This window comes from Ovis aries, chromosome 4, assembly GCF_016772045.2.
Source record: "Ovis aries strain OAR_USU_Benz2616 breed Rambouillet chromosome 4, ARS-UI_Ramb_v3.0, whole genome shotgun sequence".
Classification (NCBI taxonomy): Eukaryota; Metazoa; Chordata; class Mammalia; order Artiodactyla; family Bovidae; genus Ovis; species Ovis aries.
In genome coordinates this window covers 40776135-40848223 of record NC_056057.1, presented here as the reverse complement: position 1 = coordinate 40848223, position 72089 = coordinate 40776135, and positions in this window count along the sequence as shown.

Sequence of the window (72089 nt, the reverse complement as noted above, 5' to 3'; positions counted from 1 at the left end):
CTGGAGAAGACTCTTGAGAGTCTCTTGAACAGCAAGGAGAACTAACCAATCAATCCTAAAGAAAATCAAACCTGAATATTCATTGGAAGTATTGGTGCTGAACCTGAAGCTCCAATACTTTGGCCACTTGATTCGAAGACGAACTGACTCATTGGAAAAGACCCTGATCCTGGGAAAGACTGAAAGCAAAAGGAAAAGAGGGCAGCAGAGGATAAGATGGTTAGATTGCATCACTAACTCAATGGATATGGATCTGAGCAAACTCCAGGAGTTAGTGGAGGACAGAGGAGCCTGGCATGCTACAGTCCATGGAGTCACAAAGAGTCAGACACGACTTAGTGACTGAACAACAACAACAGCAACTTGGGTGTGTATGCTAATCTTTCCTTCAATAAACTATAGTGCTTCATTATAAAGTGACTATGGGTTTTAGACCAACCAGAAAAAAAAAGCACTATAATGACTTTTGACCCAGATCAACTTGCAATGTGTCTTGAGACTTTGCCTTTTCATGCCACACTGATTTTGACTTGATTTACTCTTCATTTTCTATTTCCTACTTTCTTGTTGTTTTGAGGTTTGGGGAATTTTTGGTTGTTTTAGGATATAGCACAACCTATCCAGGCCATCTACCTTGATAATTTTAGACTCTAATGAAAACTCAAATTTCTCTTTTAAAAAGCTCAAAAGTCACTTTATAGTGAAATTTTATCACTTTATTGTGAAACTCACTTATTTTATATTAGGACTATTTAGAAAACTCAGTAGTGGCCAAAGGACTGGAAAAGGTCAGTTTTCATTCTAATCCCAAAGAAAGGCAATGCCAAAGAATGCTCAAACCACCACACAATTGCACTCACCTCACACGCTTTTCACTTTCATGCATTGGAGAAGGAAATGGCAACCCACTCTGGTGTTCTTGCCTTGAGAATCCCAGGGATGGGAGAGCCTGGTGGGCTGCCATCTATAGGGTCGCATAAAGTTGGACACGACTGAAGTGACTTAGCAGCAGCAGCAGCACATGCTAGTAAAGTAATGCTCAAAATTCTCCAAGTATTCTTCAGCAATACGTGAACCATAAAATTCCAGATGTTCAAGCTGGTTTCGAAAAGGCAGAGGAACCAGAGATCAAATTGTCAACATCCGCTGGATCATGGAAAAAGCAAGAGAGTTCCAGAAAAAACATCTATTTCTGCTTTATTGACTATGCCAAAGCCTTTGACTGTATGGATCACAAAAAACTGTGGAAAATTCTGAAAGAGATGGGAATACCAGACCACCTGACCTGCCTCTTGAGAAACCTATATGCAGGTCAGGAAGCAACAGTTAGAACTGGACATGGAACAACAGACTGGTTCCAAACAGGAAAAGGAGCACGTCAAGGCTATATATTGTCACCCTGCTTATTTCACTTACATACAGAGTACATCATGAGAAACGCTGGGCTGGAAGAAGCACAAGCTGGAATCAAGAATGCTGGAAGAAATATCAATAACCTCAGATATGCAGATGACACCACACTTATGGCAGAAAGTGAAGAGGAACTAAAAAGCCTCGTGATGAAAGTTAAAGGGAAGAGTGAAAAAGGTGGCTTAAAGCTCAACGTTCAGAAAATGAAGATCATGGCATCTGGTACCATCACTTCATGGGAAATAGATGGGGAAACAGTGGAAACAGTGTCAGACTTTATTTTTTTGGGCTCCAAAATCACTGCAGATGGTGACTGCAGCCATGAAATTAAAAGACACTTACTCCTTGGAAGGAAAGTTATGACCAACCTAGACAGCATATTCAAAAGCAGAGACATTACTTTGCCAACAAAGGTCCAACTAGTCAAGGCTATGGTTTTTCCAGTGGTCATGTATGAATGTGAGAGTTGGACTGAGAAGCAGGCTGAGCGCCAAAGAATTGATGCTTTTGAACTGTGGTGTTGGAGAAGACTCTTGAGAGTCCCTTGGACTGCAAGGAGATCCAACCAGTCCATTCTAAAGGAAATCCGTCCTGGGTATTCATTGGAAGCACTGATGCTAAAGCCGAAACTCCAATACTTTGGCCACCTCATGCGAAGAATTGACTCATTAGAAAAGACTCTGATGCTGGGATGGATTGGGGGCAGGAGGAGAAGAGGAAGGCAGAGGATGAGATGGTGGATGGCATCACTGACTCGATGGACAAGAGTCTGAGTAGACTCTAGAAGTTGGTGATGGACAGGGAGGCTTGGCGTGCTGCGGTTCATGGGGTCGCAAAGAGTCGGACACGACTGAGTGACTGAACTGAACTGAACTGTGGACTATTCTAGTGGGAACTTAGCATGTTATAATATAATTTATTCTTATATCATTTGAAACTATTTTGTGCTCTTTTCTACCATGTTACATCCTCTTTGTGAGTTTTAGCGAAGAACACAGATTTATAGCGACTGTTATCCAATTAAAACAAAAAAGCCCTCATATTTTTGCTTGTTCACTAGAAAATTATGTCAACTAATGTATGTTATATATTTGGGTTGGCCAAAGAGCTCTTTTTGGATTTTCCATATGATTGTTCGGAAAAACCTGAATAAACTTTTTGGCCAACCCAAAATAAGAATTTATTTTTAAATCTTAGGGGGGAAAACATATTCCTTTATTACATTATTTTATTCTAGAATTTCAAGTGATATATTTCAAGTGTAATTGAAGTATGAATTAGACATTTAAAGACTAGACTTAAATAACTTCCCAGAAACATTGACTCATATTTTTAGCTATAGGAAGAAAGTTTCCCAGGTATTTGGTTAGACATTGGAATGGGAAGAAGGAACAGACAAGTTTTGAATTTGAAAACATAAATATAAATTGTTTTAGTGTATTTTCTTTACTATTTTTCAAATTGCAGTTTTATAGAATAAGCATGGGAGAAAACTATCTATCTGCCAAATATTCAAGCAGACACATATTTCTCTATTTAATAGGCAATTTGCAATGTTTTCATCTTATTTTGGTTAAGGAATATTATGAAATACATCTTATTTTTTAATTTAATGCATATTTTAATTTGCTAGCAGCATTATAAATACTTTAAGCAAGAAGATTTACTGGACATGTAATGTAGTAGTACCTCACCAAATTAAAACAGATGAGCAGGAATTGCACCCTCCAGTTGCAGCTCAGTGACTGGAACTGTGGGCTTGAGTTTCATCTGGATTTTTTTCTCTATCTCTGATTTCTGCTTTGTTCATGCTGTCTTCATTCTCTTCTATTTACATAGGCTTTCATCACCCTAAAACCATGTTGGTAGACAGTGTTAAGCTAACATTATTCAAGATTTGTGTCAGTGAAAAAAAAAGTACTGATGTGTATATATTAGCTCCACATAGAATATTATCTAGGAGAGTTCTCTGATTGTTTCAAGCTGTATCAAGTGCCATCCCTGAAGCATCTACTATGGCCAACATGATAACAGGCTATGCTAGGGCCAAGAGAAAGGAAGAAAGTAAAGGGTAGTCTTGGGCTGAAAAAAATATCACATACAGCTTAGGGGACATTTCACTATTTGTATTATTTTCTTTTACTTACTAATTGTTTGTTCAGTTCAGTTCAGTTCAGTCGCTCAGTCGTGTCCAACTCTTTGCGACCCCATGAATCGCAGCACGCCAGGCCTCCCTGTCCATCACCATCTCTCGGAGTTCACTCAGACTCACGTCCATCGAGTCAGTGATGCCATCCAGCCATCTCATCCTCTGTCATCCCCTTCTCCTCCTGCTTCCAATCCCTCCCAGCATCAGAGTTTTTTCCAATGAGTCAACTCTTCCCATAAGGTGGCCAAAGTACTGGAGTTTCAGCTTCAGTATCATTTGTTAAGACATGTCTTTTCCAGAAAAATATATGCCACTTATAAGATATTATTGTTATTCAAAAAATGGGGATATCTGGAAATAATTTTGAAATATAAAAATTTGTCTCAAAATATTGTTAGCTCATTGTTTGGTTAATTATTTTAAATTTAAATTTGTTACCTGTTTTCTTTAAAAAGCTTATTAATAGTTAAAAACACAAGAAAAAACCTATAATTCCTTAGAAATATAAAAAATGTGAATATTTTGCAGACTATTCTTTTACTATTTTTATAAAATATTTTATTGGCTTCCTTGAAAATTTGCTAAAATACATATGTTAATCTTTATAAAAATTTCCCCTTATCTCTATATTAGAAATATATGGCCACATAAATAAATATTTTACTACAAATTCATTTTTTGGGTGCATATTATCTCATAAAAATTATACTCATTTCACATACAAAGTTAGTGCTCAAAATCCTTCAAGCTAGGCTTCACCAGTACATGAATGGAAAACTTCCAGATATACAAGCTGGATTTAGAAAAGGTAGAGGAACCAGAGAACAAATTGGCAACATCTTGTGGATCATAGAAAATGCAAGAGAATCCCAGAAAATAATCTATTTCTCCTTTATTGACTACAGCAAAGCCTTTGATTATGTGGATCATAGCAATAGTGGAAAATTCTCAAAGACATGGGAATATCAGAGCACATTACCTGCCTCCTGAGATACCTGTATGCAGGTCAAGAACCATCAGTTAGAATAGGATATGGAATAATGGACTAGTTCAAAATTGGAAAAGGAGTACGTCAAGGCTGTATATTGTCACCCTGCTTATTTAACAAAATTTTGCAGAATATATCATGCTGATTGCTGGGCTGAATGAAACACAAGCTGGAACCAAGACTGCCAGAAGAAATATCAATAACCTCAGATATGGAGATGTCACCACCCTAATGTCAGAAAATGAAGAGGAACCAAAAAGCCTCTTGTTGAAAGTGAAAGAGGGGTTGAAAAAGATGACTTAAAACTCAACATTCAAAAAAACTAAGATCATTGCATCCGATCCCATCACTTCATGGCAAATAGATGGGGAAACAATGGAAACAGTGATAGAGTTTATTTTCTTGGGCTCCAGAACCACTGTAGATGGTGACTGCAGCCATGAAATTAAAAAGACCCTTGCCCATGGAAGAAAAGCTGTGACAAACCTAGACAGCATATTAAAAAGCAGAGACATTACTTTGCCAACAAAGGTCCATATAGTCAAACCTGTGGTTTTTCCATTAGTCATGTATGGATGTTAGAGCTTAACAATAAAAAGGCCAAGCACCAAAGAATTGATGCCTTGAAACTGTGATGTTGAACTCTTGAGAATCTCTTGGACAGCAAGGGGACCAAAGCAGTCATCCTAAAGGAAATCAATGGTGAATATTCAGCGGAAGGATTGATGCTGAAGCTGAAGCTCTAATACTTTGTCCACCTCATGCAAAGATCCTACTCATTGGAAAAGACGCTGATGCTGGGAAAGATTGAAGTCAGGAAGTAAAGGGCAGACAGAGGACAAGATGGTTGGATGGCATCACCAACTCAATGGACGTGAGTTTGAGTAAACTCCTGGAAATAGTGAAGGACAGGGAAGCCTGGTGTGCTGCAGTCCGTATGGTACAAAGAGTCAGACACTACTGAGAAATGGAACAACTGAATAATTAATGAACAACATCATTAATTATCACATCATTAACAGCAACAGCATCAACAGCAATCACTTTTTGCTGCATATTGACACGTATACATAATATTTTGATAAATAGCCTTACAGATAAATATTTGCGCATGTTTAATATTGTTTCCTTTGCACAGATTTCTAGAAATAATCAAAAGTATTAAGTAATTTACAAGTCTTTGATACATACATGAATACATTTTATTAGTTAAAAATGTGTGGCTAATCATCTCAGACAATTCATAAATAAAAATCAGGCTTGTATTAGATGTTTCATCACATGTAAAGTAGAAACATTTTTCTGAAATCACAGCTTCAAAATGAAACATTAGGCAATATGCATAATAATAGCAATACATGCTATTAAATACTAATTTAATTTCTACTCATCTGATCCTTTAGCATTGTCTGAGAGTCTGATATTTTACATGAAAATAATTTATACACTTCAGGGAGGGATGTTATGACACTGACAGATAAGATAAGTATACTCTTGGGAGTCAAGATTATTATCTTCATTTTATCCCTGAAGGGACTAGCCAAGTCAGAAATCGTAAGGTGGCAGCAGACTGAAACTCAGGCAACAGTGAATGCTACAGACTTGAGGCAGAATTTCTTCTGGGAAATCTTAGTTTTTGCTCTTAAGGCCTTCAACTCTGGTTGAGGCTCCATCTACATTATTAAGAATAACTTCCATTTCTTAGACTGCATTTTATATTAAGTACATGTACAAAATATCTCCCCAAGAACTCCTAGATTATTGTTTGATTAAATAATTGGAAATGATAGCCTGATGAAGTTTACATAAAAACGAACCATTGCAAGGACTTTTGACAAATTTCAATAATTAGAATAAATAAGGACCAGATAATGATTTCTAGAACCCTAGAAGATCATGAAATAAACTGGTCCTGTCATTTCTAAATATTTTCTAAACCTGTAGCACTTAAGCATATGCTATGTTTGAGTATATTTATTCTTTTAATAATGTTAGTGTTCACACAAATGCTTAATGAAGTTGGGCTCTTATGTGAATCCCTAATGCTTTGTATTATAGTAATTCCCTCCTTATCAGTGGGGAAATATCTTCCAAGATCCCCAGTGGATGCCTAAAACTGTAGATAGTACTAAACCTGTATTATATGTACTATTTTTCCTATGCATACATATCTATAATAAAGTTTAATTAATAAATATATAATAAAATAGAACAATTATAATAATATACTGTAATAAACTGTGAATGTGGTCTTTCTCAAAATATCTTATTGTACAAATCTAATGCCTTTTCCATCTTAATTAAGCACTTATCATGCACTGTGGCCATAAGTTTTGCAGTAGGAGATGTGATAGCAAAACTGGTACAAATTTACTTTTTCTTCTTCACAATTTCACAGAGAAAATTCGTTCTTACCATAGATCTTAGCAGCCTCAGCATATGATTTTTTTTCTTCATCAGTCAAGACCATTCACCTTTTCACTTAAGGGAACACTTCATGGCTTCTCTGTGGCATAGCAAAATTGGCAGCATCGCTACTCTTGCATGTTGGGACCTTTCTAGGTAAAATTAGAGTCACCTGAGCACAGGCACCATGATACCTACAGTGTCCCTCTGATAACTGAGAAGGCTACAAACTGACCTAATGAGTAGGATAATCTGGACAAAGGGACAGTTCACTTCCCAGGCAGAGTAGACCTGGACAGCATGGAATTTCATCACACTCCTGAGAGTCCTGTACAATTTAAAACATATGAATTGCTTATTTCCGAAATTTTCCATTTAGAATTTTCAAACCACAGTTGACCAAGGGTAGCTGGAACTGTGAAAAGTAAAACCATAGATAAGGGGTGGGGGGTGACTGTACTTTATCAGTGCTGTGATAGGCTACTACAAAGTTGGTGGCTTAAAAAATCTATCACATTTTTACAGTACAAGCTATGTTTCAGTCTGGAGGTCAGAAGTCTGAAATGGGTATTATGTGCTAAAATCAAGGTGTTGGCAGAAAATTATTTCTACTGGAGTTTCTTAGAGGAGAATCTGTTCTTTTCCTTTTCCTGCTTCTAGATTGTGCCTATATTTCTTGGTTTATGGTCCTTTTCTTCTACTTATAAAGCCAGCAGTGTAGCATCTTCAAATTTCTTTTCTCTCTGATCCCTGTTTCTGTCTTTCTATCTCCTTCTCTGACCCTCCTGCCTCTTTCTTACTAGGACACTTTTGACTGCATTGGACACACCAGGATAATCAATAATTATCTCATCTCAAGATTCTTAACCATAATCCTATCTACAACTGCTTCTTTTGCCATGTGAGGTAATGCTATTTATAGTTTTCAGAAATTAGGACATGGACATCTTTTAGGGAGCCATTATTCCACCTACCAAATAGTCATATAATAATTTGTATTTATTATCCTGAAAAAGGTTGTTTAAATAAAGTATGGACATTTATGGTCATTGCATGTTTAGTCACAGTTTTAGCATATTGCTTTCATAAGAAGATACTAAGCATTATTAAAAGATAATGTTCAAAGGTAAAATAATGACATACAAATATAAACTAAGTATATATCAAAGATGTACGTTAGTACATTAATTAAACCAGTAAAATGTTATAGCTATTTCAAAAGAGAATTCAAAGCAAACTACACTTACATAAGTCAGTTAGGGATGATCAAGTTAATTCACAAATAGATGCAAAACTGGCTTTTTCCATAAAGGATCAAGGAAAATCAATTGCTCTCCACTGGATGGAATTATTTTTTTGTCTGAAGATAAGAATAATTTACATTTCTACCACCTTCTTCTAACTCAGTTGTAAAATAGCTCAAAGAAAATGGTGCAAATGCCTTCAGTTCAGTTCAGTTCAGTCGCTCAGTTTTGTCCGACTCTCTGCGATCCCATGAATTGCAGCACGCCAGGCCTCCCTGTCCATCACCAACTCCTGAAGTTCACTCAGACTCACGTCCATCGAGTCAGTGATGCCATCCAACCATCTCATCCTCTGTCATCCCCTTCTCCTCCTGCCTCCAATCCCTCCCAGCATCACAGTCTTTTCCAATTGCAGATAAATTGGAAGGATATAATTTAAAGCCTTCACAGTTTTCCATGTGAAGACAGCCAGTAACTTTTTGGCCCATTTCAAAGACTTTCACAATTTTTTATGACTTTGTTTACTAAATTGAGTAATTTATCAAGAGGTGGGGTAGAAACAAGTACAATCTATCTCATCTTAACTTTTACACTAAAAGTCAAACTTAAGAAAAAGTCAAGAATGACAGTAAATGTAGTATATAAACTTTATGCTTAAATACTGTGATTGTAAGGGTAAAATAATAACTGAATAGTTTTGCATAATGGCTACAAAATTCTACATTTTGCTTTCAGTGATATGATTATGTTCATTTAGTGATTCTGCAAAAGGAAAATATTTATTCACTTATATCTATATAAGTCCATTATTTTTATTTTAGCTTTTTTTCAGTGATAAAGATTTTTGCATTCATTTCCAAACACATAAAAAAGAAACAAAATTTATTACTTCAGAAGAAGTGCATTAATTACTGAAATTAAAATTATTTTATATAATTATGTTAATTTTTTATTGCAAGTTAGATTTTATTTTAAAGAACTGCTTCACCAAGGTTTGGGGATTAGATTGCATTTGAGTGAGACTAACAAGAACACAAGTTTTCAAATATTCATATAGAAATAAATTAAAACTTCAACAATGCCAACATTTGTCAATTCTAATCTTTTATTAGTAATCACAGATTTATCTATGCAAACATATTCTGTATGTATTCCTTGAGTAAAGTCCTTTACTTTCCAGTTAGCTCCGCCTAACTTTTACAAAATCATTTTCCACTCACAGTCTATGTTGTGTAACCATCCACTCAGGCCACAGCTTTAGTTTTACAGACTATGAGACATGGCGTTCTAATGAATTACTTTTCTTTATTTTTCTTCTTCTTTTACTCTTCTGCAGCATTTTTGTTCTAGAATGGATTTTTCCTTCTGTGATAGTTTGCTAGAACTGTTGTAGCAAAATCTACTCACTGGGTGTCTTAAACAGCAGAAATTATTTACTCATAGTTCTGGAGACTGAAAGTCCGAGGTCAAGGTGTTAATTAGGTTTGGTTTTTCCCAAAGCCTGTTTCCCTTACTTGCAGGTGGCTACCTTCTTGCTGTATCGTCACAAGGCGTTTTTTCATACCACTGGTGTCATTTCCTCTTCTTATCACCAGTTTTATTGGATTGGAAACTACCCATATGACCTAATTTAACCTTGATTACCTCTCCAAAGACCTTATCTCCAAATATAGTTACATTGAGAGTTAAAATTCCAAAATATGAACTTAAGAGGGACACATTCCTGTATAAAACAACCCCTTTGGTTCTTATTTTGTGTGCTATCTATGTATACTATATATCTGATCCCATCTTCTTTGGTTTCTTATTTTCACTCTTGTTTTCTAAAAGTAAATATTTCCATGTGCCTTTCTTTATCTCCCTCTCTTTTCTATACTCTCTTTCACTTCTCTTTCATTCCTATGTTCCTGCTTTGGTCAATCTTATCACCTCTCACACTTTCTACAATAGTTCCAATAATATTGATACCCTAATTTATATTTCTTGTTTCATTTTTTTTGTTTTTTTTTGTGTGAAATGTTATTAAATATTTGTATTTTAGTTACAGAAACATTATATAATACATTTAAAATATGCTGTTTTCTTCAAATACATTCCATTAAATGTTCTCACCTTTTATTCACAATCCTTGAAATCCTTTCTGTCTTTTTGTATGGACCTGTTGCTTTATGTTTCCTTTGAACAGTGTCTGTGAACTGATTCCCTTTTTTGTCTGCTTTATGCTTTGCTAAAGCTAGGGGAAGGCTGTTAATCCTGGTTTTTTGAGATAAAACAGTATTTTCCAGATATTGAACTGAAAACAGATCTTTAACTGTAAAGAAATATGGATACCATTGTGTTACCCAATAAAATACCCTCTCTTTCTGCAGAAGCTTGAAATTTTATTGTGCAACCTTTTGTATCCATTAACTGGGCTGACTTCACAGATTTGAAAGGGGGAAAAAAAGCATGGTCCATTCAGGAAATAGAGGGGATGTTTTGATGGCTATACCATATGAGTGGGGAAACAGTAGAAGACAAAGACAGAAAGGAAAATATGGGCTTTGTGATGGTCTACTCTGAAATATATGCTAAACATTCCTACATTATTCACAGTAGACAGTGCAGACCTATTGAAAGATTTTCAACAGGAGAGCAACATTTTTAGTTTTTGCTTCTAGCTATATCATTCTGGTAGAGGACTAATTAGTTTTTAAAAGGTGACATTTGTGGAAACAAGTAATAAGTTTTAAAAAGGTGACATTTGTAGAAATAGCAGCAAGTTAGAAACTATTCTGAGTATTTGCTTGAGAGTATGTATGTGAGATGCTGACGCATTCTTGATACAGTATATTTTAACAGTGGAGCTTTTGGACTAGGCTGGTGATTGACACATTAATGGCTTGATTGCTTGATCTTTCTAGGTATATATACACACATATACATATATGGATGGATGGATATATAGATAGAAACTAACTTACACTCCTAATTTCTTGTTCTATCTCTTTGATTGGGAATGGTTTTTTTGACCACATGTGACAGCTCTTGAGCTCACCACCTCATTTAATGTTGATGTTTCTACATTAAAATATAAGAAAACAAAACCTATTCTTAACACTATATAGCATGCATGTTGTAGGTCTTATAATTATGAACACTTGAAAATAATTATGAACACTTGAAACACATTTAAGTGTATCTGGCTCAAATAAATGATTGAGATCATAGATCATAGCCAAAGCCCTTTATTTCCATCTTATATTTATGATATTATGAAAGTATAATTGTCTACATTGGCCAAAAAAAAACAACACAAATAAACAAACTGTGATTTAGTCTTTGATAAAAATTAATAGAATTATGAATTCTAACTATTAGGATACTTGAAAATTAAATGATTGGGATCTATGAGTTTATCTTCATCTGGAAGATGAAGATATGAACCTATAAAAAAGTGGAACTGTTACCTCAGAAGTTTTCAAATATGTGAAAAAAATTATTTGTTTAATGGTGAATTTTCACAGATAAAGTTGGTGTTTATCTGTTGCTGTTGTTCAGTTGCTCAATTGTGACTGACTCTTCGCGACCGCATGGATTGCAGCACGCCAGGTTTCCCTGTCCCTCACCATCTCCTGGAGCTTTCTCAAACTCATGCCATTGAGTTTGTGTTGCCTATCTCATCCTCCGTTGTCCCTTCTTCTCCTGTTTTCAATCTTTCCCAGAATCAGGGTATTTTCTAATAAATTGGCACTTCATATCAGGTGGCAAAAGTACTGGAGCTTCGGCTTCAGCATAAGTCCTTCCAATGAATATTCAGGGTTGATTTCTTTTAAGATTAACTGATTTGATCTTCTTGCAGTACAAGGGATTCTGAAAAGTCTTCATAACACCACAGTTCAAAGGCATCACTTCTTCAGTGCCCAGCTTCTTTATAGTCCAACTCTCATATCCTTACATGACTACTGGAAACACCATAGCTTTGACTATACAGACATTTGTCAGCAAAGTGATGTCTCTGCTTTTTAATATGCTGTCTAGGTTTTTCATAGCTTTTCTTCCAAGGAGCAAGTGTATTTTAATTTCATGGCTGCAGTCACCATCTGCAGTGATATTGGAGCCTCCCAAAATAAAGTCTGTCACTGTATCCATTATTTAGTTTTATATAATTTGCTTTTGCTTTATGTGGGTTTAGAGAAAGGCACCAATGAAGAAGAGAAGGAAACAGGGAAAGCTTAGGCTTGTAGAAAGGGTCAAGGAGATCTGTACAGCCAATTTGGTGATTTTAAAACAACAACAAACCAATACCCTCATATTTTAATTTTACTGTGTTGGCTGCTAAATGGATGCAGCAAGTTAGCAGGAGATACTGTGTTGCTTCAGATGCAGATTTAGAATCAAGGTAGTGAAAGTAAGGAGAGAGAGGAATGCAAAGATAAGGAGGCATTGTTCAACTGAGAAAATAAAAAGTGATAGATTTGATATGGAAGGTGAAGAAGGAGAAGTTGAGAGGGCCAAATAACTCCCAGGTTTCTGATTTTGTAATTAAAATGATTGGTTACCTTTATTTTACTGAGCATCTGCTGTGTGCCAAAACTATTCTAGATATTGGTGATAGTTTGGTAAAGTAGATAAGCCAAGTCTCTATTTTCATATAAATTTTATTCTAGTGATAGAGACCAATTATAATCAAATAGGCCAAAAAAAGGGTTCTTTTTAAGCGAAAATAAAGTTTGAAAATGAGACAGAAATAAAAGAAACAGGTATAAGAAAGAGCTGTTTTCAGAAGAAAAGTAGGATTGCTCACTGAAAACACGGCATCTGAGCCAATACTTGAGAGAAGTGAGAACATCAGTGAATGGTATTTCTATTACCTTTGGCCTAATTATAACCCTATCTGGACTTTGGGGCAGATTCCAATTCCAATTTCCAATATATTCTTTATTTTTTTCTGTTTTTTCACTATGCAACTGGGGAGCTACTTTTCATCACTTGTTAAGCCAAGTTTTGAAACCAGTGCAGCTGGCAGGCTGTCTTAATGCTTTCTGCTACAGTATTGCTGGTAACTTCCTTTTCCCAACTTTTCATGCTGTTCTGTACACGTTTTATTTAATTCATGATCCCCAGAGATGGATAATCATTTCTTGAATTCCAGGAATGTTGAATCTCTAAAATAAGGAATCAGGGTATTAATCATTTCTCATCTCTCCCAATCACCACCGTACAGGTGCGAGCTTAACTTAGTCTTACATTAGATCACAAGCACGCTGCTAGTTTCTTCCTCTAGAAGTTTGTTCATATTTTTTAAAACATCTTGTCAAAGATCTGAAATTTTCAGATGGTTCTGGGTGTGGATGAAAAAAAAAAATAACCAACAAACCTTTGTTGTAATATGTTTGTCCCTGCTACCCATTCAGTGATTTAAAGAGAATAAAGAACAGTTACAGATAAATTTAAGTTTGTGTTCATGTTGTTATTGATTGGGTTAGAAGACATGTATAGTACATATATATGTGTTTTATTAATATACGCATATGTAAATACACTGTATTATCTATATATGTATATAAATTATAGATGGAATCACGTGCGTAGATGAATTCAAATCTTTCATATTCACGAAGTAGCTTGGGCTTCCCAGGTGGCTCTAATGGTAAAAAACCCGCCTGCCAACGTAGGAGACTGACATAAGAGACGTGGGTTTGATCCCTGTGTCGGGAAGATCCCCTGGAGGAGAGCATGACAACCCATTCCAATGTTCTTGCCTGGAGAATCCAATGCATAGGGGAGCCTGGCGGGCTACGGTCCATGGTGTTGCAAAGAGCTGGACACAACTGAAGCCGCTTAGCACAGCAGAGCACAGCATAAGTAACTTGCATGAAAACTCCTGTATTTCATCTTATTTGAAGTTTATCAGTGAATTACTTAAAGTGTTAGAAGTTGGCTTCTTTGAACCCGAATTCCTCCTAAAACTAAAGACATAAAATTATCTAATATGATTGGACTCTGATAATGACAAAGCAAAATTAGAAATCATATTGATACTACATGAATAATATTACTTCTCCTCCATTACTCTGCTATTTCTTCTTTTTTATGATCTAATGTTCATCAGGTCTGAGGATAATAATATTCTCAACAAAAGGATTTAGCACATACTAGAAACATCTACATTCCAGGGGTGAAAGCTGCTTTACAAATAATTTAATTAATATAATGCCCTACTGTGCAAGGAATACATCTATTTCTGAGCTCTATATAGCTCATTTATCTACACTTTACCAAGGAAAGTTTGTAACCACTTTTTTCTATTATTACACACCATGAAAAATTCATCTTATAGTGGTTCAGACTTACTACTTATTTGCATACACATTTGTTTCATGCACATATACTTCTGCATGTTTATATAAACTCACACACCTTCATTCACATATTTTTAAAATATTTAAATGTAAATAAAAGGTTAATGAAATGAAATAGCCTTACTACAACTTGTTATTTATGATACTGTAATATTTTCTATTTCTTTCCACTCTTTTTGTTGCTAATGGGTTGTAACTCACAATTAGTAAAATATTAGTGTACATTATATAATTTATATGAAAATAATAAATAATGGAAGAAAGATAAAGAAAAGGAGGGAGAGAAGGAAAGAAGAAAGGAAGAAAAACAGCTCTGAAAACAAATACATGCTCTATAGTCTTATGAACATAAAAAATATGGAAGAGTATAAACAAAATTATTAATCTTGATTGCTTTGGAGAGGTAAGGATAGGAATTGAAAATGGAAAATATTTGAGGTCTTAGTATAAATGTTTTATTTACGCAACTTTTTTCACTGGATTTCTCTTACATGTGTATATATATATTTATATATATTTATATGTGTGTGTGTGTGTGCTGTTTTGTGTTGTTTTAATTGATCAAGTCATGTCCATCTCTTTTGCACCTCCATGGACTGTACCCTCCTGGACTGTAGCCTGAAATCCTCGGTCCATGGGATTTCCCAGATAAGAGTACTAGAATGGGTTGCCATTTTCCTCTCCAGGGGATCTTCCTGACCCAGGAATCAAACCTGTATCTCCTGCGTTGGCAAGGAGATTCTTTACCACTAAGCTACCAGAGAATCCCCATATGTGTGTGTCTGTATATTTTCATATATATATATATATATATATATATATATATATATATAGAGAGAGAGAGAGAGAGAGATGAGAGATAGTATTTTATATATATGAGGCATATGTATATACATATATGGAAATGTGCAAAAGTGCAATATTTACGTGTATGAGAGAGAAAGATTTTGAGGTAGAGATAAATACAGACAGAAATTTTCAGTGCTGAATTTAATTTACTGTCATAGATTTAACATTGTCACTTATTTTGCAAAAAAAAAAAATCGTAATTAATGCCTTGACTTTTACAAAGTTTAAAATACAGCTCATGAAGCCCCATAAGAGCAACCAACTCCCTGACAAAAATTTACTTGCCACCCCGTGCAAAGAATCCAAGCCTGACCAAGGTGATCATAGGCTGTTTTGGTTAACATGCACATCTCACGAGAATATATGCAAAGCGTGTTTTCATGATTTGACCAAGAAAGGGCCCTAGAAACAGATTTACTAATCTCCTTGTAAGATTTTATTTTTCATTCCACCAGTGGAGAATTGACTAATTAAGATTTAATTTGAGTCATTTAATAGTTTTCTACTATTCATGCTTTTACCTCTGAAGGCTTTTTTGTTTGTTTCCTTACAGAATTACAACTCTCCATCACTTATAAGGTTTTGCCAAAATACACAGAATGGTAAGAATTGAAAGCATCAAAGATACTTTAAAATTGTCTTGCACACCAACATGATGACCATATTCATACTGAGAATTTCCAAATTCATAGAAATTAGTACATTGAATTAGTAATTTACATTGAATTAGTAAATTTATCAACTTCTTTCTATCTCCTGTGTGGAATCATTTATGTCAGTATAAAAATGCTTCTGATTCTTGATTTGGATGCTTACATTAATGGATGGTAAATTAGCCAAGAAAGATAGTTAAAAGCATTGTTTAAATTATTTATGTGTAGTTAAAAAGATATTTTGGAATATATTCTTTAGTTCCTTAATAATATGCTGCTATTTTCAAAGGCACCTCTTTCAGATAAGCACTGAGTGAGAGAGAAGCTGAATTGTGAATTAACTTGACAACACTCATTTTATTCTTTTTCTTTCTAGAAATAAGTCATGAAAGCACAGAAGTAGAGACAGATTTGATCAATCTAGAAAGCTTCTTATTTTACAAATTTCTAATTACTTTAACCTAATTTGTCTTTTATTCTTAGTAAAGTCAGTGTTCAAAGTGAACATTCCTACCCTTTTTGACAAAATTTCAAGTGAAAAGTTTAATCATACTACCTTAGTGTCAGAAAACAAACATCATTTTATGTCACATTTAAATTGTGTCATATTCTTTAATAGTGTACTCTTTAATACACTTGAATATTTAATAGTATATTCTTTTTAATATCATGTATAATATCTGTCAAATGTAGATGCCTCATAAATATTTGTTGAGTTAATGATTAATACTTGAATTCTTAAATTGATTTCAGCTAGGCAAATAGACATTTAGTAGTCCTTAGTTGGATACACTTCCAGAGCAATTTTTAGAAATTACCTTGGTACAGAAGTTATTTTCTGAGTAGAAAACTTTAGAGATCCCTTAATTGTACAATTTTAAGCTTGAAAACTGGTCCACTACCCTTCATGATACAACTTACAAGACACCTTGTATTATTGCTGTATTTTGTTTTGGCGAGGATAATAATCAGATCTCAAGGTAGGCAGGAAATAGTCTTGGTACCAATTTCTCGCATATACTAGTTTAGGAAATTTTTAAGAATTCTGGAAAAATAATAATAAATTTTATGTAGAGTCCAAGAGGACCTCAGTAAAAAGGGGCAAAGCATAGTCAAAGCTATGGTTTCTCCAGTAGTCATGTACGGATATGAGAGTTGGACCATAAAGAAGGCTGAGGACAAAAGAATTGATGCTTTCAAATTGTGGTGTTGAAGAAGACTCTTGAGAGTCTCTTGGACTGCAGATAAAACCAGTTGATCCTAAAGGAAATCAACCCTGAATATTCCCTGGGAAGACTGATGCTGAAGCTCCGATACTTTGGCATCTGAGGTGAAGAGCCGACTCATTGGAAAGGACCCTGATGCTGGGAAATATTGAGGGCAGGAAAAGGGGGTAACAGAGGATGAGATGGTTGGATGGCGTCACTGTCTCAATGGACATGAGTTTGAACAAACTCCAGGAGATAATTAAGGACAGGAAATCTTGGCAACCTGCAGTCCATTGGGCTGCAAATACTCAGACATGACTGAGAAACTGAAAAATAACAGCAAGGATCTCTACCCTTTCCCTTTGAGTTTCTACTTCATTAGTCTATTTCTGTCTTAATTATCCTAGCTAATCACACAGGAAGGAAAGTAAAACCCCAAGGAGATTTTTACTCTCTTAGATGTCTGAACCAGTTGCCATGGCTGTTTAGATCAGAGCCTAGGTAGATGTAAGGTAGACATAGGTCTGATGACTCAAAGGAGCCAATACTGGAATATGTTCTGATCATGCTACAGGGCCCTGATCACGTAACTATGCTGTGAAGAAAAAGCTGTTTGTATAATCAGAAACAATGAGGACATTAGGAGCCCAAGTGCGCTTGGGTCTGAGAACACCATAGCTGATTGTTAGTTCAGTCGCTCAGTCATGTCCTACACTGAGACCCCATGACTGTAGTATGCCAGGCTTCCCTGTCCATCACCAACTCCCAGAGCTTACTCAGACTCAAGTCCATTGAGTCAGTGATGCCATCCAAACACCTCATCCTCTGTCATTCCCTTCTTCCTCCAGCCTTCAATCATTCCCAGCATTAGGTTCTTTTCCAATGAGTCAGTTCTTCACATCAGGTGGCCAGAGTAGTTTCAGCTTCAGCATCCATCCTTCCAGTGAATATTCAGGACTGATTTCCTTTAGGATTGACTGTTTGGATCTCCTTACAGTCCAAGGGACTCTCAGGAGTCTTCTCCAACACCACAGTTCAAAAGCATCAATTCTTTGGCGCTCAGCTTTCTTCCCAATCCCAACTCTCACATCCATACATGACTACTGGAAAACCATAGCCTTAACTAGACGGACCATTGTTGGCAAAGTAATGTCTTTGCTTTTTAATATGCTGTCTAGATTGGTCATAGGTTTTTTCCCAAGGAGCCAATGTCTTTTAATTTCATGGCTGCAGTCACCATCTGCAGTGATTTTGGAGCCCCCAAAATAAAGTCTGTCACTTTCCACTGTTTCCCTGTCTACGTGCCATGAAGTAATGGGACCAGATGCCATGATCTTAGTTTTCTGAATGTTGAGTTTTAAGCCAGGTTTTTCACTCTCTTCTTTCACTTTCTTCAAGAGACTCTAATTTAGTTCTTCTTCACTTTCTGCCATAAGGATGGTGTCATCTGCATATATGAGGTTATTGATATTTCTCCTGGCAATCTTGACTCCAGCTGTGCTTTATTTAGTCCAGCATTTCTCATGATGTACTCTGCATAGAAGTTAAATAAGCAGGGTGACAATATACAGCCTTGGCGTACTCCTTTCCCAATTTGGAACCAGTCTGTTATTCCATGTCCAGTTCTAACTGTTGCTTCTTGACCTGCATACAGATTTCTCAGGAAGTAGGTCAGGTGGTCTGGTATTCCCATCTCTTGAAGAATTTTCCACAGTTTGTTGTGATCCACACAGTCAAAGGCTTTGGCATAGTCAATAAAGCAGAAGTAGATGTTTTTTTGGAACTCTCTCACTTTATTGATGATTGTAGCACGTGTTACAAACTTTATCTGTCCCTCTTCTGCCCAAACTATTGAAACTCTTGTTTTGCTGGTCTTAGTGTACCTTCATTATCCCATTGCTTCCTTCACAGAAAAAATCAGACACTAGACTTCAGAGTTTTGTATTCACCACTGATGAATTAAGAAACACAAGTTATAAATATAGTCATTCAGATTTAGAATTTGAATGCAATAAGTTAACAAAGAAGCAGTGTCAAGTTTCTTAAACTAAGTAATGCTGAATAGACTTTTTCAGTTCTAGGCATTTCTTAAAGGGAATTCTATGTCTAAGAATTTTAGTGGTAAAGCTTGACCCAGTTAATAGCAGAGAGGAGAGGGACTATTTGGGGTGACGTTTCTTTTGTTTTGTTCTTGCACTCATACATTCAAGCCCTCACAGATGCTGATCTCATTTCAAGGACTTTGTCTTTTCTCCTATGCGTGTCTGGAGGTTTTCTTATTTAGAGTATTTGACGATCCCTCTCTCTATAGTCATCTATTGCTGCATAACAAATTACCCTAAAATATAATGCCTTTAAACAAAAATCAGCAACCTGGCCTTTTGTATAGTTTGTGAGCCAGTAGTGGTACTTATATTTGGATGTGGTTGACAAAATAAAAATAAGTGTAATATGTTCTGATATGTAAAATTTATATAAAGTTCAAATTTCAATGTCCATAAATACATTTTTGCTGGAATATGCCCATGCTTACTTGTTAATTATTATCTATTAAGGCTACTTTTATGCTAAAAGAACAGAATTGAATATTTTCAAAAGATACCATATGTTCTCCAAAGGCTGAAGTTCATTCTATCTGGTCATTTACAGAAAAGTTTTGCTGACCCCCTCTTAAAAAATGATGATGACCATTTATAAACTCTCGTGATTTCTGTTCGTAGGGATTCAAAGCAGCCAGTTCAATAGTTCTGCTTTACGGCTTCTTATGAGGTTTACAATCAGACGTTGGCTGAGGAGGCAGTTGGCAAAAGGCTTAACTGGAGTTAAACAACATCCCCAGCCGATCTCTGACCATGAGGCTGCCTGTCACAGTCCACCCTCTTTCCTTCAAATATTCATGTGACTTTCTGAGAAAAAATAGACTGAATGCCATCCAAAGGCCCCAAAGTTTCCACCCTACGAATCATGAACTCAAATGCAAGGATCTTACCTTCTATAATAGTTCCAGATAGTCCCTTGCTTCCTTGGAACCATTTCCTCCTGATCTGAAGGCCTGTGAACAAAAAGGGCCTAGTTATGTTCCCATATACTCAGCATAGGATAGTGGTACAGGCGGAGTGAAACCATACAGAAGGAAGGAGGGAGGCACATGAGGATCAGTCAGTCAGTAGCACTTCTGAAGTCCAGCTGGCACAATTGCTACAACCACATAGGTCTCATTAAAGCCAACTAGCACCTGGGCACTCAGCTCTTACAGTAAGGGAAGGGTACACTTACAGTCTCCAAAAGCATCAGGTGTACAAGCTTGTTTGAGAAATTTCAGGAAACTGAACTTCTTCAGGAGCCTAGAGGAATTTAAGGAGAAATTTTAAAATCATTTTAATTATGGTTTAAAATTTTAAAATATTTACGGTTTAAATATTTTAAACCATTTCAAATATTTATTTAAAAAAGAACAATATAGATGTATAATATAAAAAGTGAAGCTCTTCCCTCATGCTTCTCCATCCAGAAGTAACCACTTCTAACCCGCTTGTACAATTCGGTCTGACTGGTTTCTGTACCACACAATATTTCTTCCTTAATAGCTGATATTACTAAGTATATTGTTGTACAACTTACATTTCTCAGTTTGAAAGCCCAGAGATCCTATTTTTTCATGTGCATGCATGCATATACGTTCGTCCATTCCTTAATGACTCAAATCATTAAAAGTTCAATCCACTTTATGCAGACCACATCTCCCATAACAAACAATGTGAAATGACCTTAATGTTTCTTTGATCTCCTATACACTATGGTCTAGATAACAGTTACTTTAGAATTATTTTCTTATTTATTCCCCTCATAACTTTCTTTTTTTATAATTTTTTTAAATTTAAATTTATTTATTTTAATTGGAGGCTAATTACTTTACAATATTGTACCGGTTTTGCCATACATCAACATGAGTCTGCCACGGGTGTACACGTGTTCCCCATCCTGAAACCCCCTCCCACATCCCTCCCCGTACCATCCCTCTGGGTCATCCCAGTGCACCAGCCCCAAGCATCCTGTATCCTGCATCGAACCTGGACTGGCAATTCATTTCACATTTGATAATATACATGTTTCAATGCCATTCTCCCAAATCATCCCACCCTCTCCCTCTCCCACAAAGTCCAAAAGACTGTTCTATACATCTGTGTCTCTTTTGCTGTCTCGCATACAGGGTTATCGTTACCATCTTTCTAAATTCCATATATATGTGTTAGTATACTATATTGGTGTTTTTCTTTCTGGCTTACTTCACTCTGTATAATAGGCTCCAGTTTCATCCACCTCATTAGAACAGATTCAAATGTATTCTTTTTAATGGCTGAGTAATACTCCATTGTGTATATGTACAACAGCTTTCTTATCCATTCGTCTGCCGATGGACATCTAGGTTGCTTCCATGTCCTGGCTATTATAAATAGTGCTGTGATGAACATTAGGGTACACGTGTCTCTTTCAATTCTGGTTTCCTCAATGTGGATGCCCAGCAGTGGGATTGCTGGGTCATAAGGCAGTTCTATTTCCAGTTTTTTAAGGAATCTCCACACTGTTCTCCATAGTGGCTGTACTAGTTTGCATTCCCACCAACAGTGTAAGAGGATTCCCTGTTTTTCACACCCTCTCCAGCATTTATTGCTTGTAGACTTTTGGGTCGCAGTCATTCTTACTGGCATGAAATGGTACCTCAGCTAATCTCAAAAATATATAAGCAACTCCTGCAGCTCAATTCCAGAAAAATAAACGACGCAATCAAAAAATGGGCCAAAGAACTAAATAGACATTTCTCCAGAGAAGACATACAGATGGCTAACAAACACATGAAAAGATGCTCAACATCACTCATTATCAGAGAAATGCAAATCAAAACCACAATGAGGTACCTCATAACTTTCTTTGTGACTCCTCATAATTTGTTGAACGTATGGTAAGTGTTCCATAAATATTTATTGTTTTATGCTGCATGCCATTTAAACTGAGCACGAGTCAGTTCACTGTAAAATTAAGAGCATTGGCTTTGGCCAGAAGCATTTGGGTTCAGGCCCTGGACTTGCCATTTTCTAGCTAATATATCATCTTGGGCAAGTTACTTAACTTATGGGTACTGCTGTGTCCTCATGCTCACCATAAAATGATGCCAATTATTAGTTTTTCCCTGCTCTATTTTTATTTTCCCTTATTGTCTTAGAAACACCTCATCTCTCTCAACACTTCTGGCTGTCTCTTCTTCCCCTGGGTAACCAAAGTAACTATAGAACCAGCACCACCCCCCTCCACCTTATTCCAGTTGCATTTGAATAGCTTCCCCAACAGAGTCCTCCATGACAGAGCTGTAGAAAACATTTGGGATTCTCCTGCCACTTTCAGACTCAGGTGAAGAGCTGCCTTGTGGTATGAGCTCATCTTAAAGAGCTGGGGATTTAATAACCTATGGAGAGAAATTTGACTAGTGAGAAATAAGACAGGAGGTGTCCACAGATCAATTTGTTTCTATTACTCAGAGTTAATGTGAGAACTAGTACTAGAAAAATACCTGTACTTAAAAAATTTATTGCCTTATAAAACAATGCAAATTATATTTTAATGGTATATATAAATAAGTGGTTTGTGTGTGTGCTTAGTTGCTCAGCCATGTCCAACTCTTTACCATCCTGTGAAATGTAGCCCACCAGACTCCTCTGTCCATGGGGATTCTCTAAGCAAGAATACTGGAGTGGGTTGCCATGCCTTCCTCCAGGGGATTTTCCCAAACCTTGGATCAAACTCAGGTCTCCCACATTGCAGGCAAATTCTTTTCCATCTGAACCACCAGAGAACCCCAAGAATACTGGAGTGGGTAGCCTAACCCTTCTCCAGGGGATCTTCCCAGCCCAGGAATCAAACTGGGGTCTCCTGCATTGCAGGCGGATTTTTATCAGCTGAGCTACCAGAGAAACCCAAACATGGTATGGGATAGAAAATATATTTTATTTAGGCATAAGATTTCATTGGGAATCCATATGTAATAACAGAAATTATTCTTAGTCTATTCATAAAGCAAGTATATTCATATTCAATGTCTTCACTTTTAGGCCCAATAGTTCAACCATCTTTTAATTGCTGTCATAATTGAATTCTTTCTGTCTTAATGAATCTTTACTTTTATCTATAAGTATTTTATCCCCCCCTCCAAAGTTCTATTATAATGTATCCAGATGTACACATAATATGAAAAGAACAGGATTTTATATTCCCCAGTGCTTAATATTATAACCCCCAAGGAAACATCATTGTCTAGTTGAAAAAAATAACTAAACCAAAAGACAGAATTCTGAACTCAACTCACCATCCCAGTGTACATTACTTGTTAGAAGTGTAAGTACAGCCAGGAATGTTCCTCTTTGAATGACATGAGCTATGTTAGATGACTTCTAAAGGGCCTTCCAGCCGTAATACATTATGAGTTTTTTTTGCAAAGTGAGTGTATACATACCTACACCCACATACAACTCCTACACATAGCCCAGTGTATTTATCTTGACCCCCAAATAGCTCATTCAACTTGATGTTTATTCTATCATAGTTTTTTAAATTTTCATTTCACTTGGAATTTCATTTTTTCTACTATTCATCAAATATATGTCAAGTAACTACAATTGTGTCTTTCATTGAAAAGTGTCGAGGATATGATGGTAAGTAAAACACGGTTCCTGCCTTCCCAGCTAAGATTACTTACATGGTTCCTTGGAGCAGTAATCTTCAGTTTGCTTATGACTTCTTGCTGGTGGTACTCAGATGTGTCCGCTACAGAAAACCTCTGAAACTGCTGACCTCTGAGCAACCCTTCTTTTAAGACTGGGATGCATCTAGTCTCTCCTTGCTACAGGTGCTAATAGAGACCTGATGTCCTTGGCTGGGATCCAGATAGTTGAGGCAGCTCAGAGAAATATGGTTTGTAACCACTGTGGCTGTTCCTTGCTGTTTACAGTGTCATCACCGCCAAGTAGTACTTATTTTCCAAGTCTCGGTGGCTTGACTGTGGTGATTTTTTAAATGTAACTTTCATTAAGTTTTATAATACAGTAAAAAACTCCCTTTGTCCCCAAAATTATAGTTTTAGTAATCCACCTTTCAATGTTCATATGCAAAAGCATATTCCCAAAATGTGTCAGGGACAGACAGATGGCTGTATCAGGAGAATTTTTCCTAATTAGCACATGGTGACTCTTGATGCAGTCCATTCTTCTGGGAAGTAAAGTGTGGTAATTTCTATTAGAGAATTGGTATCTAAATCAGACAGAAGGGGAGGGGAAAGTTTAGCACTTAAAGGATCCTGAAAATAATTCAATAGAGCTGAACATCTGGAATCAACTTGAACTGAACGTCACTATTCTAGACTTCAAGCAAATGGCATGTAGGGCACTGTTCAGCAAATTCCTAAACAAAATTAAAATATTACTTTTTCTCATCGGAGTTAATTGTTTAAGTTTCCAATGTCAATGATTTTACAATACAGAAGCATTGATATTCTAAGGTGATAGTAATAATAATATATTATTTTCCAAGCTTCAGCATATGTTTATGTGTATATATGTACCCAAAAGCACATTGTAGTATTCAGTACTCTGTTGTGAACCTCTATTACTGTGTTTATCAACATGCTTTTAATTTGTTGTTTACTTTGCTGTTTCCTCTGTGGATTCTAGACAAGGATATATAGGGACTATATTTATTGTTCAGTGTTTCATTTTGGTAAAAATGCTTGACTGAATCTGCTAAAGCTAAATATACATGTTCTCCGACTCAGAACTTTTATTCCTTGGTATATATTCAACACAACTGCATACAGGTATGTATCAATAGATTTGCACATGAATATTCTCAACTAGATGGTGTTCATTAAATACTTATTGTGTGACCTAATGCACTGATGTGTTTTATTTATGACAATGTATAACAAAAATGTTAAAGTATAGAATTTGAGTTCTATTTCAAAATCTTATGACATCTCACCAAAATAGTTTTGACTGCTTCTAAAGGTAAATCATATCTAAGGATTTTTTTGTTTGTTTAATGTAAAGAAATAGATTAATTGGAAATGTATTAATATTCATTTCAAATGCTCAATTTTAATCTGACAATTTTATGTATGATTGACTATTTCAGAGAACAGATCCAGTCTAAATTCACTTTTCAAAACAAAAATATGGAAATTACTTGTCATTTATCCTTTACTTATTGAAAATATATTTGTTAGATTTTTAAAAGGATATTAGAAAAGTAGAGTGAATGCTTATTAAAGTGATCTTTGTGCCTTGGATATCAATGTAATATAAAATTTCTGACAACATTCAAAGAAAAATATGAGACCAAAAATAAATAAATAAATAAACCAAAAACTCTTACCTTCAGTAAGAGCCAACTAATTTCTTTTTTATATAATTTTTATTGGAGTATAGTTCAGTCAAAATGTTATGTTAGTTTCTGCTGTACAGTAAAGTGAATCAATTATACCCACTCTTTTTTATATTTGTTTCCCATATAGGTCATTAGAGAGTACTGAGCATAGATAGTTTCCTGTGCTATACAGTAGTTCCCATTAGTTTATCTATTTTATATATAGTAGCATGTATGTCAATCCCAATCTCCTAATTCATCCTTGTCCCCCATAACCATATGTATGTTTCTTACGTCTGTGACTCTTATTTTGTAAGATTCCACAATACCATTATTTTGTAAGATTCCACATATAAGCAATATCATATGATGTCTGTCTCTCTCTGTGGACTTAACTTCATTCAGTATGACAGTCTCTAGACCCATCTGTGTTGCTGCACATGGCAGTATTTAGTTCTTTTTATGGCTGAATAATATCCCATTGTATATATGTACCACATGCTTTTTATCCATTCTTCATTGATGAACATTTAAGTTGCTTCCATGTCCTGGCTATTGTAAATAGTGCTGCAATGAACAGTGGGGTTCATACATCTTTTCAAATTATAGTTTTCTCTAGACAGATGCCCAAGAATGAGATTGGTGCATCATATGGTAGCTTTATTTTTAGTTTTTTTAAGGAACCTCGATACTGTTCTCCATATTGACTGTATCAATTTACATTTCCACCAACAGTGTAAGAGCGTTCCCTATACTCCACATCCTCTCAAGCATTTATTGTATGTTATTTTTTTGGTGATAGCCATTCTAACTGGTGTGATGTGTCTTCATTGTAGTTTTGATTTGCGTTTTGCTAATAATTAGTGATGCTGAGCACCTTTACATGTGTGTTTTTGCCATTGTATGTCTTCTTTGGATAAATATCTATTTAGATCTTCTGCCCATTTTTTGATTTTTTTTTTTAAATATTGACTTGCATGAGCAGGTTTTATATGTTGCAGATTAATCTCTTGTAAATCAATTCACTTGCAAAGATTTTCTTTCATTCTGTGGATTGTTGTTTTGTTTTGTTTATGGTTTCCTTTGCTGTGCAAAAGGTATTAAGCTTAATTAGGTCTCATTTGTTTATTTTTATTTTTGTTTTCATTACTCTAGGAAGTGGATCAAAAAAGACCTTGCTGTGATTTATGCCATAGAGTGTTCTGCCTATGTTTTCTTCTAAGAGTTTATAGTTTCTCATCTAACACTTAGGTCTCTAATCCATTTTAACTTTATTTTTATGTATGATGTTGAAGAATGCCCTAATTCCATTCTTTTACATGGAGCTGTCTAGTTTTCCTAGCACCACTTGTTGAAAACACTGTCTTTTTTCCCGTTTTATATTCTTGGCCCTTTTATCATATATTAGGTGATCATAAGTGCCTGCACTCATTGGTAAACTGTCTATTCTGATCTGTTGATCTATATTTCTGTTTTTGTGCAAGAACCATACTGTTTTGATTACAGTAGCTTTGTAGTATAGTCTGAAGGCAGTGAGCCTGATTCTTCCAGCTCTATTTTCTTTCTCAAGATTGCTTTGGCTATTTGGGGTCTTTTGTGTTTCCATATAAGTTGTATTTTTGTTGTTTTCTTGTTCTAGGTCTGAAAAATGCTGCTGGTAGGAGTTACATTGAATTTGTGGATTACTTTAGGTAGTTTAGTCATTTTAACAATATTGATTCTTCCAGTCCAAGGACATTGTATATCTTTCCATCTGTTTGTGTCATCTTTGATTTCTAAGACCAACTAATTTCTTAAAAACAAATGTCTTGATATTACAAGTTTATTTTCCTAACTTTATTTGTATTCCTACTTGCACACCATAATAGAGTTAGTTATCATGTTTCTTGGATCACATTGTATAGTGGGTTTCAAATTAATATTTTTAATGCAAGATATCTTGTGAGAGCAAATACTAAGTAAAGTATTTTTCCAAGTTATGAACACTAGATCTAAACACATTTATGTGTATAGGATATTATTGACTATTATTTATTTTTAATATAAATTTATTTATTTTAATTGGAGGCTAATTACTTTACAATATTGTGGTGGTTTTTGCCACACATCAACATGAATTAGCCATGGGTGTACATGTGTCCCCACATCCTGAATCCCCCTCCCAACTCTCTCCCCACTCCATCCCTCTGGGTTGTCCCAGAGCACCAGCTTTGAGTGCCCTGCTTCATGCATCAAACTTGCACTGGTCATCTATTTTACATATAGTAATATGCATGTTTCAATGCTATAGTATATCGAGGGAACCAAGTATGTGGACTGTGTAGTTTAGGAAAAGTGCATAGAGGGAAAAAACAGGCTAAGAAAGGTTAAGGTAAACATTCATTATAGCCCTAAGAAAGACAGCAAGCAAAGGGTCTAAGTAGGGTCAGTCAAAGAATTGAGTAAAATAGAAGTAAAATGGAGATAAGAAATATACATCACAATAAGGACGTATTTGAAGTTTGGCTATGGAAAGCATATTCAAATGGTTCTGCTAAAGGGAAAATCGCATGCAAAGACCTTTTTTGGTTGAAAACTTGGGCCAATCTATATATTCCAATGTTTAAAAAAAGTTAATTCCATGGAGGTCAAAAATTAACACTTAAATATAAATTAAATAGTAGTGTAATACAAACACTTGATGTTTCTATGCATTTATCAGATTTTATTTCTCATTATCTGACTCAAATATTAGCAACCATTTTTTTTTGGATCAGGTGTTTAAAACCTGTAACATTAGAGATATTTTCCTACTAATTTTATTTTTATGCCTAAACATTTCCGAGTGCTAATGAGTGACTGAGATGAATGTGACTTTAAAAGCTTCCAGGATTTTACTAGCTCTTTTCCAGGTGGAAAATTCAGCTGACACTAAAATAAAAGAATCAGAGGAGAAAGAAAAAGTCAAATGCCAAAAAAGTTTGAGTGTGTCTCAAAAGCATTTTCTAAGAAAGTGGCACAAAGGAAAGTAACAGTATTAAAATAAGAACTAATAGTTTTAGTAGCTTCAAAATCTTGAGCTGAGAAAAGAATAGCTATCTTAGAGTTTAAATCAAAATAATTAAAGTTGAGATAATTTGTGTCTTTATTGTTAAAGTACAGAATAATTATGATCCCTGTTTCCCCCCAAATAAAGAAATAATAAACTACAGGAAACTAGAATTTCAAATTCATTTATATCTTCTGAATGGGATTTCTGAACATTTTTTCCCAAAAATACTCAGTGTGGTTTAATTTTATGAACATAGGGAAAAATGGGAGAAAATTACAGTTTTTTTTTTTCCTGCAAAGAAGTAACTTGGGTATATTTGCCATTACAGAACAACATATATATATATATATATATATATATATATATATGTGTGTGTGTGTGTGTGTGTGTGTGTGTGTGTGTGTGTATACTAATTAATAGTTACTATGTGATATTTATGTGTTCTTGTTTACATATGTCATGCCTTTCACAAGATGTGTTAAATTGAATAAGCATAAGCATTTTAAACTACGTTTCTGAAATATAGGCTTGTTTTCAGAAGACCAAACGTCAGGACTTCTTGCAAAAGTGTTTTTAAAGAAATCATTTTGCCATTCACAAAATCATATCACTATTATGAAAATGAAATGTTTGACATTTTAGACATAAAAATTTTACTATGAAATGATATTTGGATTAGATTAGAATAAACAATTCTGTATGGCATGGATTAAACTCTCTTTACCACAAATATGGCTTTAAAATCAAGGTTCAGTTATTCAAAAAGCAATAAAAAGAGATTTTGAGGTTCTGCCAAGCAAATTTGCTGCTCAGCTTTTCCAGATTTCATAGCCTTATGAATACGTGTCTGTGTCTCCAAATGGAAACAAGCCAGGCAAGAGGTGAAATACTGTTTATAACTGCGGTTCCAATTGTTTCAGGAAACACAAAACACTGATCTGCTGATGAGGGAGTTTCACATTACTTGCAATAATTTGAAAACATTTGTATATGAAAATAGCTATTCAAACTATTGTCCTATGGAATCCATCGCCCTCTCTCTTTCTCACGTCTTCTGAAACCGAGAATGATGCTACCTTTTCATTTACCTCAAACATTTCAGTATTATGTTTGATATTCAATGTGTCTGAGACTTGGGGCATGTAAACTCTATCTGTCCATTTAACATCCAGGGAAGCCCCAAATTTAAACCTACGTTTACCTGATTATTCATATTGTACTTTTTAATATGAAGGGATTAAACTGAAAAGCAGCGAAAGCAGATCTGTGTCTACTTCCAAGAAATAACATATATGTAAATATTTCAGAATGAACATTGGAAAGGATTATTTAATATACTGTGATACTCATAATATGGATTTATAGACCCTGGAAATATTGCCTATTGTAATCTTTCAGTACCCCTTGAAATAAATTATTTCATGGCAATTTCAGTGCAGCACCAGGAAGGATAGGGCATTATTTTAAATACAATCCTAACATCACATTTTTCAGTTCATTTTTCCCTCCATTGCAAATATGGAAGGGTAATTCAAGGCAAAGTGGGGCATGGGTGTAGTATAGGAACAAGAGTTTCTCTAAAGGAAATCAACTGTCCTCTTAAATAGTTTGAAAGGTCTCAATGTGTTGGTCTAAACAGTTGTTTATGTTTTCAGGACATTTTGGATCAATGTGTGTTTGTATTACATTTGTTTACATATGTGTGTGTGTGTATATATACACACACATGAGTTATGTATATGCATATGTGCTACATATATTTAATAGTATATATAATGTACAAAGGAAAAGCTCTATACTACATCTCTCAGGGGGACATATAAATTGACTTTATGTTTGCTTTATTTGGTCAAGTTTAAACCAACTTTTACCCTACTTTATGTTGTTCTTCACAGTGATATTTGCAATTACCCTCAAATCTGTGTTCCTATAATGTTTGTCTATCTTTTCCATAAAGTTTGCTATGTTTCTAGAAAATACAGATATCTCTTTCACTGAACCCTGATGTCCCATGAAATCCACTCAACAAAATCTGATACTAGTTGTTGTTTTTATTTTTAACTTTTAATAGTTTTTATTTCTCTTAAACACAGTTCATAGGACCAGTAGAGCAATGAGGATGTGGTGGGTACATAGTGAGCATATGTTTAGTAACCAGATGAGCCCTTTTAATGACAGTCAATGGTTGGAAGGTCACCAACTCGATGGACATGAATCTGAGTAAGCTCCAGGAGTTGGTGATGGACAGGGGAGCCTGGCATGCTATAGTCCATGGGATCACAAAAAGTCAGACACGACTGAGCAACTGAACTGAACTGAACTGAACTGAATGACAATAAAAGATGTAAAGGCAGGAACAAAGCAACTTCATAGTTATTATTTTTAGATAAAAACTGCAAGCAAAGGAAGACTTATTCTCTAAAGGCACAGACTTACCACAATCTCAGCACTGAAATGCAAAAAAACAGAACTTTGATGTCAAAATATAAAACATATGATGGAGCTTAGGCTTATATTGAGTAAGAAGATTTTGGCCCTTTAAAAATATAGTATATATTACATCATCAGAGAAAAATAAGATTTATTGACCTTAGGCAAAATTTTATAATTTACTGAAATCATGATATTGCTCCTTTTGTTCAATTATTAACTTCCAATAATGTGGTTATTTTCATACTGTTTGGGAGGTTTTCAATGCAAGAATCATACTGTTCATAGGGTTCTCAAGACAAGAATCACTTTAGGGCAAATAAGTGGGGAAAAAGTGGAAATAATGACAGATTTTCTTTTGGGGGGCTCCAAAATAACTATGGACAGTGACTGCAGCTACAAAATTAAAGGACATTTGCTGCTTGAAAGTAAAGCTATGACAAACCTAGACAGCATATTAAAAAGCAGAGCCAGCACTTTGCTGACAAAGGTCTGTATAGTCAAAGCTATGGTTCTTCCAGTAGTCATGTATGATGTGAGAGCTGGACTGTAAAGAAGGCTGAGCACCTTTCAAATTGTGGTGCTGGAGAAGACTCTTAAGAGTCCCTAGGACAGCAAAGAGATCAAACCAGTCAGTCCTTAAAGAAATCAACCCTAAATATTAATTGGAAGAACAGACGATGAAGCTGAAACTCCAGTACTTTGTCCACCTCATGGGAAGAGCCAACTCAATGGAAAAGACCCTGATGCTGGGAAAGTTTGAGGGCAAGAGCAGAAGGGGATGGCAGAGGATCAGATGCTTAGATAGTATCACTGACTCAATGAATATGAGTTTGAGAAAACTCTGGGAGATAGTTAAAGGCTACAGAGAAGCCTGGCATGCTATAGTTCACAGAGTAACAGAGTTGGACATGACTTGGCAGCTGAACAACAATATGGTTATTCTATATCTTGTCATATGCTGCTTAGGATCCACTCCCTTCCTCTGCTTTCTTTGATCATGTGTTGACCTGCTGTGTGCTTCATGCCTCCCCTATCATGAGCATGTTTGGGCAACATTTGACTCTTACTATGATCGTTCTGTTCATACAGTGTCCAGATTCTCTGCCTGAGTCTATGGAACATGTCAGAACTTAGTCATTTCAGGTTAATTGGAAAGGACATAAGAAGTCACAGTTTATGCTTCCATGTTATGTCTTGTTTAGGTTAATGTAACTCTTGTGACATGACCAGTTATTAGAAAATAGGCATATATTAATGTTATATCTCATCTAATTTATCCTTCAATAGAAACCTGGAGAAAATAAAAAGTTTAAGTGAGAATTTCCATAATTCCATTCACTTCACTTAAAAATATTAATATATACAAAATTCCTTTCATTTCCATGATTGTTCTGTACTCTCTCAGTATGGGTCTAGGTTTCTATTCAAATCATTATTTCTTCCTACAATTTAAATTGTAGGAAGACAGTCCAGGTCCCAGCTTAGTCAGCCTAAAAATATTTTTTCTAATTTCTTATACTTCAGCCTAAAGAGCATAATTCTAAAGTTACCTAACTTCAAATAATAAACTCCCAATTATTTATGAATATTTTCCATTGTTAACCAAAATACAAAGGACGAAAAAGTGTAAATTTATTCATTGCCAAGTTATATATGTTTTCAAGTTGCATAGCTTATTCATGGTGTGTTGAGAAGATAACCGTCGATGTAATGTTAGTATGTAACCTTCAATATTTAGGAGATATTTATCACTGCCTGCATGGTAAATTGCTCAGCCATGTCTGACTCTTTGCAACCCTATGGACTGTAGGCTGCCAGGCTCCTCTGTCCATGGGTACTCCAGGCAAGAATACTGGAGGGGGTTGCCATTTCCTTCTCTAGGGGATCTTCCTGACCGAGGGATTGAACGTGCATCTCTTATGTCTCCTCAGTTGGCAGGAAGGTTCTTAACCATTAGCACCACCTAGGAAACCCTATATTATCATTTCAGTTAATACAAAGAAGGTTAAAATCCTACAAATTTCTTTTTTAAAATAAATTTGATTAGAGATATTATTTCTGATGATAAAATAATGTAAACCTTCATACAGTAGACACTTTAAATTTTATAATTCCTTTACATTTTCTTTTGGTAATGTAATAGTTTCAGCTCCTTTGTTTAAGTCTTTAATACATCTTGAGTTTATTTTTGCATATAGTGTTTTAGGGAATGATTTCCAACAAAAATTAACATTGATTACTTCTAGGGCTTCATATTTTATTCTTGTAATCTTTTTCATAGCATTCTCTATGCCTTAAATTTTCTGCACAGTATTTCACGTAAAAATTAATAAAGGTATTCTAAAGTCAAAGAAAATATATTCAGATTGCAGATATTAGTAACCTGTAATATAATATCAGCAAGAATTTTCTAAGTACACTGGTGGTGTCGTAATCTTTTTCCATAGAAGAAACTCAGAAGGTTTTTGGCTTTCTCTCTCTCTTGCTTTTTTTAATAGTTGCATCTCATTTAACTATTAAAGGATACATATCCAAAATGTAAGATATTTCATGAAAAAATTTCTAAGAATAAGGCAAACGATCCAACAGAAAAATAGGCAAAGACATGGATGACTACTTCACACAAAACGCCAATAAACATTTTTAAAATGTTCAAACTCAGTGAAAGAAAGGAAATTAAAATAAAAATGAAATTGTATGGCCTCTAGGTTCAAAAAAATAGAAAGTCTGTCAACACCAAGTCTTGGCAAAGACCAATAGCAATTTTCACACATGGCTAGTAGACAAAGACCAGTAGCAATTTTCACACATGGCTAGTGGACATGATTGGTAAAATCATTGAGATAAACAATGTAGCATTGCTTAGGAAAGTATTTGTACACACTGTGACCAGATTTCTACTCTTACTTAGAAACTCGAGAGAAATTATATCATACATATTCAAGAGACATTAAAATTATACTAATAGAAGTATTGTTCATCATTATAAATTAAAAAAATAAATATGTTACATTCATACAGTGGAATTAGAGTCATCTCCTTGCTCAGCTCTTGGGCACCATTTACATTGTCAGCATATTTATATAGAAAATTCTTCACTTTTGAGATCATGGTTAGTACATGTAATAGTATTGCAAGCAAAATTATATGCATGTTATAATACTGCTCATTCTTAAATATAAGAAAAATATTTTCTCCATAATTTATAGGGTTAAAGACTCTCAGATAGTGTGTATGTGCCTGCATGCATGCATGTGTATATAAAATCTCTGTAAAAATTGTATAGATGAAATCCTGTCCAACAGATAGCATTGTTCCTTTCCAATAGGAAAGACAGGAAAGGAACAATAAAGAATATGATAAAATTTCCTATTATGCGAGGACATGATCATTACTTGCCTGAATGTGCTCTAAAGACAGTTGTAAAAAGTTTCAACAGTGAAAAATATCTGACTGTCTCCTTAATTTTAGGTATTTATCTCATAAATCCTTTTCTTAGAAAGGAATTTTACTTCTCTGATCTTATCTATGAAAAGTCTACTTCCAATGACCAAAATATCAAAAAGAAAATCAAAGACCTTCCATAAAATTAAGAACAAAATATTATGTAAGAAACTGTTAATTTTTTCCAATATTTTAAGTTGAAGTAGTAATTCAAACAGGATACCATAGTGGTAGATACACACACACACGCGCGCGCGCGCGCACTTAAATTAAGACATTATAATCTCAGAAGTTTGACTTTTTGGTAGAAAGCTTTCAGTTCAGTTCAGTCACTCAGTCATGTCTGATTCTTTGCAACCCCATGGACTGCAGCACCCCAGGCTTCCCTGTCCATCACCAACTCCCAGAGCTTGCTCAAACTCATGTCCATTGAGTCAGTGATGCCATCCTACCATCTCATCCTCTGTCATCCCCTTCTCTTCCTGCCTTCAATCTTTCCCAGCATCAGGGTCTTTTCCATTGAGTTAGTTCTTCACATCAGGTGGCCAAAGTATTGGAGTTTCAGCTTCAGCATCAGTCCTTCCAAAGAATATTCAGGACTGATTGATTTCCTTTAGGATTGACTGATTGGGTCTCCTTGCTGTCCAAAGGACTCTCAAGAGTCTTCTCCAACACTACAGTTCAAAAACATCGATTCTGTGGCATTCAGCTTTCTTTATGGTCCAACTCTCACATCCATACATGACCACTGGAAAAGCCATAGTTTTGACTATACACACCTTTGTTGGCAAAGTAATGTCTCTGCTTTTTAATATGCTGTCTAGGTTGGTCATAGGTTTTCTTCCAAGGAGCAAGTGTCTTCTTATTTCATGGCTGCAGTCACCATCTGCAGTGATTTTGGAGCCCAAGAAAATGAAGTCTGTCTTTAACGCTATTTATTATTGTCACTGGAGAAGGAAATGGCAACCCATTCTAGTATTGTTGCCTAGAGCATCCCATGGACAGAGGAACCTGGCAGGCTGCAGTCTATGTGGTCACAAGAGTTGGACACGACTAAGAGACTAAGCACACATTTTTGTTCTTTCTAGCAAACAAATTAAGTTGCTGATATTCTACAGTAACTTTTATGTTTAGACAGTTCTCTAAACATAGAATGAAAAGATAATGCAATTCCCAAACTAGCCTTCAGGCAGAGTGATAAATCTGTGTTTACCAACTGCATCTGGGTCCTTAACATATCCAAGAATCCTGTAATGTGTATGTAAGCTCTCTTGCTCCCATTCTCCTCAATTAAATACTATTTAAGAAGTTCTCCATTCTCAAGTCTAACAACCTTACAATAATTTCATCTTTCTTAGCTATAGATATCACCTCTTCCCTTACAGAGAAACTAATGTTCATTGCTTTCCATTACAAAATCTAAAAATCTGCTATTATCACTAGTGTTATAATGATAAGCTGTTATAACAAGATTTCTCCTAACAAAGGTCCCTATCTTCCTTTCTTTTCAGAAACATTTTTGTACAAAGATGAGCTTTGTCTCCTACATGTTTTCTCTTTCCTCATACTGTCTTATAAATAGCATTTAATTTTGTTTCTTTTTCATACTAAAATTTACTGGACTACTCCCTTCACCTCATGTCTTCTAGCTACCATCCTGTAGCTCCTATCCATAATTAGTCAGACAAATTTTTTGACAGATAACTATTCAGTTTCTCCATGTCCTCACCTACTCTTTCTTTTTCAACCTATGACTAACTACCTGCCATGTCCATCATTCCACTGAGAACTATACTTGCCAAAATAACCTGTGACTTGTTTGTACTGAAGTGCCAAGTTTCCTTTCAGGATTTATGTAACCTGGCCACTCAGCAGCTTGGAGACTGATTATCCCCTGCTTTTCTCTTGAGATGTTCTTTTCCCCTGGCTTCTCTGCCACCATGATTCTTTGCTTTTCTTTCTGTCTAGTGGGATGCTCTTTCGTAACCACCTTTGCACACTGTTTACTGCATGTGCTATTTATTGTTGAATTTTCTCAATCTTCTATTTTAGGTCTTCTTTCCTCACTTTAAATATTATTTTATTCTTTAAAATTTCTTTTATAGACCCCATTGTTTATAAATTTCCCCTGGACAATTTCTTAAACAATCCTTTTGATCTCTAGATAGGAATACAGGTTGTTTACAATACTCTTAGAAGGCAGTCTGTCCAACACTGAACTCATCTTTCCAACAACAAATTATGTGCCAGCTGAATAAACAGAACCAACATTTAAATAGTTGTTCAGGTTGAATGTCTTGGCACAAACTTTTTTTCTTCCCTTTCTTCACCACCAAACCAGTTCAAAAATTTATTGGTTTTATAGCAACAGTAAAACTCTATAAAAATTTCTCAGATTCATCAATTTCTCTATATTAGCAATATATTAATATATTGTATTTTCCCTATTACCTCTTAAACTCTTTCATGAGCCTTCTAAGTAACCTCTTTTCTTCTATTCTTTTCATTATTGTTTTTTGATGTTTAAACACTTTCTAATTTTATTTTCCTCCATTCCATTTCCAAAAATGCAAGCAGGTTTGCTTTATGACATGCAAATCTGACAGGCATATGTAAAACACTTCAAGGATTCTCATTAGCCTTAAGGTGAGCCTGTGTAAAACACTTCAAGGATTCTCATTAGCCTTAAGATGAAGAACAAAATTCCTATTAGGGTTTTTAAGTTAATAAACTTCTTAGATCGTATTGTAACTCTCTAAAGTTCTCAATTCTTCAGCCATGCTTTATTTCTTAATTGCCCCAATCTCTTTTTTACTTCAGGTTATCACATGTTCCCAGTAATTCCTTCTGCCTAGAATTAATCTCATCCATCCCCAAGTTGCTCTTCATTTAATTAATCCTCACTTATTATATGTTTTATCTTTAAAACCATTTCCTCTAGGAAAACTACCCTAATTATCCACAAAAACATCATTCATCAGCTTCATGCCCGTTTTTCATACTGCAGTTGAACTCCAGGAGAGTCCTCTGAACTCCAGTGTCATACTTTATACTGTCATTCCTGTTTGATACACTCCCTTGGGTAATCTTATAATTAACAACTCCAAAACTAAACTTTTCTCAGAACGTGCTTCTCACAGGTTTCCCCACAAAGTAATTGATAAGTCTATGTGGTAAATGTTTTTCCAATGGTTTTTCATGTAGTCATGTACAGATGTGAGAGTTAGACCATAAAGAAGACCATGAAGCTGACTCATTGGAAAAGATCTTCATGCTGGGAGAGATTGAGGGGAGGAGGCGAAGGAGGAGACAGAAAATGAGATGGTTGGATGCATCTCTGACTCAATGAGTTTGAGCAGATTCTGGGAGATGGTGAATGACAGGGAAACATGGTCTGCTGCAGTCCATGAGACTGCAAAGAGTCAGACATGACTTAGCTACTGAACAACAACAAATGTGATAAATATCTTAGGATCATTCTTGAATCCTCTTTCCCTTCAATTGCACATCAGTGGTGGTTGTATCTTTATATTTCCAGATCTCAGCAGTGTCTTACTTCCTCCACCATGCTCTCCTTATTGTTCATCTTACATGGATGACCCTAGCTACTAGATATATTCCCCTGCTTCTGCCCTTGCTTCTTTCAGTCTTTTTCTACCACAAGGAGAGGACATAGGTAAGGTTTGACTTTAGAGGCAGAAAATTGTAGAATTTTGTCTGTTAGGTAAGAGGAGAGACCAAGTGATTGGTTGGTATCAGATTTAGAGAAAATAGGCAATAATAGAAACAGTAATTGTGGTAAGTGTATGATTGATATTGATGACCTAGTTGTGAATAATATTTGGAAAATAGTAACGAAAACGCTAATAGCAAGCCTCCAAACAGGGTAGGAAGAATTGTAAAAACAAGAAGAGTTATATTTGAAATAATGAGTTTGAAAAAGAGAAAAAAGAAATAATAAGTTTAAGGGTTAATAGGAGTCCTGGTAAAGTCAGATAACAGGCATTCAGTAATGACCGATAGAACAAGAATAAGAAGTGCAGTCTAAGAGGTGTTTGGATTTGTGATTTCACATACGGAGCAATATTTACTGCTGCATGGCCATTAGAGAAGTCTATGAAAAGAAAAGAATGGTCTTTAATCCCTACTAGGACTGTGATGAAGCTCCAATACTTTAGACACCTCATGCTGACTCATTGGAAAAGACTCTGATGCTGGGAGAGCTTAGGGGCAGGAGGAGAAGGGTACGACCCAGGTACGAGATGGCTGGATGACATTACGGACTCGATGGACGTGAGTCTCCAGGAGATGGTGATGGACAGGGAGGCCTGGCGTGCTGCGATTCATGGGGTCGCAATGAGTCAGACACAACTGAGCGACTGAACTGAACTGAACTGAGGAACTGGTAAATAAATTTGAAAAAAAAAAAAGATATGGTCTTCCTTATAAAATAATTTTGTATTTAGTAAGTGATGGGATAAATATATAGATAATAAAAATGTAGTAAGACACAGCCTGTAAAAGAAGTAAAGAAGACATTGCTCAGGATACAACCAGTTCATTAAACTGGTAAAAGGAAGCACAGTCTCAAGAAAAGGAAAACGTCCCTAATAGTAAGTCTCTTCAAAGCAGCCTAATCAAGGGCAAAGAATTTTAATAGAATTAATAGGAAATTAACTTAAAATTTTAAAAACTTAGAGATTATTCAATGCTTGATAAAGTTAATCATAAAGAGTATGAACTATGTTATTTCTATGCTATTCACAATGCAACACACCGATTCTGCTAAATAAATAGGAAGATCATTTTGGTAATAGTTAAAATCCTCCTTTGATAGCAAGCATTATTCCAAGGTACCTGAATTTTCAACTCAACAAATAAATTTTTCATATATCTCTGAATAACTAAAACCAACTAAGTTAAATTTAAATATGAATTTATTTGAAAATTAATCTGTCAGCATTAAGTTGTATGTTGGATGGCTGATAGTATTTTTTAATTGATTTGTTATTTCCAGATGTTGCAACACCATGCATAAAATGGTTTGGTAGCACTTCCTATAAAAGTATATCTGGTTAGATGGCAGTTCAGTTCAGTTCAGTTGCTCAGTCATGTCCGACTCTTTGCAACCCCGTGGACTGCCACATGCCAGGCCTCCCTGTCCATCACCAACTTCCAGTGTTTACTCAGACTCATGTCCATTGAGCTGATGATGCCATCCAACCATCTGATCCCATCATCCCCTTCTGCTCTCACTTTGAATTTTTCCCAGCATCAGGGGCTTTTTCAAATGAGTCAGCTCTTCTCATCAGGTGGCCAAGGGATTAGAGTTTCAGCTTCAACATCAGTCCTTCCAATGAACATTCAGGACTGATTCCTTTAGGAAGGGCGGGTTGGATCTCCTTGCAGTCTAGGCGACTCTCAAGAGTCTTCTCCAACACTGAAGCTCAAAAGCATCAGTTTTTCAGTGCTCAGCTTTCTTTATAGTCCAACGCTCACATCCATACCTGACTACTGGAAAAAACATAACCTTGACTAGACAGACCTTTGTTGGCAAAGTAATGTATCTGCTTTTTAATATGCTGTCTAGGTTGGTCATAACTTTTCTTCCAAGGAGTGAGCACCTTTCTATTTCATGGCTGTAGTCACCTTCTACAGTGATTTTGGAGCCCCCCAAAATTAAAGTCAGCCACTGTTTCCACTGTTTCTCCATCTATTTGCCATTAAGTGATGGGACTGGATGCCATGATCTTAGTTTTCTGAATATTGAGCTTTAAGCCAACTTTTTCACTCTCCTCTTTGACTTTCATCAAGAGGCTCTTTAGTTCTTCTTCCCTCTCTGCCATAAGGGTGGTGTCATCTGCATATCTGAGGTTATTGATATTTCTCCCAGCAATCTCAATTCCAGCTAGTGCTTCTTCCAGCCCAGCATTTCTCATGATGGACTCTGCATATAAGTGAAATAAGCAGGGTGACAATATACAGCCTTGACATACTCCTTTTCCTATTTGCAACCAGTCTGTTGTTACATGTCCAGTTCTAACTGTTGCTTCCTGACCTGAATACAGATTTCTCAAGAGGCAAGTCAGGTAGTCTGGTATTCCCATCTCTTTCAGAATTTCCCACAGTTTATTGTGATTCACAGAGTCAAAGCCTTTTGCATAGTCAATAAAGCAGAAATAGATATTTATCTGAAACGTTTTTGCTTTTTCAATGATCCAGTAGATGTTGGCAGTTTGATCTCTGGTTCCTCTGAAACAGAGGAACAACTTCCAGATGTTCAGTCTACCTTTTCTAAAACCAGCTTGAACATCTGGAAGTTCACAGTCCACGTATTGCTGAAGAATGTCTTGGCGAATTTTAAGTGTTACTTTGCTAGTGTGTGAGATGAGTGCAATTGTGCGGTAGTTTGAGCATTCTTTGGCATTGCCTTTCTTTGGGATTGGAATGAAAACTGACCTTTTCCAGTCCTGTGGCCACTGCTGAGTTTTCCAAATTTGCTGGCATATTGAGTGCAGCAGTTTCACAGCATCATCTTTTAGGATTTGAAACAGCTCAACTGGAATTCCATCACTTCCACTAGCTTTGTTCGTAGTGATGCTTCCTAGGCCCACTTGACTTCACCTTCCAGGATGTCTGGCTCTAGGTGAGTGATCACACCATCATGATTATCTAGGTTGTGAAGATCATTTTTGTATAGTTCTTCTGTGTATTCTTGCTACCTCTTCTTAATATCTTCTGCTTCTGTTAGGTCCATATCATTTCTGTCCTTTATTGAGCCCATCTTTGCATGAAATGTTCCCTTTGTATCTCTAATTTTCTTGAAGAGCTCTCTAGTCTTTCCATTCTATTGTTTTCCTCTATTCCTTTTCAGTGATCACTGAGGGAGGTTCTTATCTCCCCTTGCTATTCTTTGGAACTCTGCATTCAAATGGGTATATCTTTCCTTTCTCCACAAACTGGGTCAAAAAGAAGGACCATTTATTCAAATGAGGTATTTGCCAACAAAGGTCTATCTAGTCAAAGCTATGGATTTTCTAGCAGTCATGTATGGGTATAAGAGTTAGAATGTAAAGAAAGCTGATCGCTGAATAATTGATGCTTTTGAACTGTGATATTGGAGAAGACTCTTGAGAGTCATTTGAACTTCAAGGAGATCCAATCAGTCCATCCTAAAGGAAATCAGTCCTGAATATTCACTGGAAGGTCTGATGCTAAAGCTGAAGCTCCAATACTTTGGGGCCTAGATTCATAAAAGTCAAATATTCCACATATGTGAAGCTTAATCCTTTTAGTCACTTTTCTTTAATAGCATTTTTTAAAAATGTGTATGATATTGAACAAACTAACTTATCTTAGGCCGCCTGATGCAAAGAACTGACTCATTGTAAAAGACCCTATTGCTGGGAAAGATTGAAGGCAGGAGGCGAAGGGGATGACAGAGGGTGAGAGGATTGGATGACATCAGTGACTCATTGAGCAAAGTCATCACCAATGAGTTTGAGCAAGCTCTGGGAGTTGGTGATGGACAGGGAAGATTGGTGTGCTGCATTCCATAGGGTTGCAAAGAGTCAGAAACGACTGAGTGCCTGAACTGATCTGATAGAAACTTTACTTTTTTATTTAAAAAATATAGACATTCAAAATACTATAATAAAGACAGTTGCTAACAAGACAGCTCTAGTAACAATTTATATTCAAGACAAAAAACACTTACCAATGGCCACTAGCAAAGTCTTATTTTATTCTCTGCCATGTATTCTGCCAGCTTTCGTCTGTACCAGCTGCTTTATACAATTGTCAAACACATGCTGTTAGAGTTGCAATATATCTTTAAGCCACAAAGTAGTAGAACTGATAAGATATCTGCAAAAGTTTAAATTTAGTAAATATATCTGATATCTGGGCATGACAGGAAAAAAAAATACACATACAACTTTAAGCTCATCAGTGAAAACAAAATTACTGATCAACATATTTTTGATTGTATAATGAGTTTTAAATTACTTAAGTTATTTTTGGAATCTTCCTGGAATTAAAAGTAAATAATGTCTTATTGTAGTAAGACATTAAAAGAGGCAGGAGGTGAATCTTTTTTCATCATTTGTTTTGTCATGAATTGTTACACATGTGAAAATAGTGTACATTCAATCTCTCATCCATGGTGGTGGTAAGGGTAATACAGATACTGCTCAGATAAGTTAGTTGGTTCAGTATCATATATGGTTTTTTAAAATGCTATTAAAGAAAATCAAGCTAAAAGGATTAATCTTCACATATGTGGAATATTTTACCTTTATGAGTCTAGGCCTTTTAAAAAATATTTCACCAGCATTTTAAATTTTCCATCCTGTGTTGGTCAAGTGGCTATGAAAATAATCTGTATGATGATATAAACTTTAAAGAGATTTAGAAAGTCAAAAATGTGGAATTAGATTCAAGTTAAATCTTTAAAGAAATCAGTATCTGATGTTTCTATTGTTTGGTTTCAACTGATATTTAAATACGAAACCTAACGTGGATCTGAATTTTCTTTGACACTAAATTCTTCAAGTCAGGCTTCAGCAATACGTGAACCGTGAACTTCCAGATATTCAAGCTGGTTTTAGAAAAGGCAGAGGAACCAGAGATCAAATTGCGAACATCCGCTGGAACATCGAAAAAGCAAGAGAGTTCCAGAAAAACATCTATTTCTGCTTTATTGACTATGCCACAGCCTTTGACTGTGTGGATCACAAAAAACGGTGGAAAATTCTGAAAGAGATGGGCATACCAGACCACCTGACCTGCCTCTTTAGAAACCTATATGCAGATCAGGAAGCAACAGTTAGAACTAGACGTGGACCTACAGACTGGTTACGAATAGGAAAAGGAGTACGTCAAGGCTGTATATTGTCACCCTGCTTATTTAACTTATATGCAGAGTACATTATGAGAAACACTGGGCTGGATGAAGCACAAGCTGTAATCAAGATTGCCGGGAGAAATATCAATAACCTCAGATATGCAGATGACACCACCCTTATGGGAGAAAGTGAAGAACTAAAGAGCCTCTTGATGAAAGTGAAAGGGGAGGTGAAGTTGCTCAGTCGTGTCCGACTCTTTGTGACCCCGTAGACTGTAACCTACTAGGCTTCTCCATCCATGGAAGAGGAGAGTGAAAAAGTTGGCTTAAACCTCAACATTCAGAAAACTAAGATCATGGCATCCAATCCCATCACTTCATGGCAAATAGATGAAGAAACAGTGAAAACAGTGTCAGACTTTATTTTAGGGGGCTCCAAAATCACTGTAGAAGGTGACTGCAGCCATGAAATAAAAAGATGCTTACTCCTTGGAAGGAAAGTTATGACCAACCTAGACAGCATATTAAAAAGCAGACACATTATTTTGTCAACAGACGTCTGTCTAGTCAAGGCTATGGTTTTTCCAGTGGTCATGTATGGATGTGAGATTTGGACTATAAAAAAAGCTGAGTGCTGAAGAATTGATGCTTTTGAACTGTGGTCTTGGAGAAGACTCTTTAGAGTCCCTTAGACTGCAAGGAGATCCAACCAGTCCATCCTAAAGGAGATCAGTCCTAGATGTTCATTGGAAGGACTGATGTTGAAGCAGAAACTCCAATACTTTGGACACCTGAGGCAAAGAGCTGACTCATTTGAAAAGACCCTGATGCTGGGAAAGATTGAGGGCAGGAGGAGAAGGGGACAGGATGACAGAGGATGAGATGGTTGGATAGCATCACTGACTCAATGGACATGAGTTTGGGTAAACTCCAGGAGTTGGTCGGAGAAGGCAATGGCACCCCACTCCAGTACTCTTGCCTGGAAAATCCCATGGATGGAGGAGCCTGGTAGGCTGCCATTTATGGGGTCGCACAGAGTCGGACACGACTGAAGCGACTTAGCAGCCGCAGCAGCCAGGAGTTGGTGATGGACAGGGAGGCCTGGTGTGCTGTGGTTCATGGAGTAGGAAAGAATCAGACCTGACTGAATGACTGAACTGAACTGATAAAGCTAAGAAATTAATGGAGAGTCCAGATCACATTTATGACTGTTATTTTGATGTAAATAATGATAATCTTGGGCTAAATTTTGACCCCGCAGAAAAGTATGTATACTTTTATTACAATCATATTGCCATAGAGGAGAAGGAAAGAAAAAGTAATAGCAGTTGGGCTGTTTTTCAAATAAATTTCTATGCTTTTAACCTCTTTTCCTATACAAGGGGAAAAATATTTTGTTTACATGCCATATCAACAAGGCTTAAACCAACCCAATGAGACAACAAAGTAAAATCATTCAGATTTGATCCAGTAAAAATAAGACTGAATAAAGTGTTTCATGTTAATTTTGGAAAATATTACTACCAAACTGGATAGATTCCTGAAACCCTGGACCATTTTTCTCCTCTGGCACTGTGGTCAGAAATCTGTTCCAAGTGTAGCACTCAATCCCACTGGACCACCGGCTTTTGGAAAACCACACTTTTTCTAAATGGTTCTCATGAATGAGAGAAGAAGCAGACATTCTATCAATATGTTGACCATCAGGACATCTTCGTGTTCTTATTTGTATATACTTACAATCTTCAGTGTTATTTAAACTTACTTCTGTCTGCTTGCATCTTCTTTCTCTTTTTTCTCTGCAAAATTATTTAAATACTTTATACACAGGAAGTTAAATTCTAATCTAAATACATTTTAGCAATCCCTTTTTAAAAATATGGCCATACATTGCAATTTCACTGACTTAGAGCATATAGAAGCTCTTGGCTATTGTACTGATATTTATTTATAACTATAGTGTTGCTCTATATCCAACTATCTCACTATCCCTTTTATTTATTCTTTCAATAAAAGAGTACTTAGGATGGATTAATTGAATAAAATGTTTTAAAAACATGTCAGCAGCTAAATTTTCACTGGTAGTATAAAGTCAGTTAGCTATGGAATGGACCTTTATAGTGAAATGTATTAGCTTTGATTTATGCGATGTTTGAAACCAGAAATTTGTTAACTAGGCCTCTTAACTCCATTTTCCTTTGTTCTAAGTAGTTAAATAGTCCAACATTTGGGGAAGAGATGAGGGCCAATGGTAAAAACATTTTAGAGCTGACAGTTGTATGCCATATGCCAGGATCCTTTTACAAATGGAATACTATTTAAATTCAAAATCAGTTTGAACACATTGTTGTTTTTTAAACATTTCCATTTAAATATTAACCTATGAATATTGGGGGGAAAAGAAACTAACAGAATATTTTTGTCTTCTGCAGACTCCAATCAAAACTGCAGTTTGTTTTGTTTTGTTTTGTTTTTACTACATTTGCTGTCTTATTGGAGTACTGTTAGCAATTAAAGACAAAATATGTAAAATCACTTAGACTCCTTCTTCTACCTTTACTCCAGTATCCAATAGTTCTCTATTTTATTTCAGTTTTATTTCTTAACATTTCACCGTGCATCCTTAGAATATCAGTGTAGGGCCTCAGTGTCCCTACTCATAAATTGCTTGTAGGATGCAGTATTACCAGTGGAGTTTGAGAATGGTGTCCCTAGAGCTGTATAGGGCACAACCTAGTGGGCATATGAGATGATTGTAATTGCAAAAATAATTACTGGTACCTCCATTCTATGCATGAGGAAGAGAATGGCAACCCACTCCAGTATTCTTGCCTGGAGAATCCCATGGAGAGAGGAGCCTGGCAGGCTATACAGTCATGGGGTGGGGTCGCACAAAGTCTGACAGAGCTGATGTGACTAAGCAGCAGCAGCAGCCACTCTATGCAACTGTCCTCTAACCCTCCATTAGAGGTGTTTGTTTTTTTTTTTTTTTTTAAGTGAAAATTGTATTTATACCATCCCTAGTATCTTTCTTTTATTGACTTCTGGTGTGCTCAGTCTCTCAGTTGTGTCCCACTGTTTGCGATCCCCTGGACTGTAGCCTGCCAGACTACTCCTCTGTCCATGGATTTTCAAGTCAAAAATACGGGAACGTGTTGCCATTTCCTCCTCCAGGAGATCTTCCTGACCCAGGAATCAAACCTGCATCCCTTGCGTCTCCTGTATTGGCAGGCAGATTCTTTACCACTGTGCCAGCTGAGAAGCCCAGTTACTTCTTATACAGAATGATTCACATCACCACCTATGGATTAACCTGTTTCCTCCATGAATGCAGTTTTTGCCATGGCCTTACCAAACTACTTTGAGTTCTGTAAATGTGTTTATTGCCTCTATTAGGCCATGTTACCTTGTCTGAAATGTCAGTTGCACACTTGTCCAAGCAAAAAATACAATTCATCCTTCAAACTTTATTTAGTCTCTGTCCTCATATGACTTTACTTTTCTGATTACATATTAAATATAAACATCATTCTTTCCTCCATGCTTAATCTGGGGGTTTCCCATGTGGCATTAGTGGTGAAAAAAAAATTCACCTGCCAATGCAGGAAGTACCTGAGATGCAGGTCCAATCCTTGGGTTGGGAAGGTCCCCTGGAGGAGGAAATGGCAACCCACTCCAGTAGTCTTTCCTGGAAAATTTCATGGACATAAGAACCTGGCAGCTACAGTCCATAGGGTCACAAAGAGTCAGACACGACTGAAGCAACTTAGCACTCATGCACCTGCCTATTAAATCAATGACATATAGGTATTTATCTGTTGTGTGAAAAGGTAAGAGATAAAGCCAACATACAAAGTAATCTCTTTTAAAAATTGTAATTTTTTCAAGCCAATTGATTATGCACTTCTTAAAATTTCAGTTGTTTGAAATCTAAATTAAATGTTGATTTTGTCACTGTATAGTTTGCTATGGTGTGGTAGTTAAGCAACATAAACTGGGTGTCTTAAACAAAAACTATGTATTGCCTCACAGTTCTGAAGGCTAGAAGTCCAAGGATCAAAGTGTCAGCAGAGTTGACTCCTTATGAGGACTGTGAGGAAAGAACCTGCCCCCTGCCTCTGTGGTTCCTGCTGATTTGCTGGCTATCTTTGGCATTCCTTGGCTTGTAGAAGGGTTTGTATAAGCATTACTCTTATCTCTGCCTTCATCTCCACATGACATTCTTCCTGTGTGAGTCTGTCTCCAAATTTCCCTTTTTTTATGAGGACATGTTGTACTGGATTAGAGTCCATCTCAATTACCTAGACAACATATTAAAAAGCAGAGAAATTACCTTGCTAACAAAGGTCCATTTAGTCAAAGCTATGGTTTTTCCAGTAGTAATGTATGGATGTGACAGTTGGACCATAAAGAAAACTGAACACTGAAGAAATGATGCTTTGAACTGTGGAGTTGGAGAAGACTCTTGAGAGTCTCTTGGACTGCAAGGAGATCAAACCAGTCCATCCTAAAGGAAATCAGTCCTGAATATTCCTTGGAAAGGCAGATGCTGAAGCTAAAGCTCCAGTACTTTGGCCACCTGATGAGAAGAGCTGACTCACTGGAAAAGACCCTGATGCTGGGAAAGAAGGAAGGTAGGAGGAGAAGGAGACAACAGAGGGTGAAATGGTTGGATGGCATCAGCGACTCAACGGACATGAGTTTGAGCAAGCTCTGGGAGTTGGTGATGGAACGGGGAGCCTGGTGTGCTGCAGTCCATGGGGTTGCAAAAAGTCGGACATGACTGAGTGACTGAACTGAACTGAACAATGACCTTATTTTAGCTGAATCTTCTCTATAAAAACACTGTTGCCAACTAAGACCGCATCCTGAGATACTGTGGATTAGCTCTTCAATATACAAATTTTGGGGACACAATTCAAATCAGAATTAAGCCATCATATGGAAAAACTAGAATATGTGCTATGGAAAACTATATACCACAAAAAAATAAAAGGACTTAAGGCAATTTCTGAACATCAGTGTAAAGGCAGAGTACCTATTTGGCAGAGGCTAGGTATTTAAGGTATCTCCAATGATAGGAAACTTTAAGTAGGAGATTTCTCCTGCATGTTGCAAAAACAATAGATGTTTCTTTGTAAACAAAGTCTTACTGACTCTGTCATAGTTACAATTACATATAAGTAAAACATGAGGAAAATTAATTGGCAAAAGGAAATGAAAGGATAGTCAAATGACTGACTGACTGACATAGTCCATATCTGGTTTTTAGAAGTTTCATTGTTCTCTTACATTCATTTACATTTGATACAAATTAAAATATACTTAACCTATATTTGTAGGCTAACCATATTTTTATTTTCTATTAAAAAGAAACTACCATTAGAAATATGTAAGTTAAATGCTTCATAGCTTATTTTTCTGTTATCTCACTATCTGCTTTTTTTGTACTTCCCAGTAAACCACTTTTTCAAAAAATAATCTATCTCGGTTACATTGATAAATTGGAAATAGAATATTTTCCTTGTTATTTCCACAAAAGTACAGTCAGTAAGTTCAGTCGCTCAGTCATGTCTGACTGTTTGGACCCCATGGACTGCAGCATGCCAGGCTTCCCTGTCCACCACTAACTCCCAGAGCTTCCTCAAACTCATATCCATCGAGTCAGTGATGCCATCCAACCATCTCATCCTCTGTTATCCCCTTCTCTTCCTGCCTTCAATCTTTCCCAACATCAGGGTCTTTTCTGATGAGTCCGTTCTTTGCATCAGGTGGCTAAAGTATTGAAAGTATTGGAGTTTCAGCTTCAACATCAGTCCTTACAATGAATATTCAGGACTGATTTCCTTTAGGATTGACTGGTTGGATCTCCTTGCAATCCAAGGGACTCTCAAGAGTCGGATCAAACACCGCAGTTCAAAAGCATCAATTTTTTTGGTGCTCAGCTTTCTTTATAGTCCAGCTCTCACATCCATACATGACCACTGGAAAAACCATAGCTTTGACTAGATGAACCTTTGTTGGTAAAGTAATGTCTCTGCTTTTTAATGCTCTATGATGATCATAACTTTCCTTCCAAGGAGCAAGCGTCTTTTAATTTCATGGCTGCAGTCACCATCTGCAGTGATTTTGGAGCCCAGAAAAATAAAATCTCTAAGTTACCATTGTTTCTCCATTTATTGGCCATGAAGTGATGGGACCAGATGCCATGATCTTAGTTTTCTGAATGTTGAGCTTTAAGCCAACTCTTTCACTCTCCTCTTCACTTTCATCAAGAGGCTCTATAGTTCTTTGCTTCCTACCTTAAGGGTGGTGTCATCTGCATATCTGAGGTTATTGATATTTCTCCTGGCAATTTTGATTCCAGCTTATGCTTCATCCAGCCCAGCATTTCACATGATATACTCTGCATATAAGTTAAATAAGCAAGGTGACAATATGCAGCTTTGATGTACTTTTATATAATTTGACAGCCAACTTATATCCTTTTGAAAAAAGGATGAAACATAATACATTTCAAAATATTCAAAACATATATCATAATATAAATTCTTATCCCTCAAAGTACATCTTTTTGTTCTGTATTTATTTTGGTATATTGAAAAGAGAGCTTAAGAATTAATGGGAAAGCTATATTATCAGCAAACATTTAATCCAACCAGTTTATTAATAAGGATTAATCATGCGGTCATTGCATGTGTAACACAGCATATGAAATAGAAGACATGATTCTTGCCTTGAAGATCTTAGCATACACTTGAAGAGACATAAGGAATACGTTTAGAACGTAAGTGAGGCAGACTCTAATCTACATCTGCAAAATGTGTTTAGTGCCAAAATAGAGCAATACTAGAATGTTACACTGTAGCTTTTATCTTAAATTCAGAATTTTTTTAAGCTTCAAAGTCTAACAAGAAAAAAGCCAAACCATACTAGAGACTGAACTGAAAGTGAAAAAATCTGTAGCACATTGTTTTTATTTAATTTTTTAAATTGTATCATGGAATTTGGGCATCGTTATTTTAAAAATATCACATTAGATATACCTTGATTATTGAAGGTTTTGCTATTCTCTTAAATTTTGCACCCAAGTTGAGTACTTTACTATGCTTATCCTATTCCCAGCCCTGCATACTTATGCTAAATACTCCTTCATCTTGTATACCTTGTATATCATCAGAGATTTCCTAGTTTTTTTTAATGCATATGTAAACATGGAGTTTGTATTTTTTTTAATGTTCCTTGCCTTTAATGAGCTACTATACCCCACCAACCTAGAGCAAAGACTTTTACTGACAAAGTGGACAGTTTAGATTAATGCTAACATCTCAGCTTTCACTTGATTTTTGTATAGTCTACTTATTCACGTGAAAGCCTTGCGCATAGCCACTAAGGCATGTTAATATCTTTGTCAGCTTTGATTGTGAAATGTTTATAAAATATGTTTTGGAAAACATGACTGGGGTATCTTAGGGGGAGAAAGGTGGCTTATGAGAAGAAGATGTATGGATTTGTTTATTGTTCAGTTTATAGTCTGTAAGCCTACAACATATAGCCTTTCAGTCAGGAAACTGTCTTTGATGCACAGTATGAGAATACATGCAGTAGAAAAATATATTATTAATTTAGATCTCATCGCTGAGGGTCGGACACGACTGAGCGACTTCACTTTCACTTTTCACTTTCATGCATTGGAGAAGGCAATGGCAACCCACTCCAGTGTTCTTGCCTGGAGAATCCCAGGGACGGGGGAGCCTGGTGGGCTGCCATCTATGGGGTTGCACAGAGTCGGACACGACTGAAGCGACTTAGCAGCAGCAGCAGCATATATTTCTGGTGTAAGTCTGAATTGTTGACTTAACATCATTCAGTAATATTTAGAGGAGACTTTATGCTTTGGCTGGAAATCATCTTGGTGGAAGAAAAGCTCAAGTGATCATATGCCCCTGTCTGAGAGGATATTCATCCTTAGCAAATTGCTGTGTGCTGTTTTCTCTCCTTGGCATTCCTGCTAAAGACTGCACTGGCACTAAAAGGCAATTATTTCTCATTCTTAGGATCCTATAAGATTTCCAGTGCCACATCACAAAGAGGCATACAGACCCCCTACCAGCACTGTGCTTATGGGATTATTTAACAGCACAGATTGGACTAATAGTATAGCCTGCAGGACTCCTGGCTTTTTTGGTGTAAGGAGAGTTTCCAGCAATTAGTATAAGTTTGAAAAAAAATTAAAAAACAGCTTTCTCTTTACTCTTTAAGATCCTTTTAAAAAATATTTTAAAAATATTGTTGTCTTAAAAATGATTTTTGAAATGCTTATTGCTAAAAGTGTCTATTTGGGGGAGCTTTAAAGTAAAGTAACTGCACTGATAAAATATTTTAACAACCATTGCATGGTACATGCTACATTTTTCAATCATATAATCAGAACTTTATAAATGAAGAATTTTTTAGAAACCATCCAGCTAAATATCCTTATTTTTAAAAGAGGAAACTAAAGCATCAGAAAACTAAATGACTTCCGCAGTGGCTCTGCTTAGTAACAGAGCCTGTATTGGAACTGAGCTCTCCTGTCCATTGATTACATTTCCAGGACAATTGAGTGAAAATCTCAATAAAACTTCGTCAATGATTAAAATGTTTAAGGAAAAGATGTCCTAATCAAAAAAGTTTTTTGTTTTGTTTTTTTTTCTGACCGTAGTATAGCCATTAAAAATAGTAGCTGCTATAGACTGAATGTTTGTGTCTTCCCCAAATGTATATGCTAAAACCTTAATCCCCAATGTGTTAGTATTTGGAGGTAGGGTCTTTGAGAAATAATGTTTATGTCAAAAGGATAGAGACCCCATGATGGGATTATAAAAGGTCCTACATATTCCTTGAGGAGAAAGTATACATAACCAGAATTGTACTTGAGGAAAATTTATCGGATAGTGGCAGGTGAGACGAGTAGAATCGTGTGGAAGGGGCTTATATAACTTTCTGTCCTGCTTGCACTTACTTTCTCTCTCTTTTATTTCCAACATATTGCCACTCCAAAATTTTCTTCATGGGAATGAATGCTGTTCATCAGTCAATACACCACCTCCATCTCCTACTACACCCACCAAATTAGTTACGAATTCTTGGCATTTCTTCTTAAGAACAAAGTGCCTCAAACAGTACCTTGCTTATATTAAGTTTGTTAGGATTGATCAAAACACTGTGATCTGAGCCATAGCCATCTTTCTCCAGAATTACTGTAAACATGCTCCTAATTGGTCTCCCTGTTTCCATTACTAACCCTCCTGAGTCATTCCCCAGTAAGGGACCTTCTTCCCTGTGTCTTTCAAGCCAATAGATCATGACCCAGATCAGCTCAGAAGCAAAGGGAAGGTTTTTTCTTTGAGAGATGTAACATCTAGAGCTTCATGCTATCCAGAGAGACTGGGGGCAATGCTGCTTTTATTTTATTTTTTAAAATTTTTAATTGGAAAGTAATTGCTTTACAAGGTGTTGGTTTCTGCCATACAACAATGTGAATCACTGAAAAGTATACATATATCCCCTCCCTCTTGAACCTCCTTCCCACCCCCCACCCCATCGCACTTCTCTAGGATGTTACTAGAGCACCAGGTTGAGCTCCATGTGTATACAAGCAACTTCCCACTAGGTATTTTACATATGGTAATGTGTATGTTTCAGTGCTACTCTCAGTTTGTCCGCCTTCTCCTTCCCCACTGTGTCCACAAGTGTCTCTACGCCTGCATCTCTAGTCCTGGGCAGGGGCCTCTCTGATGGCTAGATGATAAAGAATCTGCCTGCAATGTGGGAGAGACAGGTTTAATCCCTGGGTCAGGAAGATCTCCTGGAGAAGGGAATGGCAACCTATTCCAGTATTCCTGCCTGGAGAATCCCATGGACAGAGGAGACTATGGGGTTCAGTCCATGAATTGGCAAAGAATCAGACACAACTGAGCAACCAACGCTAGTCCTGGGCAGGGCTGATTTAAAGGGATCGGGTCAGCAGGAGGGACCAGAGTTCCCACAGGGGCGGGGCAGGTGCATCGCTGCTGTAGGCTGAGGCTCTAGATCGCAGTGCCCCATGCAGTGTCTCTGCACACGACCTGCCCGCACATCTTGAATTGAGGGTCCTCCACGGAGCTTATTCATACAGCTGGAAGAGCTGGGGTGTAGTTACCGCAGCCGTTTCTCTCCAGGAACTTGGGTCTGAAGTGCCAGATTACAGTTCTGTATGTGGGGCACTCTATGAGCAAGTCAAACTAGACTAAGCACAAAGGAAAAAGGTTAGACTTAATTCTATTACCCAGACTCTAGTTTTGTTCCCCTGGAATTTTTAAGATATTTATGTATTTATTTTTGGCTGCCCTGGGTCCTCGTTGCTGTGCAAACTTTTCTCTAGTTGTGGTGAGCAGGGTGCTTATTGCAGTGGCTTCTCTTGTGGCAGAGCTCGGGCTTCAGCAGTTTCAGCTTCTGGGCTCTAGAGGGTCATATTCTTTTCTTTTCTTTTCTTTTTTAATTGGAGTATAGTTGCTTTGCAACCTTGTATTCATTTGTGCTGTACAACAATGTGAATCAGCTGTAGGTATACATATACCTACCCCTTTCTCTGAAGCCTCCCTCCCAATGAACCTATTCGCAGGCTGGAATAGAGATGCAGACACAGAGAATGGACATGACATGCACTCCTCATTCTTGAGGGGCACCAAGGGGCACAGTTTGGATGTCTGTAACATCTTCCAGCTAAGTGTTGGCATCATCATAACCCAAGTAGAGGAAAACTTTTTCCAGCTGTTCTTAGATGGGTTTGATGGTCACCAGGACTCAGCCCTAACTGTACCCCTCAGCAACCACAATTTGTCTAACCTTTTTGAGACAAAGGACACCAGACAATTTAAGATGCATGCCCAAATATTATCAAGGGAATAATGGTCACATGTCAAATTTCTGAAAATGAAGGTATCTAGGTTTATTGTCTGTAGGCAAGTGTGTCCTGAGGTTGAGGTCACTGCTGTGGCTTGAATATCCCTGGTTACATTTTAGTTGTTTTTCAGAAGAGAAGCCTGAAGAAGAGAGAGAATCACATGATTAGTCAAGGGAATTCATTACCAAAGGTTGTCTCTTGGGAGGTTGGGGATTGGGGCCCTCTTAAATCCAGTGTGAACTCCCCTGCAACTTTGGAGAAGAATTGATAGTTAGGATCACTAAATGGGATCTGTTCCACTTAGGGGTGAGCTGACTTTGTGGGTTGCTTGTTTTCCAGGTTTTTAGGTATACCCCATCTCCTGGCTGGAAGGGGTGGAGGGCCAGGTTGATGGGCATGGACAGTACCTGGTCATCATATTCCTTGAGAATTTTCCTCACTTATTGGACTCTCTCTCTCACACACACCCCTTGCCTCCTACTCATCTCTTCACCTCACTGATGCAACTCTAGTCAAACTAATCTTCTTTGCTGTTTCTCCACACACCCAGGCATTTCCCCCTACTTTAAGACATATATATTGGCAATTCTTTCTGTCCGGAATCTCTACATGTGTCTCTCACCTTTATAAGACGTGGTTTGAACATTCTCTTTAAAATTTCAGCCTGTCCTGACCCTGAAACTATTTATCACACTCATTTGCTTCTACATGTCACCTTTCTATACACTCTTAACATTTATGAATGTATTATCTTTCATTTAATTATTTGTCTCTTCCTTCTAGAATAGTAGGTCCATGAAACAAGAATATTGTATTGTTGTTATTATGTTCAATGATATATCCCAGTCCCTAAAGCTTTGTAGGCATATAATAGGTATGAGATAAATATATATTTATTGAATTAGTAAATTAATTTAGGTTTACTTTGTGAGATGACTTTACAATAATATTGAAAGGACAATCAGTAGAAGGCACTGATTTCCCATAATGGAAATTCAACCTAGGTACTTTACTCAAATTAAATACTTAACTTACTGGAGATGCTAACACTGAAAAATAATTGCACTCCAAGAAAATAAAGTCCTTCTATTTGCAAAATGCTCAATCATCCATGCCCAGTCAAGGGGAGTTGATAGAACCATTAATGAAATTAAATAATTATTGAAATATTTATTCAATATCTATTATGTGACATGTGGTTTTCTGGAATTGGCCTATAGAAAGGGAACATGATAGAAAGATCCCACTAACATAAAGGTTAACTCTAGGGAGAATACAGGCAAAAGACAATCAAATGATTATGAAAATTTTAGGAAATTTAGATTGCTATTTAGAAATAGCTATTTTAAAAATAGCAATTGCTATTAAAACAGTGAAACACAGAGTAAAATTATAGAAAGCAAATCAATGTTAGTGAAGCTAATTAAAGAATGTAGTCAGGAAATGAAATTTGAGCTAAATCCTGAATAGTGAGATGTCACCAGTGTAGATATTCAGTTACTTGGGGAAGGAAAGTCACAGGAGAAGGATACAGGAGTGGCTAAAGCTCCTGAGAGTAGCTGGCATATTTGAGGTACAAAGAGAATGCCTGTGGATGAGAGTGAAGCATGTTGTGAGGTCAAGAGGTAAAACAGCTGGGGTTATGAAGATCACCATAGACATCTCATTACTTTTGGAAAATCATTTTTTTCCTGCATTTATGAAAAAGAATAGCTTGAAACACTTTATTTGGATAACTATATATGTTCAATAACATACTTGGAGTCATGAAACAAATAAAATTAATGTTTTCTTGTTAGACTTTTATTTTTGACATGTTTTTCTTAACTTCTGAAATTAAACAGACTCTCCACCTTAAATATTTTTTCTTAAGCTAAATTTACTTTTCTGTGGCTAAAATGTTCTCCTTTATTTGATATTTTCTTCCCAAATGTAGCAAGAAATGACATCCTTTACTGTATATAACTATTTTTCTGAGGTTTCAAAAGAAGACATTATGCTTTAATACCCTGAAGATTTATTTGTAAAACTTCTACAAGGAAAGAAGGGAAACCACAGAAAATTTTGAAGCAGGAGATGAAAAGTCATACAGTAGCTTGTTGAAATATGGTTGGCAAATGATGAGGTGAACTGTAGAATAAGAACTAAGAACTCTCTTCAGGCCTGGAAAATTGTTGGAGTTATTAAGAACCCATGAACTGATAAGTCAGGGAGGGAATGTTTCAGTTAAAGCAAAATAAATAGATTCCAAGAGAAAAGGAAACATGTGAGTCTATTCCATCATTAACTATCAAAAACATATAGTTATTTTCATCTCCTCTTCTTTTAAAACATTACTCAAATGTTCAATACTTAACTTTAAAAATGAGCATTAATCTTCAATATTACCAAATTATAGAAGGTGATTTAAAAATATATATATATTGTTGATGACCCTTGGTTTCCTAAAAACATTATCTTGAGTTATAGTTTTAGTTTTTAAAAGTTAGGAAGAATGAGAATCTTTCAAAAAAATATGTTAGTGTCATCTATTTTAAACTTGTAAGTTAGTTATTTAAAAATGAAGCTGACCCCAGTTATGTTTTGCTGAGAAAAGTCTATGATCTTATTTTCTCATTAAGTATTCTTTTGGAACATATATAGAGAAACTACATTAGGCAAACTACATATGTCCAGACAATAAATCTTTAAAGCTCACATATTTTCTAGGATGTACCTGTGTAAACTAGAGTACTAATAGAGGAGATCTAGCTATATAATATGCCTGGACATTTTAGGTATTGTTCTTTAATTCAAACTGTTTAAATATAATTATTTTACACATTGAAAACAATTCCTAAGATCTCAGTACTTTTTCTCATTTGTTCTTGAACTGCCCTGCTACTCTAAAAATATCTTTACTCATGTTTGGCTCATATATAATGCAAATGTTAAGAGTAGTTAACTTTAGTGCTGTGAAACTAAGGGTAGGGGACAGATGGAGGGTGGAAAGATTCTCATATTTGGCCCTTTATACTTAAAGATTGGTTGAATCTATTGTTAATATATATTAATTTGTTATATTCTTAAGGATGAGTACAAATATTTCTGTTTAAAACAAAACAGAACAAAACCCAGAATCTGTACACAGATGTTTATAGTAACTTTATTCATTCATTGCCAAAACTTGGAAGCAACAAACATGTCTTACAGTAGGTGAATGGATACATAAACTGAATGGAATATTATTCATTGCTAAATATAAATGAGCTATCAAACCATAGAAAGACAAGGAGGAAATTTAAATGCATATTAATAAGTGAAAGAAGCCAATCTGGAAGGCTACATGTTGTAGGATTCCAACTATATGATATTCTGTAAAAGGCGAAACCATGGAGACAGTAAAAAATTCAGTAGTTGCCACACATAGGAATTGGTAGAGGAAAGGAATGAATAAGCAGATTAGAGAGGATTTTTAGTTTGGTGAACGTATTCTGTATGATGCTACAATGGTGGATACATGTCACTATTCATTTGATCAAACCCATAGAATGTTCATCATCAAAAGTTAACCCTAAAGTAAAGTATGGACTTTGGATGATTATGATGTATTCATGTAGGTTCATCAGTTGTAACAAGTATACCAGTTTTGTGAGGAATATTGGTAATGGGGGAATTATGGATGCATAGGGGAAGGGAGTATTTGGAAAATCACTGTACTTTTAAAATTTTGTTGTGAATCTAAAATGACTTAAAAATATAAGCAAAAATATCTTCTAAAAAGAGATTTATGAGATATAAAAAACATATTTAATCTTTGTCTGAATATAGAATAACTTTTTAAAGATGTTAAAGACTGAGAAAAGCAGTCTACCTTGGGGGATGAGGGGAAATCATCATTTGGAGACTCTTAGAATGACTTGTATAAGAACGTGCACTTTTCTTAGCTATACAACGATTAAATCCCCAAAGAAAAGAAACCTCTTTACTGGGACTAATTCTTGTTGGAATGTGTAGAAGTACATTATGAGGACGTCATGGTGATTTTGGATAATAATGATGCGATAATAAAATGAAACTCATTATTCCAATAAATCTATAGGTCTGGCCTCTCTACAGAAAATAAAATATCTCTGACATCTACAACTAGAAAACATTTTGTTTTAAATCATAGAATTGGACCCTGACATACTTTCATGCATTGGAGAAGGAAACGGCAACCCCCTCCAGTGTTCTTGCCTGGAGAATCCCAGGGACAGGGGAGCCTGGTGGGCTGCCATCTATGGGGTCGCACAGAGTCGGACATGACTGAAGTGACTTAGCAGTAGCAGTAGCAATATACAACCATGATTGATCTGATAAACTGTATACACAATGTTTTTTCAAATATGGAAAATAATTTTTCATCTCTGAAATCAATATCTGAATTGGAATGCTTCATATATGTTTACATGTTAAATTAAAGGAGATTTTACATTTTTAAATATTCTGCTATAAGTCTAACCCTGAAAGACCTTGCAAATCACTTAGCAATTGAAAATTTTCCACATACACAATGTTTTTTTTCAAATATGGAAAATAAGTTTGCATATCTGAAAATAGTATCTGAATTGGAATGCTTCATATATGTTTACATGTAGAATTAAAGGAGGTTTTATGATTTTAAATATTCTATTATATTTCTAACTGTGAAAAACCACACAAATCTCTTAGCAATTGAAAACTTTCTATTTTATATTTAATTTTTTCTACAACAGAATGAAAGACTGATAATTATTTAAATTGTAAATAGTGTTATGGAAGCATGTAATAATTTACATTCTTTAAGTAAATGTGGCTTAGTACTTATGTTCCAAGCCTTGCCCAATTCAATCCCAGAAATCATGAGTTTTACTCTGTGAAGATAATGTACCCTAATCCTATTTACTTATGCTTCACCATGCGATAAAATCCAAAGGCAAGAACCGTCTGAGTATGAATATTGGCCCTTCCTTCAGTTCAGTTCAGTCAATCAGTCGTGTCCAATTCTTTCAGCCCCATGAAATGCAGCATGCCAGGCTTCCCTGTCCATCACCAACTCCAGGAGCTTGCTCAAACTCATGTCCATCAAATCAGTGATGCCCTCCCACCATCTCATCCTATGTCGTCCTGTTCTCCTTCTCCATTCAATCTTTCCCAACAACAGAGTCTTTTCCAATGCATCTGCTCTTCACATCAGGTGGTCAAAATATTGGAGTTTAAGCATCAGCACATCCTTCAAATGAATATTCAGGATTGATTTCCTTTAGTATTGATGAGTTTGATCTCCTTGCAGTCCAAGGGACTCTCAAGAGTCTTCTTCAGCATCACAGTTCAAGAGTGTCAATTCTTCAGCACTCAGCTTTCTTTATGGTCCAAATCTCACAACCATACATGACTACTGGAAAAACCATAGCTTTGACTAGATGGACCTTTGTCAGCAAAGTAATGTCTCTGCTTTTTAATAAGCTGTCTAGGTTTGTCATAGCTTTTCTTCCAAGAAGAAAGAGTCTTTTAATTTCATGGCTGAAGTCACCATCTGCAGTGGTTTTGGAGCCCACGAAAATAAACTCTGTCACTGTTTCCATTGTTTCTCCATCTATTTGCCCTGAAGTGATGGGACCAGATGCTATGATCTTTGTTTTCTGAATGTTGAGCTTTAACCCAACTTTTCCACTCTCCACTTTCACTTTCATCAAGAGGCTTTTTAGTTCCTCTTCACTTTCTGCCGTAAGGGTGGTGCCATCTTCATATCTGAGGTGATTGATATTTCTCCCGGCAATCTTGATTCCAACTTTTGCTTCATCTAGCCCAGCATTTTGCATGTTTTACTCTACATACAAGTTAAGTTAGCAGGGTGAAAATATACAGCCTTGACGTCCTCCTTTCCAATTTGGAACCAGTCCATTGTTCCATGTTTGGTTCTGCTGTTGCTTCTTGAGCTTCATACAGATTTCTCTGGATGCAGGTAAGGTGGTCTGGTATTCCCATCTCTTTAAGAATTATCCATAGTTTGTTGTGATTCACAAAATGAAAGGCCTTAGCATAGTCAATAAAGCAGAAGTAAATGTTTTTCTGGAATTCACTTGCTTTTGTATGATCCAATAGATCTTGGCAATTTTATATCTGTTTCCTGTGCATTTTCTAAATCCAGCTAGAACATCTGGAAGTTCTCTGTTCACATATCATTGAAGCCTAGCTTCGAGAATTTTAAACATTACTTCTCTAGTGTGTGAGATGAGTGCAATCGTGAGGTAGTTTGAACATTCTTTGGCATTGCGTTTCCTTGGGATTCGGGCTTCCCTGCTGCCTCAGCTGGTAAAGAATCTGCCTGCAATGTAGGAGGCCTGGGTTCAATCTTTTGTTGGGAAGATCCTCTGGAGTAGGGAATGGCTACCCACTCCAGTTTTCTGGCCTGGAGAATCCTTGGACAGTATAGTCCATGGGGTTACAAAGAATCGGACACAACTCAGTGACTTTCACTTCACTTCACTTCTTTGGGATTGGAATAAAAACTGACCTTTTCCAGTCCTGGGGCCACGGTTGAGTTTTCCAAATTTGTTGGAATATTGAGTGCAGCACTTTCACAGCATCATCTTTTAGGATTTGAAACAGCTCAACTGGAATTCCATCATCTCTACTAGTTTTGTTCATAGTGATGCTTCCTAAGGCCCACTTGACTTCATACTCCATGATGTCTGGCTTTAGGTGAGTGATCACATCATCTTTATCTGGTTCATTAAGATTTTTGTGTGTGTGTAGTTCTGTGTATTCTTGCCAGCTCTTCTTAATATCTTCTGCTTCAGTTAGGTCCATACCATTTCTATCCTTTATTGTGCCCATCTTTGCATGAAGGGTTCCCTTGGTACTTCTAACTGATTTGAAGAGATCTCTAGTCTTTCCCATTCTATTGTTTTCCTGTGTTTCTTGCATTATCTCTCCTTGCTATTCTTTGGAACTCTGCATTCAAATGGACATATCTTTTCTTTTCTCCTTTGCCTTTAGTTTCTCTTCTTTTCTCAGCTATTTGTAAGGCCTCCTCAGACAACCATGATGCCTTTTTGGGTTTCTTTTTCTGGGGGATGATTTTGATCACCACCTCCTGTACAATGTCCTGAACCTCCATCCGTAGTTCTTCAGGCACTCTGTGTGTCACATCTAATCCCTTGAATCTATTTGTTACTTCAACTATATAATCGCAAGGGATTTAGTGGTTTTCCCTACTTTCTCAATTTAAGTCTGAATTTGGCAATAAGGAGTTCATGATCTGAGCCAGAGTCAGCTCCCGGTCTTGTTTTGGCTGACTATATAAGACCTTCTTTAAAGACCCCCAAAGTGAAATTTACAATGCTTCTTTCTACTTCTTTAGAGAACAGTTTGAACTCTTTTCATCTCTCTCTTTAGCCAGTGGTAGATCTCGTCAATCTTCTCTGGGTTGCTGAAATTATTGTAAGAGACTTCATATTTATTCAGTTCAGTTCAGTCACTCAGTCGTGTCCGACTCTTTGCGACCCCATGAATCACAGCATGCCAGGCCTCCCTGTCCATCGTCAACTCCCGGAGTTCACTCAGACTCACGTCCATCGAGTCAGTGATGCCATCCAGCCATCTCATCCTCTGTCGTCCACTTCTCCTCCTGCCCCCAATCCCTCCCAGCATCAGTCTTTTCCAATGAGTCAACTCTTCACATGAGGTGGCCAAAGGACTGGAGTTTCAGCTTTAGCATCATTCCTTCCAAAGAAATCCCAGGGCTGATCTCCTTTAGAATGGACTGGTTGGATCTCCTTGCAGTCCAAGGGACTCTCAAGAGTCTTCTCCAACACCACAGTTCAAAAGCATCGATTCTTCAGCACTCAGCCTTCTTCACAGTCCAATTCTCACACCCATACATGACCACAGGAAAACCATAGCCTTGACTAGACGGACCTTAGTCAGCAAAGTAATGTCTCTGCTTTTGAATATGCTATCTAGGTTGCTCATAACTTTTCTTCCAAGGAGTAAGCGTCTTTTAATATCATGGCTGCAGTCACCATCTGCAGTGATTTTGGAGCCCCCAAAAGTAAAGTCTGACACTGTTTCCACTGTTTCCCCATCTATTTGCCATGAAGTGATGGGACCAGATGCCATGATCTTTGTTTTCTGAATGTTGAGTTTAAGCCAACTTTTTCATTCTCCTCTTTCACTTTCATCAAGAGACTCTTTAGTTCTTCTTCACTTTCTGCCATAAGGGTGGTGTCATCTGCATATCTGAGGTTATTGATATTTCTCCCAGCAATCTTGATTCCAGCTTATGCCTCATCCAGCCCAGCGTTTCTCATAATGTACTCTGCATAGAAGTTAAATAAGCAGGGTGACAATATACAGCCTTGACGTACTCCTTTTCCTATTTAAAACCAATCCGTTGTTCCATGTCCAGTTCTAACTGTTGCTTCCTGATCTGCATATAGGTTTCTCAAGAGGCAGGTCAGGTGGTCTGTATTCCCATCTCTTTCAGAATTTTCCACCATTTTTTGTGATCCACACAGTCAAAGGCTGTGGCACAGTCAATGAAGCAGAAATAGATGTTTTTCTGGAACTCTCTTGCTTTCTCCATGATCCAGCAGATGTTGGCAATTTGATCTCTGGTTCCTCTGCCTTTTCTAAAACCAGCTTGAACATCAGGAAATTCATATTTATTAGAAAACCTCAAATCAATGTGTATGCAAATATTCACACTCATTGCTTCTGTTTCCCTGAATGCAGGGTAGAATTAATCTTAAATATTTCTTCAAAATGGGTGTCTCTTTGTATGTGTGTGTATGTGTGCATGGGGGCAGGTGTGTGTGTGTGTGTGTGTGTGTGTTGACATTGTTCTAATGAGGAGAATAAAGGAAAAATAAAATAGTTGAATTATGTTGAAAAATCATATTATCTGTAATTGTTACCTAGAACATGAACAATTAAATGTTCTAGGTAACATTTAAGAATTAAATTAAAAGAGTATTTTTACTGGATCCTAAAAGACTATTTTTATTGGATCAAGTTGGATGGGGAAAATTTACCAAGCTATTATGATGATATAAATATATGAAACTATGAAAGCATGTAAACATGATAGAAATAATTTAATAGAAGCACATGGTCACTAGTTTTTAACCAGTTAAAATTAAGAGACAAATGTGATTATTCACCCTGGACAGGGTCTGTGTATTTTGCATCTGTGAAGATTTAGTTATTCATTTAACAAATATTTGTTGAATATCCCTAGCACTGAGAATAAATAAACAAAACAGTAGTGGTCTTTATGCATAAAAAAGCTCAGAGTTTAGGAGGGCTTTAAAGCTACTGTAGGGCTAGTTTAATAATATCATTTTGAGCAAGTATCTGCTTATATTTAGGTGATTCATTTCCAAGGCCCTGTGGTAACCTCTGCTCATTAGTAAAGGAACATCTCTTAGGGGGAGAAAAAATTCTTGCTTTTAAAATAGGAGAAGCTGTGGTAAAATCCTGAGTGGAAGTCTTGTTTCACCTTCCCTTGGGTTCACATACAAGGCAGTACTCTGATATTGTCAAAAGGGCAGGAAACCTGACTCACTCAGCATATTTCATAAGACACTTTCTTCAGTTATAAATGTAAAGAAATAGAAGGAATCTGAGACCCTGGAGAGACTCTCACTCTGTAATTCACTAGGAATATGGTGGCTCATTTTTATTTAAATTAACTTAAATTATCTTATCAAATAAGTTAGGGTGGAATTTTTTGTATTTTTTGTTCCAAATTATATTAAATTTCGATTCAAAAGTTCACTCCCAAGTCACTGTCTGGTGAGTCAGTGTTTGCTCTCCAAATTCTCGACTTGGTGGAGGTGGTTCTAGAAATGAGCAACCTGTCACTGATTTCCTGGAAATGTCTCTCAGTCTATTATTTCATGATTTTCTTTTCAAATTGCTAGTGAGCTGAAATTCGGGACCAATGAATGGTCTCCCATCTAGCTTTCCATAAGTCTCTCCTTATTTGCGTGTTTTGCTTTTCACTTACAATCTTTTCCCTGGACTGTGTCTTTATAATATCAACTAAATAAGATTGGAAACAAGTAATAAAATTCAACAAGAACTTTAAATGGAATAGATAAGAGTCTGCTTTCTCTTACCAATGATGCTTGCCCAAGTCTTAGTTGAAATAGATAAGCAGAGTAAATGTCCAGCAGCTTACTTTTCAATAGCTATTTGCATTTTAGACCTTTAATCTGATCCTTTTATAAGCAGCTTTCACATTAACATAGCTGACATTCTTATCTAAAATCCAGAAAGCCCCTGGGAAAGGGAAGGGTAAGGAAAGTCATTTTGAGGAGACCACATCTTTCTCTTGAAAGTAATCAAACCTCTAAAAGATTTTATGCAAGTAACTTAATGAAAAGCTCACCTATTTGAGGATTGTGTTTGTTTGTTTGTTTTAATCCAAAACCCAAAGGTAAGAGTAACTTATTTCGATTTATTTATTTTTATTTACTAGTTGATCTTTAGTATCCTAAGTGCCCCCAGGATATTCAGCTTTCAAGGCTTTCTGCTTTCTGGCCATATGGATGTACAGAAAAATAGAATATTAAATATACTTATACCCAAAATTAATTGGTTCTTGATTAGAACTTTCCAAATATATAGTTGGCAGCCCCCTTAAAGGGCTTCCCATATGGCACTAGTGGTAAAAAACCTTCTTGCCAATGCAGAAGGTGCTAGAGATGTGGGTTCAGTTCCTGGGTTGGGAAAAGCCTCTGGAGGAGGGCATGGCAACCCACTCCAGTATTCTTGCCTGGAGAATCCCATGGACAGAGTCTCATGGGCTATATCCATAGGGTCACAGAGTCAGGCATGACTGAAGCGACTTAGCACACACACATGTATGCAGCCCCCTCAAAAGGGCAAGATACATGTAAACTGTGTCATTCTCTGTATTTCAGTGTCTTCTAATTATATGTAATTAGTCAAAAGGCAAAAAAAAAAAATTCAGACGTGTCTAAACTGAATGAATTTTTATTGCATTTATTAATGAATGCATTGCAAGGAGATCCAACCAGTCCATCCTAAAGGAGATCAGTCCTGGGTGTTCATTGGAAGGACTGATGCTGAAGCTGAAACTCCAGTACTTAGGCCACCTCATGCGAAGAGTTGACTCATTGGAAAAGACCCTGATGCTGGGAGGAATTGGGGGCAAGAAGAGAAGGGGGCGACAGAGAATGAGATGGCTGGATGGCATCACCGACTCGATAGAAATGAGTTTGGGTAAACTCCGGGAGTTGGTGATGGACAGGACGGCCTGGTGTGCTGTGATTCATGGAGTTGCAAAGAGTCGGACATGACTGAGCTACTGAACTGAACTGAACTGAACTGAAAGTGAGCTTCGAAATGATAATACAGTCATTATCCGAATAGTACTGAGTAGATTCTTTGACTCTTTACTTTGAGTTTTTGACAAAGATTATAGACAATATAAGCCAAAGGAAATAGGATGAAATATTCTATGTATTTACACTAAATAAGATACCTGTCCCAGAGAAAGAAGACAAAATCTGCTTGAAGCTCTTTAAGCAGATGAGCAGGTCCCATATTTGAGGAAGGTTGTGTTTAGAGATCCAAAGAGATCAAACCAGTCAATCTTAAGGGAAATCAACCCTGAATACTCATTGGAAGGACTGATGCTGAAACAGAAGCTCCAGTATTTTTTTCACCTGATGCAAACAACCGACACATTGGAAAAGACCCTGATGATGGGAAAGATTGAGGGCAGAAGGAAAAGAGGGTGTCAGAGGAGGAGAAGGCTGGATGGCATCATCGATGCAATGGACATGAACCTGGGCAAACTTTGGGAGATGGTGGGGGAAAGGGAGGCCTGTCATACTGCAGTCCGTGGGGTCAAAAAGAGTCAGACATGACTGGGTGACTGCACAGCAACAGCAATGTTTATACTTGCAGTTCTTTACCTTTGTTGAGATACAGAGCTTCCTGTGATTTACAAGTACTATTGTTTCCCTTCCTTAAGAAAATAGGACATAGATATGCGCACATAAAATGCTCACCGATCTGATGAAACTCAGATTATCTCATTAAAAAAAAAAAAGAAATCAAAATCAGATACACATAATGTTTTCTGATACATGGGCATAGTTTTTGCATCTAAAGAGAATGTGAATTCTAACGGCCCTCAAAACCATGTTATTTTCTCAATGGGTTATTTATAGTTTGGAAAGTAATTTGGAAGTAAGGGTCACTGACTTTTGAATGAGCAAATGAATGAATATTCATGTACAAAAATCATAGCAGTGAGTATGCGCTAAGTCACTTCAGTCATGTCTGACTCTGCAAGTCTGTGGACCATAGTCTGCCAGTCTCCTCTGTCCATGGGATTCTCCATGAAAAAATACTAGAATGGGTTGTCATGCTCTCCTCCAGGGGATCTTCCTGACCCAGAAGTCGAACCCAGGTCTCATGTCTCCTGCATTGACAGGGAGTTCTTTACCTCTCTTGCCACCTGGGATTAAATTCTGATATAAGCTAGCATGTCTTTAATATTTTATATATATTGAGCTCATGCTTCTCTATGGGTTTTAAGTCACTTAGTCCTAAAAGCAATTGCCATTAGACACTATTTATTATCCATCATTTTAAGAATGAAAAAGAAAAAAAAATACCCAGAAGGTTAGAAGTATTAATGACTAACCCCACAGTTCAAGTAGTAAATGGCATAGTTGAGACATGATCCAGGTCTGCCTACACTTATGCTTTTACTAATGCACTTTTCAGGGTATGGGTTATGTTCATGGAAAATCTGAGACGGCCTAAATATTCAACAGTAAAGGAAAGTTTAAGCACTCCGTAATTATAAATATAAGATGGAATATAAGAAAGTTAATATTACTATGTTAACCAAATATAGTAATGTGGTGGAAATGCTTATAATAGGAAATTAAGTGTATGAAAGTAGTGTAAAAAAATACTCATGTTGGAAATATATATGTGCAGTATGAAAATAATTTTGTGTGCCACTTGACAGAATTTGCCACTTGTATGCCATTAACAGAATTCCTTATGATTTTGTCTCTATAATTTATACTACTGAACAATTTATAATTGTTTATAGAAAGCATGTATTCTTCTTATAATGATAAAAATAAAATTTGAGCTATTTTTGTAACTGTTACTAATTTCAAAGCTTGTCACCTGTTACTGCTGCTGCTGCTAAGTCACTTCAGTCCTGTCCGACTCTGGGCGACCCCATGGACTGCAGCCCACCAGGCTCCTGCATTCATGGGATTTTCCAGGCGAGAATCCTGGAGTGGGGTGCCATCGTCTTCTCCCCACCTGTTACTAGGACTGCTTAAAATTATAAAAACAGAATTTAGTGCCATCTCTCTGATAAGAAAATAAAACATGCCCCCTAGTGGTCACCACCAGTAAATTCTTTGTTGCCTTTTTCCTGTGAGGAATTCTGGTTTAATGGCACCCCACTCCAGTACTCTTGCCTGGAAAATCCCATGGATGGAGGAGCCTGGTAGGCTGCAGTCCACGGTGTCACAAGGAGTCAGACTCGACTGAGCGACTTCACTTTCACTTTTCACTTTCATGCATTGGAGAAGGCAATGGCAACCCACTCCAGTGTTCTTGCTTGGAGAATCCCAGGGACGAGGGAGCCTGATGGGCTGCCATCTATGGGGTCACACAGAGTCGGACATGACTGAAGCAACTTAGCAGCAGCTATTTAATGATGGTGGTAAGGGAATGGGCATCAAAATACCAGGAGGAATGTCAGTGGTTTCTAATTAGGATCTGAGTTGTTTCGAACATGTTTACTTGTACCCCACTTTGGAGAAATATTTAAATCAATCAACTTGAATATTTAGCAATATTTTAAAAATGTACTTATTTCTCTCTTTATTTTGCCTGCTAACATTTTGAACTTGTATTTATTTTTTAGGATTTTCCAGAGTGAAACATAGCTTTACTTTTACACAGGGTAACTTCCCTGCCATTTAATAAAGTACTTTATTTCTGAAACCAATTTATTCACTGTTTTAGATATGTTTTTACATGTCAGTACACACACGCACAATGGAATGTTGTTAAGCCATGAAAAAGAATGAAATCTTGTCATTTGCAACAACATGGAGGGACCTAGATGGTATTATGCTACATGAAATAAACCAGAAACAGAATGGCAAATATTATATGATTTCATTTGTATGTGAAATCCAAAAAGCAAAACAAATGAGCAAGCATGAAAAAGAGAAACAGAGTCACCAGGATACAGAGGGTAAACAGGTGGTTGCCAGAGAGAGGAGGGGATCAGGGAGAGAAAAGAAATAGATGAAGCAGATTAAGAGCTATAAACTCTCAGTTTCAGCATAAATGAGTCTGGGATATGAAATGTACAGTGTGGGGAATACAGTCAATAACTATGTAATATCTTTGTATGGTTACTATATCATAACCAGACTTAATTTAAAATGTTTAGAAATATTGAATCATTGTTGTTATATAGTAGGAGCTAGCATAGTATTGTGTATCAGTTATGTCTCAAGATTAGAAGAAAAAAAATTAAATGAAAAAGAGGATTAAATAATCCATAAAACAGTGTAATATATAATTATATATTTAAGGAGTTATACATTTACAGAAGAGAATTTGAACAAATATAAATCAAGTTGTTAGTTGTGTTTGTTTCTGTGGGATATAATCAGGTAGGAAAAGGGATTTTCTTATATATCTTTAGATGGTCAAGGAATGTGTTAATTTTATAATGAACTAGCATATGCATGGGAAATAAATGGAATGAAGAGAGAAACTGACAATTTCAAAAAAAACCTTTGCATTCTTTTTTAACATATGACTTGAAACAAATTAGGGATTATGTAAAGATGGAATAAGAAGATAGGAAAAATCGCCATGACTCAGGCAAACAATTGCATTGTCTTTATACATGTATAAAATATTTTACTATGTTTTGTTTTATTTTTGTTATTTTACTGTTTTTATATTTTATTGTTTATTTTTGCTTTTGTAAATAGATATTTCCGTGTATGTGTATTTTAGTTATTAATTCCTATCCAGTCTGCTTTCTTGTTTTTCCTGGAATCCACCGCTACCTTTCTGTCATCACTACTTGCCCTAGCCGAGTCAAGGGAAGACAAAATAATTGTCTTTGGGACAGATCATGTGCACAGGCAAAATTTGTTCAAACCAGATACTGTAGTTAAAATGATAAATTAGTCAACAAATCATAAAATTACAGGACTCATTCATTTACCTTTTCCTCTATTTTCACGTTACTCATTTGTGAAAATCCACTCCAGTACTCTTGCCTGGGAAATTGCATGGACAGAGGAGCCTCGTAGGCTACAGTCCATGGGGTTGCTGAGTCGGACACAACTGAGCGACTTCACTTTGACTTTTCACTTTCATGCATTGGAGAAGGCAATGGCAACCCACTCCAGTGTTCTTGCCTGGAGAATCCCAGGGACAGCAGAGCCTGGCGGGTTGCCCTCTATGGGGTTGCACAGAGTCGGAAACGACTGAAGCGACTTAGCAGCAGCAGCAGCAGCAGCAGCAGTTGTTTCTGGAACTGAGTAGATGACATTTTCCTTAGATACAGTGTGTGCTCTCAGTTTTCCATAGTTCTAACCAGCCCTGTTTCACTCATTTAAGTTACCTGCTTGAACTCTGATACTGACTGTCGTTCATGGGTCTCTTCAAAGTATTATTACAGCCTCAAAAACTGGTGAGTTACTCCTAGCTGCCAATCTTGTCCTGCTTGCCAAAGATGATCATGTCACTCTTGACTTTAGATAAGACACTTGCAAATCTGCCACCATTTCTTCTCCATCACTAATTTTCCTTGTATGTCCCTTGCTTTGTCTAGAGTTCCTGTTTTTGTTGTTGTTGTTAATCCCATTTCCTCTATGCTCCAAATGCACACCTCCTATCCTAGACTTCCACCTGCTGCTTCATCTTATTATTGCATAGCACTTTTTATAAATCATATGAATTTATTAAGATTTCAGTCTTTGAAGGATAAAAGTCAGAATCTCATTAAATGTACCATTGTAAGTTTAATATTCTCAATAACATATGTAGTCTTAAATCTAGATATTTGTTATAGATTTTCTAATCCAAAAAATTAAGGGTAAATCAAGAAACTTAGTGCTCTATTTTTCAGAGCATCCTCAAGTATAAAATGTAGTTTTAAAAAGATATCACAATTATACATTTATTATATAATTTTATACAGATACATGCACATTTTTCTTTCTTAAGTCAATATGTGTGTGTACTCAGTCATGTCTGGCTCTTTGCCACCCTTTGGACTGTAGCCCACCAGGATCCTCTGTCTATGGGCTTTTTTTGGCAAGAATACTGGAGTGGGTTGCCACTTCCTCCTCCAGGATGGCTTCCTGACCCAGTGATTGCACCTGTGTCTCCTACATTGCAGGTAAATTCTTTACTGCTGAGCCATCAGGGAAACCCAAGTCAATGTATATTTTGCATGTTTTTCATTGCATTATAAGTCATGCTTTCCAAGTTAGAGAACAACTCAAAGATGTAATGAAGAAGGATTCTAGCATTAAATGATCTAAACATTTTTAGAGGACCAATAATAGCTTCAAGGCAAAAATAGAAGAAAATATGCCATGGGAACAAAAAAAGGATTAAGCAAGATATGGACAGGTGTTTATATGTAATATGATTTCTGTATGAAAATCAGAGAAGCTGAAGTATAGCGTTAGTGTCAGAAAGTAGGGAGAAAAAAAGTGACGATGTATAGAGACTCTTAAGTTTCTAACCAAGGAGTTAGTTTACTTTTGTATGGACAAAGTACTCATTTTCAAGTATAAAAGTGGATTATGTGTATGTGTGATAGTATTAGTAGTAGTATTTCTGGCGGCAGAAGGCTTAATAGACTTTGACTCTCAGTGTGCTTACGGAGAAAATGAAATAATGCATCTTTTTTTTTTTTAATTCTTGGTGTGAGGATGACTAGACCATTCAAAGGGGAATAATGCATCTCATATGCAGTTTATTACACATATGTGAAGTATTGCATTATCCATGATGACAGGTTGACATGCTGTGGCTGAAAGAACAAGTTTATTGTAGCTAAGCAGACCTGAATATGAATCCTAGATATAAGTTGAGTATGTTCTCTGACTTTTCCAAGTCTTTATATTTTTCCCTTATGGATGAGTGCTTCCCTGGTGGCTCAGAGGTTAACGCGTCTGCCTGGAATGCAGGAGACCTGGGTGCGATCCCTGGGTCGGGGAGATCTCCTGGAGAAGAAAATGTCAACCCACTCCAGTACTCTTGCCTGGAGAATCCTATGGAGGGAGGAGCCTGGTAGGCTACAGTCCATGGGGTTGCGAAGAGTCGGACACGACTGAGTGACTTCACTTTCAGTTTCTTGTGCATGAGTAGTTGTTTTATAGATTTCATCACGTGCCTAAATTCCCCATGAATCTTGTCCACAGAGGGTTTAACTTTCCACCATCTCTCTATGCCTCCTCTTCTAATTTAGGGTTTCTAGCCCTCCTCGTGGTCACCAACTCCCATGTCAGGATGGGCTCTGTGTTTCTAGTTGAAGGTTAGCTTATTCCTCAGAAGCGCCCTGCTGTACGTTCTCTGCCTTCACTGTGCCGGTCATCCCTTCTCTCTTCTGTACTCCTCTCTCTTGTACTCACATGCATTTTGTTGCTACCTAAATATTCCTAAGCACACCATGTTTCCAAAA